The following is a 68779-nucleotide window of genomic DNA, read 5'->3' as shown; positions in this document are numbered from 1 at the left end:
TGTTGTTCATGTTTTGGGAGACGTAGTCATAAGAACATCTGTTGATTGGAAAAGTGAAATTCCGTAGAAGAAAATACTCAAAAATAAAAACCAAATAAACCGAATGACATACGTTCCCATGATTCCATCCATGGCGTAAGCACCCCAGCCAACCAATGGGCAGATAGACCAGCCCAAAGCCCAGATCCAGCTAACGGTGATGATGGATACAGCGCGGTCTGAATAAGAAAACGATTTTACTCATTTTGTTTAACGATAAAAACAGAACACAATCATACTGAAAGTAAGAGGAGTTCCACTGAATCCCTTTACAATCACATTGTAGCGATCGTATGAGATCATTGTCAGAGTGAAGATTTGGTTGTATCCGAAACAAGCACCTAATTCACGTGAAGTATAATCAACAAATTAGCCAAATTTTTTCAATGTATAATTTTCACTTGATTTACCCAAGAAAGCGTGGATCTGGCAACCCATTTCTCCAAAGCGCCATGGGCCACCAAGGAAAAAGTTGTAAACGCATTCGGGGAAAAGTGCAAGCATTAGGAGGAAGTCAGACACAGCCAAATTCATAACCAACAAGTTGGCGGGAGTTCGAAGAGCCGGGAAACGGCTGAAGATCTTCAAGACGACGGCGTTACCCGCAACAGCGCAAGTGCCAATTACCAAGTACATCAATCCCAAAAAATAATACCATGCCGGGTGCACAGCCTTGTATGAGTGCCAGTGAGGATGAAGAAAGCTGCGAATGTCCTCTGGGGCGTAGGCATAAAGAGTGAAGGTATCGGGCAAAGCCCATGGATCAAAAGCCTGCTTCTGGGCCATCGCAACAACAGCATCACCAGTCAAGTTTGCCATTTTTCAATCTTTATACAGATAAGTTAGTTTAGAATTTCAAAATGTAAATAGCCCTAATACATTTTGAACATACCTGTAAAAAGATATTGATTCCAAAAGGATACAACAATCGAATTCAGGAAGAGAATTGGAAGAAAAAGACTTTGTAAAGCTTGAAAGCAGATAGGCAGAAGAAGCGACCTCGAAAGCAAGAGCTTTGACGACTGACGCTACAAATGGAATACGACTCGGGAGGCGACTTATATACTCAAGGAGTTCCCGGAAATCAGACGACACTAGTGGGGTTGAAAGTTACATAATTGAATTAGAGAATTTCTAAGGAGTCTAGGGTTCTTACTTATTCTTCGAAATAGCGATTGACTTCAAAGCAAATTTACAATTTAGTTATAAATTTTAAGGCATTGCAAATTAAAAAACGGTGTTAAAAACTACACATCAATTGAACAGAAGCTTTTTTTAATATTTTTGAATCAGAATCGATTCTGCTTGATAGGATCGTTATAAGACCTTTGTTATTCCGCTTTAAAAATTGTGTCATTCTTTGTTTCAATATTCTTTTTACTGTGAAATTACCAAAAGCTTGCGTTCAAAACTGGCTCACTATAGTTTAAGAAGTGAGAATAAAACAAAGTTTTAACCTTTTTTTATGTGTTACATATATTCTTATGATTATAGCGAAGTTTATAAGTTCATCTAGGTCCTATAGGGTTTTCCAGCCTGGGTAGGCTTCCAATGCTTTATCCGCGTACGTTATTAGGATCTTTTAATTGGTAAATTTTCTTTCAAACTGTTTTGCATGCATGCAATCAGAGCTTACTCTCGGAATAGTTATATAACTTTAAAAAATCATTGTTTAAACTGCATGGCTTAGTAAATTAAAATTCGAGGAAAGTTTTGTTTGATAACGGTGTAGTTACATTGTGCATTTAATCTTTCAACTTTGGGTTTATTTTTGTTCTTTGCACGTCCATCTTGTTAAGCCAAAAAACCCTTTTTAGTGGTTTGTTGTGGCGTGATGGCGAAATCCAAAAAGCGCTAACATGTGCTCAAATATCAAATATTAGAAGTGTAATATGCTACTTTTATTGTTTTTTACCACTTTTAAACAGGTATTTATTACCGAAGAAATCAAGGGACATTTCAAAAAAGTTAAATGTACTAATTTCTCATCTTTGGTTCATCTCTATCTTATTCCCTCTTCAATTCACTTATTTTCAACTTCCGTCAAGATAAGATTTTTTCTGCACTTCAAAAATAGGTCTCATTCATCGGAACTGTATAAAAATGGGATACAGAGACAAAACAGCATTTATTTTGCCATGCTTGACATCTGTCATCCGCCAGGAACGCGAGGAAGAGTTATAAAAAATGGCGACTAGGCTGGGTGGGAAACTGGTCAAAATTACACTTTACTAGATTGGGAATAACTCGGTCAATCTAATCTGGAATGTAAATTCCTTTTGGATTGGTATTGAGGGATGGCCGAGAAAACTTTGGGAGAATTGTTTTTTTTTAGGTTAGCATTTTCCCAAAAAGCGATACCAAAGACCCCCCAAAATTGTTAAAATTTGAAAAAACCTAAACTTTAACATTAAATATCTCCCGAACGGCAGGGAATATTTAATGTCTGCAAAAACAGATGAATCCGAAGTAGAAAACTAAATATGTCTGAATTATTTCAGGTTTTTAGGTCCTATAGCGGAATGGGAAAAAAAGTGGGGTCCATGGATTTGGTGCGGTTGAGTGGTGGATTGCTTGTTAAAAAAATTTGAGCTTGAGCTCTTTTTTCAAATTTATACAAAATAATCCATCGGACTGATAAAAAATGAACGTAATGTATTTTTTATTTTATATTTTATTAAGTCAAAATTTGAAATGCTTCCGACATAAATTCTATGCTAAACTCTAATACAAGAAAATTTAAAAAACACCGTTTGTTTTGCACTCTATAAATAAAACAAATTTAAAAATGAACTTGAGCAAACGTGTGATTGAGCGAAGCCAAACTTTTCTTTTGCAAGCTTAAGCTTAAGATCCACTCACTTTTGAGGCTATGAGCGGAGAGCTTGAGCAAAGGTTGAGTTTCGGTGAACTAGTTTCAAATCTGGATCTGAAATTATAAAACAAACTTTAACCGAAACATGTAAAAAACACTAATTCATACAAATTTCCCGTTAAACCGAATTGTATCAGACTTGTTACAGATGTGTTGGCTACGTAAAATAGACCCGCAACTAGGAATCTGTAACCAAAATGTGTACTACGTTTTTGGGAGCTCAACAATTGATGTTTCAATTTCAAGAAAAAACCTAGATTTTTTTCTATAAAATATGTTCTTTTCCTGAAAAAGGTGAATCCATATAAAAGCTCTGTCACAGCTATTACAGCCTGATAGATTATATTTCCCTCGAAACCATCTACAGACTCTCAAAAAAAGATCAGCAAAAAAATTGAAAATATGTTTGAAAAAACTACCTAGGTAGATTGCTATGAATCCTATTTTTTGTAGATTAAAATTTAATGAATCTAAAAAATTAAAAATTGTATACGTTAACACATTTTAAATATCAACCCGTTTTTAAAGTATGTTTTAATCTACTTTATCTGATTCTTATATTGGATCAGATATTCTTTTGAAATGGTTTTCAAACAACTTCAAACTGTTTTCCATGCAGATGCAAAACATATGCGTAACTATAGATTGATTTTTTACAGTAATATTTTTTATTTTTCCATGCTCAAGTGTATTTTGAGGCTAATTAAAGAAGAGAAAAAACAAAAATGTAATGTAGAATTGTCAGAAATAAAATTGCAGGATAAGAAAAACAAACAAAAAGTTTTTAAATTCACGTGGAATCACAAATCAGTGGTCATTGGTCAATTAGAGTTTGCCAGTGTCGTCAATATGCATGATAGCCGTCCGAAACCATTCACAAAGAACGCTCGCCCAGGTTTTTTCTTTTGATTTTCTTATGCTGATTAGCACTTGACAATTTCAGTCATTTCTGTCTTTTCAGTGATGACCGATTGGTTATCAGCAACTGATTTTTTCTCCTCAACGATACACATCCAAGGATACATCTGCTTCAGGCACTGTAAATAAATTAAATTTCCATTTGATAATTTAGATTTTAAGTTTTTCATTAATTTTGAACACAAAATATGTTACCTCTCGGTATTTAGGATGGGAGATGGCATAGATGAGTGGGTTGTAGGCACAGGATGTCTTGGCCAGAATGACTGGGATGGCTGACACCAAAGGAGTAATCTTGGAAACATCACCCCAGGTACCCAAGATGCAGATAACGGCGAATGGGGTCCAAGCAGTCAACCACATCGAGACGTTCATGATGGAGACCTTGGCAATACGGATCTCAGCGGAAACTTGCTGTTGGTCGGTATTGCTACGGAGAGAAGCAACATTCATCTTCTTAGCCTGAGCACGGAGTTCTTCCTCGTGTTTGAACACAGCTTGAACGATGAAGTAGTAGCAACCGGCAATAACAATGATTGGCAGGATGAAGTTTGCGAAAGTGGCAGCCAAAATGTGGGATTTGTTGTTCATGTTTTGGGAGACGTAGTCATAAGAACATCTGTTGATTGGAAAAGTGAAATAACGTAGAAAAAAAATACTCAAAAATGAAAACCAAATAAACCGAATGACATACGTTCCCATGATTCCATCCATGGCGTAAGCACCCCAGCCGACCAATGGGCAGATAGACCAGCCCAAAGCCCAGATCCAGCTAACGGTGATGATGGATACAGCGCGGTCTGAATAAGAAAACGATTTTACTCATTTTGTTTAACGATAAAAACAGAACACAATCATACTGAAAGTAAGAGGAGTTCCACTGAATCCCTTTACAATCACATTGTAGCGATCGTATGAGATCATTGTCAGAGTGAAGATTTGGTTGTATCCGAAACAAGCACCTAATTCACGTGAAGTATAATCAACAAATTAGCCAAATTTTTTCAATGTATAATTTTCACTTGATTTACCCAAGAAAGCGTGGATCTGGCAACCCATTTCTCCAAAGCGCCATGGGCCACCAAGGAAAAAGTTGTAAACGCATTCGGGGAAAAGTGCAAGCATTAGGAGGAAGTCAGACACAGCCAAATTCATAACCAACAAGTTGGCGGGAGTTCGAAGAGCCGGGAAACGGCTGAAGATCTTCAAGACGACGGCGTTACCCGCAACAGCGCAAGTGCCAATTACCAAGTACATCAATCCCAAAAAATAATACCATGCCGGGTGCACAGCCTTGTATGAGTGCCAGTGAGGATGAAGAAAGCTGCGAATGTCCTCTGGGGCGTAGGCATAAAGAGTGAAGGTATCGGGCAAAGCCCATGGATCAAAAGCCTGCTTCTGGGCCATCGCAACAACAGCATCACCAGTCAAGTTTGCCATTTTTCAATCTTTATACAGATAAGTTAGTTTAGAATTTAAAAATGTAAATAGCCCTAATACATTTTGAACATACCTGTAAAAAGATATTGATTCCAAAAGGATACAACAATCGAATTCAGGAAGAGAATTGGAAGAAAAAGACTTTGTAAAGCTTGAAAGCAGATAGGCAGAAGAAGCGACCTCGAAAGCAAGAGCTTTGACGACTGACGCTACGAATGGCATACGGTTCAAGAGGCGACTTATATACTCAAGGAATTCCCGGAAACGACGGCACCTCAGTGACGTTTCTTATAGTCATAATTTAATTAGAGGATTATTAAGGTGTCTAGGTTTCTTATTTAATCCTTAAGAATAAAGTAGCTATTTACTCATAATTGTCCAAAATCAATTGAATATTTTATTTGGTTTAGCAAACAATCACCCAGTTTTTTTAATTAACCCTTTTTGTGTTAGGATCGTTTCTGAAATGAAATATTGTGAGAACTGAAAAGTTACTCACTTCAACACGGTGATAGACGGGGTAAAGAATTTATTGTAGAAACATACATGGCTTTACGGTCCTACATGCGAAGCGCGAGACTTCTCTAGCATGAGGCGGGCAAATACAAAAACATAACTACAATGGAAAAAGAAGAAACAATAACCCGACAGAATGTGACATCCTGCGAGCCAGAAGGAGTGAGCCAACACTAGACCGACTGAACAGCCTAGCATTGACTCGAGAAGGGGTGAGCCAACACCAGACCGATTGAACAGCCTAGCATTGACTCGAGAAGGGGTGAGCCAACACCAGACCGATTGAACAGCCTAGCATCGACTCGAGAAGGGGTGAGCCAACACCAGACCGATTGAACAGCCTAGCATTGACTCGAGAAGGGGTGAGCCAACACCAGACCGATTGAACAGCCTAGCATTGACTGAAGAAGAACTGCGTTGGGTGGGGTTTTATACAAGTCAGAACAGGGTCAAACGCGGTCATTGACAGTAGAGTCAAGGTTAGCGTGGGTCATAAAACAGAAGGGGGGAATGACTTGTATCGAGGTCAGCGAGAGAGCAATAAACAAACGAGGGGAATGAACTATTTTGCCGATAAGCAGAACACTGACAGCCAATCCTTACATACCTTGGGGCCATGGGAGATTGCGTCCCGCAATCTAACAAAACAAAACACAAATACTGACACTGGAAAAGAAAGAGTTTTTTTTTTTATAACTGACGGGAAACATCGATGAACTGAGTGTAGAATGAGGTGCCGGGAGGGAATTTGGCGCCGTCCCCCCCGCTCTCCATTAGGCATGCTGCAAATGGAGGTAAAACGAGATTTTTCTGGATCACCACTACTGGGTCCCTACGGTTGTTGGATTGATCAGATCCCCTAACGCGGTAGGCACGCTTTTCGTGGCCGTCGATCGCAAAATTATGTTGATAAAGAGCGTCTAAACCTAGAACGCATTCTTCCATAATTCCATGGACTACGACGAATTCCTGTTTCTCTGATTAATACTTCAACTGTATTACTCATACAGTCTACTCTAAATGAATTGTCAGTTCTGAATGGATCTTCGGTTGTTCTGTCAGGGATGGGTCGTGATGCTTGAAGCGAAATAGTCGTATGTGGCCGTCCTTTGTGGTAGGTGGGCGGTTGGCCAAGGTTCTGGCGTCGGAAGGTAGCGGCGTCGTAGCAGTCTCCTCGGGGGTGAATTGGGATCCCATCGCTGCCACCACATGTGAGAACTGAAAAGTTACTCACTTCAACACGGTGATAGACGGGGTAAAGAATTTATTGTAGAAACATACATGGCTTTACGGTCCTACATGCGAAGCGCGAGACTTCTCTAGCATGAGGCGGGCAAATACAAAAACATAACTACAATGGAAAAAGAAGAAACAATAACCCGACAGAATGTGACATCCTGCGAGCCAGAAGGAGTGAGCCAACACTAGACCGACTGAACAGCCTAGCATTGACTCGAGAAGGGGTGAGCCAACACCAGACCGATTGAACAGCCTAGCATTGACTCGAGAAGGGGTGAGCCAACACCAGACCGATTGAACAGCCTAGCATCGACTCGAGAAGGGGTGAGCCAACACCAGACCGATTGAACAGCCTAGCATTGACTCGAGAAGGGGTGAGCCAACACCAGACCGATTGAACAGCCTAGCATTGACTGAAGAAGAACTGCGTTGGGTGGGGTTTTATACAAGTCAGAACAGGGTCAAACGCGGTCATTGACAGTAGAGTCAAGGTTAGCGTGGGTCATAAAACAGAAGGGGGGAATGACTTGTATCGAGGTCAGCGAGAGAGCAATAAACAAACGAGGGGAATGAACTATTTTGCCGATAAGCAGAACACTGACAGCCAATCCTTACATACCTTGGGGCCATGGGAGATTGCGTCCCGCAATCTAACAAAACAAAACACAAATACTGACACTGGAAAAGAAAGAGTTTTTTTTTTTATAACTGACGGGAAACATCGATGAACTGAGTGTAGAATGAGGTGCCGGGAGGGAATTTGGCGCCGTCCCCCCCGCTCTCCATTAGGCATGCTGCAAATGGAGGTAAAACGAGATTTTTCTGGATCACCACTACTGGGTCCCTACGGTTGTTGGATTGATCAGATCCCCTAACGCGGTAGGCACGCTTTTCGTGGCCGTCGATCGCAAAATTATGTTGATAAAGAGCGTCTAAACCTAGAACGCATTCTTCCATAATTCCATGGACTACGACGAATTCCTGTTTCTCTGATTAATACTTCAACTGTATTACTCATACAGTCTACTCTAAATGAATTGTCAGTTCTGAATGGATCTTCGGTTGTTCTGTCAGGGATGGGTCGTGATGCTTGAAGCGAAATAGTCGTATGTGGCCGTCCTTTGTGGTAGGTGGGCGGTTGGCCAAGGTTCTGGCGTCGGAAGGTAGCGGCGTCGTAGCAGTCTCCTCGGGGGTGAATTGGGATCCCATCGCTGCCACCACATGTGAGAACTGAAAAGTTACTCACTTCAACACGGTGATAGACGGGGTAAAGAATTTATTGTAGAAACATACATGGCTTTACGGTCCTACATGCGAAGCGCGAGACTTCTCTAGCATGAGGCGGGCAAATACAAAAACATAACTACAATGGAAAAAGAAGAAACAATAACCCGACAGAATGTGACATCCTGCGAGCCAGAAGGAGTGAGCCAACACTAGACCGACTGAACAGCCTAGCATTGACTCGAGAAGGGGTGAGCCAACACCAGACCGATTGAACAGCCTAGCATTGACTCGAGAAGGGGTGAGCCAACACCAGACCGATTGAACAGCCTAGCATCGACTCGAGAAGGGGTGAGCCAACACCAGACCGATTGAACAGCCTAGCATTGACTCGAGAAGGGGTGAGCCAACACCAGACCGATTGAACAGCCTAGCATTGACTGAAGAAGAACTGCGTTGGGTGGGGTTTTATACAAGTCAGAACAGGGTCAAACGCGGTCATTGACAGTAGAGTCAAGGTTAGCGTGGGTCATAAAACAGAAGGGGGGAATGACTTGTATCGAGGTCAGCGAGAGAGCAATAAACAAACGAGGGGAATGAACTATTTTGCCGATAAGCAGAACACTGACAGCCAATCCTTACAATATTGATTAATCTATAATGTGTCTGCCTCGTGCAAAATCCGAAGGAAATTTTAATGGCGTAAACAATGGATTTTAATTCCGCATGAATATGATTTGTGGAATCAAATCGAAATAACGATATATTCGGTATTTAATATCAGGAGAAATTAGGAAAATTCAAAGTGTCCCTCTTTGAACGAACCATGTTTTGTACGTGTAAACACAAAAGATTGCTAATTCTTACAAAATGTTTCTAATCATAGAAATATTCAAAAGAATTATTCAATTTTGTATAACATTGGAGGTATGAAGCTTTGTGTGACTTCATATCGCAATAATTTATTTAATTACTGAAGAAATACAGAATTTATCCAAAGGTACTCCACGCCCCCCCCCTTAACAATTCTATAATCATGTACACTACATGCATACATTATACACCGAATAAAAATTACTAATTCTTACAAACTTTTTCTAATCATTAAAGATTCAAAAATAATTTATAATTTTTTTATAATGCTGGTATGACGCTTTATATGACTTTTAGATCGAAAACAAATAAAGAATTTGTTTAGAGATTCTCTGCGCTACCCTCTCGTTCCCTAACAACTCTCTGGTCGAGCACCGGAAAATTGAAATAGCAAGATTTTAGTATATTTGTTTAACAAAATAGGTCATCTCTGAATTTGAATCGATTCATGAAAATTTCCATACACAGAGAAACCGTAAAGAATCAAAATATAGACATTTGTGCCAAAATTATGTCAAACTAAAACTAACCTAAGATGTATCAGTAAATTCTTGCTTGAATTCCGTTAAGCTATAACATTTACTACTTGACTGTATGAACGATTTTACAGCTATTTAGCTATCGCGACTTTCATCTAGTTAGTTAAATGATTTCTAATTCGTTTTTATCACATTGAAACTGCGACGGTCATCCATTGCATTAAAGAGAAAACAAATATTTTTGTGGATACTCTCTTCTTAACATCAGTGTATTAATCAACCCAATAAAAACAGAATATTAACATAAATTGAGTGTCAAATGTACACGAAAACTTTTAATAAGAAAAACGGAAAAAATTAAAGCTCCGAAAATTCGTGGAATCACAAATCAAGAGTCATTAGTCAATTAGAGTTTGCCAGTGTCGTCAATAAGTATGATAGCCGTCCGATAACATTCCCAATGAATGCTAGTCCAGATTTGATGGATTTATTTATCTTAAGCAGATTCGCACTTGACGGTTTCAGTCATTTCCGTCTTTTCAGTGATGGCCGATTGGTTATCAGCAACTGATTTTTTCTCCTCAACGATACACATCCAAGGATACATTTGCTTCAGGCACTGTAAATAAATTAAATTTCCATTTGATAAATTAATTATAAGTATTTCATTAATTTTGAACACAAAATATGTTACCTCTCGGTATTTAGGATGGGAGATGGCATAGATGAGTGGGTTGTAGGCACAGGATGTCTTGGCCAGAATGACTGGGATGGCTGACACCAAAGGAGTAATCTTGGAAACATCACCCCAGGTACCCATGATGCAGATAACGGCGAATGGGGTCCAAGCAGTCAACCACATCGAGACGTTCATGATGGAGACCTTGGCAATACGGATCTCAGCGGAAACTTGCTGTTGGTCGGTATTGCTACGGAGAGAAGCAACATTCATCTTCTTAGCCTGAGCACGGAGTTCTTCCTCGTGTTTGAAGACGGCATGAACGATGAAGTAGTAGCAACCGGCAATAACAATGATTGGCAGGATGAAGTTTGCGAAAGTGGCAGCCAAAATGTGGGATTTGTTGTTCATGTTTTGGGAGACGTAGTCATAAGAACATCTGTTGATTGGAAAAGTGAAATAACGTAGAAAAAAATACTCAAAAAAAAAACCAAATAAACCGAATGACATACGTTCCCATGATTCCATCCATGGCGTAAGCACCCCAGCCGACCAATGGGCAGATAGACCAGCCCAAAGCCCAGATCCAGCTAACGGTGATGATGGATACAGCGCGGTCTGAATAAGAAAACGATTTTACTCATTTTGTTTAACGATAAAAACAGAACACAATCATACTGAAAGTAAGAGGAGTTCCACTGAATCCCTTTACAATCACATTGTAGCGATCGTATGAGATCATTGTCAGAGTGAAGATTTGGTTGTATCCGAAACAAGCACCTAATTCACGTGAAGTATAATCAACAAATTAGCCAAATTTTTTCAATGTATAATTTTCACTTGATTTACCCAAGAAAGCGTGGATCTGGCAACCCATTTCTCCAAAGCGCCATGGGCCACCAAGGAAAAAGTTGTAAACGCATTCGGGGAAAAGTGCAAGCATTAGGAGGAAGTCAGACACAGCCAAATTCATAACCAACAAGTTGGCGGGAGTTCGAAGAGCCGGGAAACGGCTGAAGATCTTCAAGACGACGGCGTTACCCGCAACAGCGCAAGTGCCAATTACCAAGTACATCAATCCCAAAAAATAATACCATGCCGGGTGCACAGCCTTGTATGAGTGCCAGTGAGGATGAAGAAAGCTGCGAATGTCCTCTGGGGCGTAGGCATAAAGAGTGAAGGTATCGGGCAAAGCCCATGGATCAAAAGCCTGCTTCTGGGCCATCGCAACAACAGCATCACCAGTCAAGTTTGCCATTTTTCAATCTTTATACAGATAAGTTAGTTTAGAATTTAAAAATGTAAATAGCCCTAATACATTTTGAACATACCTGTAAAAAGATATTGATTCCAAAAGGATACAACAATCGAATTCAGGAAGAGAATTGGAAGAAAAAGACTTTGTAAAGCTTGAAAGCAGATAGGCAGAAGAAGCGACCTCGAAAGCAAGAGCTTTGACGACTGACGCTACGAATGGCATACGGTTCAAGAGGCGACTTATATACTCAAGGAATTCCCGGAAACGACGGCACCTCAGTGACGTTTCTTATAGTCATAATTTAATTAGAGGATTATTAAGGTGTCTAGGTTTCTTATTTAATCCTTAAGAATAAAGTAGCTATTTACTCATAATTGTCCAAAATCAATTGAATATTTTATTTGGTTTAGCAAACAATCACCCAGTTTTTTTAATTAACCCTTTTTGTGTTAGGATCGTTTCTGAAATGAAATATTGATTAATCTATAATGTGTCTGCCTCGTGCAAAATCCGAAGGAAATTTTAATGGCGTAAACAATGGATTTTAATTCCGCATGAATATGATTTGTGGAATCAAATCGAAATAACGATATATTCGGTATTTAATATCAGGAGAAATTAGGAAAATTCAAAGTGTCCCTCTTTGAACGAACCATGTTTTGTACGTGTAAACACAAAAGATTGCTAATTCTTACAAAATGTTTCTAATCATAGAAATATTCAAAAGAATTATTCAATTTTGTATAACATTGGAGGTATGAAGCTTTGTGTGACTTCATATCGCAATAATTTATTTAATTACTGAAGAAATACAGAATTTATCCAAAGGTACTCCACGCCCCCCCCCCCTTAACAATTCTATAATCATGTACACTACATGCATACATTATACACCGAATAAAAATTACTAATTCTTACAAACTTTTTCTAATCATTAAAGATTCAAAAATAATTTATAATTTTTTTATAATGCTGGTATGACGCTTTATATGACTTTTAGATCGAAAACAAATAAAGAATTTGTTTAGAGATTCTCTGCGCTACCCTCTCGTTCCCTAACAACTCTCTGGTCGAGCACCGGAAAATTGAAATAGCAAGATTTTAGTATATTTGTTTAACAAAATAGGTCATCTCTGAATTTGAATCGATTCATGAAAATTTCCATACACAGAGAAACCGTAAAGAATCAAAATATAGACATTTGTGCCAAAATTATGTCAAACTAAAACTAACCTAAGATGTATCAGTAAATTCTTGCTTGAATTCCGTTAAGCTATAACATTTACTACTTGACTGTATGAACGATTTTACAGCTATTTAGCTATCGCGACTTTCATCTAGTTAGTTAAATGATTTCTAATTCGTTTTTATCACATTGAAACTGCGACGGTCATCCATTGCATTAAAGAGAAAACAAATATTTTTGTGGATGCTCTCTTCTTAACATCAGTGTATTAATCAACCCAATAAAAACAGAATATTAACATAAATTGAGTGTCAAATGTACACGAAAACTTTTAATAAGAAAAACGGAAAAAATTAAAGCTCCGAAAATTCGTGGAATCACAAATCAAGAGTCATTAGTCAATTAGAGTTTGCCAGTGTCGTCAATAAGTATGATAGCCGTCCGATAACATTCCCAATGAATGCTAGTCCAGATTTGATGGATTTATTTATCTTAAGCAGATTCGCACTTGACGGTTTCAGTCATTTCCGTCTTTTCAGTGATGGCCGATTGGTTATCAGCAACTGATTTTTTCTCCTCAACGATACACATCCAAGGATACATTTGCTTCAGGCACTGTAAATAAATTAAATTTCCATTTGATAAATTAATTATAAGTATTTCATTAATTTTGAACACAAAATATGTTACCTCTCGGTATTTAGGATGGGAGATGGCATAGATGAGTGGGTTGTAGGCACAGGATGTCTTGGCCAGAATGACTGGGATGGCTGACACCAAAGGAGTAATCTTGGAAACATCACCCCAGGTACCCATGATGCAGATAACGGCGAATGGGGTCCAAGCAGTCAACCACATCGAGACGTTCATGATGGAGACCTTGGCAATACGGATCTCAGCGGAAACTTGCTGTTGGTCGGTATTGCTACGGAGAGAAGCAACATTCATCTTCTTAGCCTGAGCACGGAGTTCTTCCTCGTGTTTGAAGACGGCATGAACGATGAAGTAGTAGCAACCGGCAATAACAATGATTGGCAGGATGAAGTTTGCGAAAGTGGCAGCCAAAATGTGGGATTTGTTGTTCATGTTTTGGGAGACGTAGTCATAAGAACATCTGTTGATTGGAAAAGTGAAATAACGTAGAAAAAAAATACTCAAAAATGAAAACCAAATAAACCGAATGACATACGTTCCCATGATTCCATCCATGGCGTAAGCACCCCAGCCGACCAATGGGCAGATAGACCAGCCCAAAGCCCAGATCCAGCTAACGGTGATGATGGATACAGCGCGGTCTGAATAAGAAAACGATTTTACTCATTTTGTTTAACGATAAAAACAGAACACAATCATACTGAAAGTAAGAGGAGTTCCACTGAATCCCTTTACAATCACATTGTAGCGATCGTATGAGATCATTGTCAGAGTGAAGATTTGGTTGTATCCGAAACAAGCACCTAATTCACGTGAAGTATAATCAACAAATTAGCCAAATTTTTTCAATGTATAATTATCACTTGATTTACCCAAGAAAGCGTGGATCTGGCAACCCATTTCTCCAAAGCGCCATGGGCCACCAAGGAAAAAGTTGTAAACGCATTCGGGGAAAAGTGCAAGCATTAGGAGGAAGTCAGACACAGCCAAATTCATAACCAACAAGTTGGCGGGAGTTCGAAGAGCCGGGAAACGGCTGAAGATCTTCAAGACGACGGCGTTACCCGCAACAGCGCAAGTGCCAATTACCAAGTACATCAATCCCAAAAAATAATACCATGCCGGGTGCACAGCCTTGTATGAGTGCCAGTGAGGATGAAGAAAGCTGCGAATGTCCTCTGGGGCGTAGGCATAAAGAGTGAAGGTATCGGGCAAAGCCCATGGATCAAAAGCCTGCTTCTGGGCCATCGCAACAACAGCATCACCAGTCAAGTTTGCCATTTTTCAATCTTTATACAGATAAGTTAGTTTAGAATTTAAAAATGTAAATAGCCCTAATACATTTTGAACATACCTGTAAAAAGATATTGATTCCAAAAGGATACAACAATCGAATTCAGGAAGAGAATTGGAAGAAAAAGACTTTGTAAAGCTTGAAAGCAGATAGGCAGAAGAAGCGACCTCGAAAGCAAGAGCTTTGACGACTGACGCTACGAATGGCATACGGTTCAAGAGGCGACTTATATACTCAAGGAATTCCCGGAAACGACGGCACCTCAGTGACGTTTCTTATAGTCATAATTTAATTAGAGGATTATTAAGGTGTCTAGGTTTCTTATTTAATCCGTAAGAATAAAGTAGCTATTTACTCATAATTGTCCAAAATCAATTGAATATTTTATTTGGTTTAGCAAACAATCACCCAGTTTTTTTAATTAACCCTTTTTGTGTTAGGATCGTTTCTGAAATGAAATATTGATTAATCTATAATGTGTCTGCCTCGTGCAAAATCCGAAGGAAATTTTAATGGCGTAAACAATGGATTTTAATTCCGCATGAATATGATTTGTGGAATCAAATCGAAATAACGATTCGGTATTTAATATCAGGAGAAATTAGGAAAATTCAAAGTGTCCCTCTTTGAACGAACCATGTTTTGTACGTGTAAACACAAAAGATTGCTAATTCTTACAAAATGTTTCTAATCATAGAAATATTCAAAAGAATTATTCAATTTTGTATAAGATTGGAGGTATGAAGCTTTGTGTGACTTCATATCGCAATAATTTATTTAATTACTGAAGAAATACAGAATTTATCCAAAGGTACTCCACGCCCCCTCCCCCTAACAATTCTATGATCATGTACACTACATGCATACATTATACACCGAATAAAAATTACTAATTCTTACAAACTTTTTCTAATCATTAAAGATTCAAAAATAATTTATAATTTTTTTATAATGCTGGTATGACGCTTTATATGACTTTTAGATCGAAAACAAATAAAGAATTTGTTTAGAGATTCTCTGCGCTACCCTCTCGTTCCCTAACAACTCTCTGGTCGAGCACCGGAAAATTGAAATAGCAAGATTTTAGTATATTTGTTTAACAAAATAGGTCATCTCTGAATTTGAATCGATTCATGAAAATTTCCATACACAGAGAAACCGTAAAGAATCAAAATATAGACATTTGTGCCAAAATTATGTCAAACTAAAACTAACCTAAGATGTATCAGTAAATTCTTGCTTGAATTCCGTTAAGCTATAACATTTACTACTTGACTGTATGAACGATTTTACAGCTATTTAGCTATCGCGACTTTCATCTAGTTAGTTAAATGATTTCTAATTCGTTTTTATCACATTGAAACTGCGACGGTCATCCATTGCATTAAAGAGAAAACAAATATTTTTGTGGATGCTCTCTTCTTAACATCAGTGTATTAATCAACCCAATAAAAACAAAATATTAACATAAATTGAGTGTCAAATGTACACGAAAACTTTTAATAAGAAAAACGGAAAAAAATTAAAGCTCCGAAAATTCGTGGAATCACAAATCAAGAGTCATTAGTCAATTAGAGTTTGCCAGTGTCGTCAATAAGTATGATAGCCGTCCGATAACATTCCCAATGAATGCTAGTCCAGATTTGATGGATTTATTTATCTTAAGCAGATTCGCACTTGACGGTTTCAGTCATTTCCGTCTTTTCAGTGATGGCCGATTGGTTATCAGCAACTGATTTTTTCTCCTCAACGATACACATCCAAGGATACATTTGCTTCAGGCACTGTAAATAAATTAAATTTCCATTTGATAAATTAATTATAAGTATTTCATTAATTTTGAACACAAAATATGTTACCTCTCGGTATTTAGGATGGGAGATGGCATAGATGAGTGGGTTGTAGGCACAGGATGTCTTGGCCAGAATGACTGGGATGGCTGACACCAAAGGAGTAATCTTGGAAACATCACCCCAGGTACCCATGATGCAGATAACGGCGAATGGGGTCCAAGCAGTCAACCACATCGAGACGTTCATGATGGAGACCTTGGCAATACGGATCTCAGCGGAAACTTGCTGTTGGTCGGTATTGCTACGGAGAGAAGCAACATTCATCTTCTTAGCCTGAGCACGGAGTTCTTCCTCGTGTTTGAAGACGGCATGAACGATGAAGTAGTAGCAACCGGCAATAACAATGATTGGCAGGATGAAGTTTGCGAAAGTGGCAGCCAAAATGTGGGATTTGTTGTTCATGTTTTGGGAGACGTAGTCATAAGAACATCTGTTGATTGGAAAAGTGAAATAACGTAGAAAAAAATACTCAAAAAAAAAACCAAATAAACCGAATGACATACGTTCCCATGATTCCATCCATGGCGTAAGCACCCCAGCCGACCAATGGGCAGATAGACCAGCCCAAAGCCCAGATCCAGCTAACGGTGATGATGGATACAGCGCGGTCTGAATAAGAAAACGATTTTACTCATTTTGTTTAACGATAAAAACAGAACACAATCATACTGAAAGTAAGAGGAGTTCCACTGAATCCCTTTACAATCACATTGTAGCGATCGTATGAGATCATTGTCAGAGTGAAGATTTGGTTGTATCCGAAACAAGCACCTAATTCACGTGAAGTATAATCAACAAATTAGCCAAATTTTTTCAATGTATAATTTTCACTTGATTTACCCAAGAAAGCGTGGATCTGGCAACCCATTTCTCCAAAGCGCCATGGGCCACCAAGGAAAAAGTTGTAAACGCATTCGGGGAAAAGTGCAAGCATTAGGAGGAAGTCAGACACAGCCAAATTCATAACCAACAAGTTGGCGGGAGTTCGAAGAGCCGGGAAACGGCTGAAGATCTTCAAGACGACGGCGTTACCCGCAACAGCGCAAGTGCCAATTACCAAGTACATCAATCCCAAAAAATAATACCATGCCGGGTGCACAGCCTTGTATGAGTGCCAGTGAGGATGAAGAAAGCTGCGAATGTCCTCTGGGGCGTAGGCATAAAGAGTGAAGGTATCGGGCAAAGCCCATGGATCAAAAGCCTGCTTCTGGGCCATCGCAACAACAGCATCACCAGTCAAGTTTGCCATTTTTCAATCTTTATACAGATAAGTTAGTTTAGAATTTAAAAATGTAAATAGCTCTAATACATTTTGAACATACCTGTAAAAAGATATTGATTCCAAAAAGATACAACAATCGAATTCAGGAAGAGAATTGGAAGAAAAAGACTTTGTAAAGCTTGAAAGCAGATAGGCGGAAGAAGCGACCTCGAAAGCAAGTGCTTTGACGACTGACGCTACGAATGGCATACGGCTCAAGAGGCGACTTATATACTCAAGGAGTTCCCGGAAATCAGACAGGTCCTCAGTAACGCTTCTAATGGGCATAATTGAATTAGAGAATTTTTAAGGTGTCTAGGTTTCTTACTTAATCCTAGAAAGCTATATACTATTAACTTGAATTCGCTTGAATTTTTGCCACGAGTAATAACTCAGTAAAGGTATAGCTCACAGAAATCAAACATCACACCAAACTTAGGTATTTTTTACGAAATAAATCGGTTATTATTGTTTTTAATTAATATTTATCAATATTTTTCGTTTGATGAAATTTCCGTTCTTATACTAATACTTTGGAATCTTTAGAATTTCAAGTACGAAATGTTTGTTAGTGATGTCAGAGAATATTTGTTAATCTTTCTTCTGCCATTGATTTAGGATACTTTTGGTGGTGGACTATGGTCAGGGTCTGCTAGATCAAACCAAGTGAGCCAATAAATTAAATCAATGCTAGTTCTCTGTGACTGTGATGAATCTGTAAATTATAAATCAGAAAGATATACAGTGGACGTTGATGAAAAAACCTGAAATTTTTACGTGCTGTTCTTTAATGAAATAAATTACCAAACGTGAAATCGTAAGTCCTTTCTCTACCTTTTGTGGATTTAATACAGCGAAAACCGGCCAGGGTAATCCAATTTGGTAGATATTACTGTTTAAAGAAATTTGTTGTGAAGTAAAGATGGATGCCTTTTTAATTTGACATTTGCTTGATATATCATGATTGCTTTCTCTAACAGCATTTAAGGAATCTTGCATACGTTTTTATTCTGACATTTTTTTTGTTCCCATCAAGAACTTTAATTCGTTACCGTGAAAAAGACTGTAAGTCAAATGAATTTTTCAAACCGTTACGTTGCTCGATCGTTAAGCCGATGTCAAATGGATCAAAATCCATTGTCATTCCTATGTAGTCTTCCGTCTTTTAAAGCAAATCGTTATGATTTACTTAGAATTTCATTGAAATGATAAATTAAAATGACCTTTTTTAGGTTATAATTTAATTTGTAGGGTGTTTCATAAAAGTCTAAAGTAAAAGTTAACGGACGGTGCTTCCGTGTCTCGTCAATTACAAAAATGATAGGATACTGCGAAATATTTGATTTTCTTATTATTTACAGGATATAGCGGAGTAGTGGATTTTTTCTTACTATAAGAACATTTCAAAAATAGTTTTTCCTTCTTTTAACAGCAGCAAGGTACTTGAGTTCTGCTGCGCATTCAAGGATGAATTCTATAACGATTCGCGCGATGGTAGGCCTAAAGTTCAAAAGTAGCAAGCTCTCCTTCCTTATAGTCGCGCGTTAGCGTAACTCGCCAATCGCACTATACAAGTCGGATGACATTGGGTTTATGTTGCTAATCTCCAGTACCAAGGAGAAGCCAAAATATAGCGCGCTTACAAGCCTCCTCTCAAAGCATTTTATTAGAATTCAGCTTATTCAGCTCGGCTGCCTACTAAGATGGTTACGCAAAACGCCAAATCATAAACACTGAATATTCACATACCTCTTAGTAAGTTTACCTCTGTAGTTCACGAAAATGTACAGTTGGCTAAAGGGCCTATATACGGCATTAACTTATCGGCTTGTATATTTTTTATTCGGCGAGCATTATTTTTCATTTAATTAAAAAACTTGGAACCGTATATAATATTTTATGATGATTTTTTTGTATAATATTTTTATGATGATGTCTAACTTAGAAATATCAAGTTACGAACAGATGTACAGTATGCTCTCAGTTGCTCAGTCTTTTGTTTAAGGTATAGGGGAGAGGGGGTACCGTTGGTATCGTCGCTAGTTGGCAGGGTCACTTTTTGTGAATTTATTTGAATTTTTTGACCACACGTTTTGCAAATTGAATGATTGAATCATATTCAGATTTCAATTCTCTATGAATTGGTCGTATTAGTTTACAATGTTCGTTTACACGAAATTGTGAAATTGAGAAAAACTGCAAAAAAAAGTCTGCCAACTTGCCCCACCTACGGGGTAAGTTGGCAAGTGACGATTCTCCATTGCTCCAAAATTTCTAGGTCGAATTTTGAAAACTTGTAACTCAGCATCTCGTGAGAAATCTGTATGCCAACATGCCCCTCAAAATTTCTGCCAACTAACCCCACAGGGTGCTTTTTGAACAAATAAATTGATAACTAAATAACTTTTTAATGTAGAAATGTCGGGTTTATTTTTAAAATAAGACAAACATTAATTCTTGTTTGCTTGGGTTTTCTGACACTCTTAGAGTTTTATACTATGAGAAAAATAAAAGTGCTGAGAGGCCCCAAAAAAACTTTTTGCCGTTTTTTTTTTTTTGCTATAACTCCTGTTGGGGAAGTCGTATACTTTTGAAATTTTGTATGAGTAATCTGGGTGTTGTCTTTCATATTTGGTGTAAAAGGCTTGATTTGTTTTGGTCTGTAAGGGATCTAACTAGCAAAATGCCAACTTACCCCACCTGCCAACTAGCCCCCTCTCCCATAATCAAGTTTGTGTTGAAGCATGTAACCTCGATAGATCAACAATAGGCCTACTCTGAGCAGGCAAATAACGTAATCAGCATTCGGCTCTGTGGTCTGCTGGCAGTCTTGTTTTTGTTACGTTTTGTTACCGAGTTGCAAAAAAGACAACGAACAATGATTAAATAAACGAATCAATAAAGTTTGCGATAATTTGTTGTTTCGTTTTATAATACGTAGGTATATATTTTCTAAGATGGTGCTACAAATTTATAGGCTTCTCGTATTAAGCTTTGCCATGGTATTATATACAGTCATCAGTCTTAAGCTGTCGACTTTGTAGTGTAAGCACGACATGATATAGACATGCAACCATCCATGAAGAATGACGCAACTATATCGGCGAAAGTGCGGTAAAATATAGTCTACTCGTGCGAACTAACCATTAAAAACGAAATATTTGTATTACTCATTTTTTACAGAGAGTATAAATCTATTATCAACCACAAATCTGTTAGTAAAAACAACGTAGGTACAAAAAAAACTTTGAACCGAAAATTTAAAAAAAAAAAGATAAATGTGCTAAAAAAAGCCGAAATAATATTGTATTAGTTTTATAATGCAATTATAATGCACTTCTAAAAAACATTTTTTGACAGTTTTTATTTAAAAAACGTTGAATCCTTTTGAAGTAAAAGTTTTCAATAATCAATACTGCTGATCCAGAGAAGGGAGTCCAAACACTAACTTAGTCTATCTATTAGGTCTATCAGCTATCTATAAAACCCCATTTTTGCGCAAACTATAAATATTGTACCAAAGTTCTAATGATTTCATATAGCCTATTCTACTCAAAACATATTTTTAATGTGTGAGATTTGTAGGCCACGTTTTTAAAGCTAATATACTGAGGGCTATCCGTACAATATCGCTATATCTATAATTATATATGCTTTCAGGCATATGGACGATACTTTCATGCATACATTTAAAAATCTGTTGTTATTCATATCTTAAGCAAAAAAAAATTTCTTTAAGAAATCACAACTTTCCTCCTCGCTCGATCTGTAGACGCATTAATCAATGCTAAATCATGTGCTTTGTAAAGAATTTCGAATAAATGTCGATTCAAACGTAATATTAGAGTCCCCAGAATTACCACGCTAACGACGAATTCGTTTTTTTTTTTTTTACTTTTATTTATTTATTTATTTTTTCTCACAAACATTCTACCTAATGCAACGTTTCATTAATGCGCATCACTAAGATTTTACCAGGATTTTACGTACGGTATATCAATTTCTAATTATTGATAATACATTGCCGCATGCATTTAAACTATCGCGGGTCTTTTGATGACTTATTGTTCTTCGCGAATTGTTGATTTGATGCTGGAAAGAGTATTTTTACTACATTTTGCTTTGCTGTTGCTGCTTTGGGCATCACTAGATAATGATAATCGTGCAGAAGTTGGGAAATCATGCGGGCGAGTTTTGCTGTTACGTATATCACTGGCGACCTCCGCAACGGAAATATGCGACGACTTCTTACGCCTTGTCTGTGCTTTATGTTCTGTTGATTGCCTTTCTAACTTCTTTGATCGCACAGCTACTTCTTTAGCATGATTTTTCTCATCGACGTTTTCGCACTGTCAAAAAGAAAGAATGGTCAGTAGTTCTTTTATATATTTTTTTGCAGAAATGCCAGACGCATTGGCAGACAGTGATGCGCCAAAGACATTATTCATCATCAATCAAATGTTAGAAAACAATTCACATACCATTTCTTCTGCAATTATTCCTTCTGCTGCTGACCTGTGTGAATGAGAATGTCTCCTATGTGACTGATGTGTCTCAACGGGCGATGTAATTTTATTCTCTACCTTATCGATCCGAACATTTCCCTTTAATCTATAAACAAAACAAAACCAGCTCAACAAATTTTATTTTGATGCACGGTATCAAGGTACATTGTTCCCTCCTGAGGTCTACTTTAAAATGAACGTAGGGCATTTTTTCTTTTATTGGCGAGTAGTATTACTGCAAAATGAGATAAAGCAAAAGTAAAATGGCCAATAGAGATGAGGGAATTGCTACTCATGTGCTGTTGCTACTTGTGTCTAATAAGTACATTTCGTTTGAGTAGCAAAACCCTTGGTCACCTGTTCTATTTGAACTCAATTGGAAGTCCTTCGGAAGACGTGATCACTCACCGCACGGCAGCAGTAGCAACGTTATTGGTGGCAGCTAATTTGGTCGGGGCAGCTGGTTTCACATTCTTGTCCTTTGGTTGCTGCGTTCGGATCTGAAGATTCTGAAACCAATCTTCCATTTCCTCGCCGGTGATCGCCATCCTCTGACTCCCGCTTTCCAAATCGCCTTTCAAGATGGCCAGCTTATTGCGATAATCATTCCGACGTGTTTCATCGTCGTCGAATTCTCCTACCATTTTCTTTTTGCGATGAAAAACGCGGTCAGCCACGTTTTCCATACTGAACATTCTTATGGGCGATTGAACCTCTTCAAATAAATTTCATTTATTTATTTTTGGTGTTTTGATTTTCATTATGCTAGTAGCCAATAGTCTTAAACTGAAGTTGGGAATTCACATATCAAACGATATTAATTTCTGTAATTCGGTAGGCCTATGTGGGTGGAAACGTAGTGTGCAGAACTTCTGAATTTGTTTGAACATCATTCGAGAAGGAAACTTAAAAGAAGTGGATAAAAAACCAAGGATCAACATTAACGCAAATAATATTTCCCTACGAAATTAAGATAAAAAGTGGACGGAAAAGAATAAATATTGTAAATTATAGACAATTTTCTTACCGTTGTCTTCATCCTCGAAATGTCTACTTTTGACTTGCCTGTTCGGCATACTCACAGATTCGGCATTCTCCATTTTGATTGAACGAATTCTACAGAGCAACTAGAATGTAGCCTAGAAGAATAAGCTCTAGGTAACCTCACTGAAGACTAAACAAAACCGGACAATATGTCTCAATGGCCTAAAATGTATACTTTCCGCCAAAACCGTCAAAACGCAGTAAAAGACGACGATAGTCAACATTTCGTTACACATGCAATCCGAATGGAAATCAATGGCAGGGCCTGGGCTGTATTCTTGAATCCACTTGGCCAGTTGTTTTATAAATCACATATAGGGGTTGTTCTCTGTATAGAATGTTGCAACAAAGAATAAAAACCCAAGGCCATAAATTTGTTCGTCGTCATTGTTCTCGGACTAACTGTACCTTTTCCGTCCGATTCAAGGGGGATTCAAGGGTGATTGTCAATTTAATGCTCCCCATGATCGAAGCATTGAGTTGCGAGTTGCCCTTAATAAACAACATTAACTTGGTCTGTAAACATTTTAAAAAAATTTACCAAAAATTTCTGCCAACCCCGAAGTTCTATTCCGAAGCCGACAAGCGACAACGGGAATTAAAATAGAAAAATACTCATAAAATTACGGATTGTAATTAGGGTCAATTGGTGCGACTGCGGCCAAATATTTATTTTTCCGTTTCCTAATCGAAAATGGAATCCGCAACGTCAACTCAGATTTTCAGCAGTAAGCAACGCACAGAAGGCAGCTAAAAAAACTTAAACAGTAAGACGTTATGTACACAAATTCAATTCCATTTTCAATTTCAAGAAACAATAGCTTATTAAGGGAGTTTCCGATCAGTAATAGCAGAATCGGATAAATGGTTTGCAGCAGGAATCGTATATTGACTGTCAATAGTAGACTGTCAAAAGTCATCCCTGTTTTATCATTCGATCACATTATTTCCGTACCATTGTAATTTCATAGCCTACCGTACATCGCTAAAGATCATTTTGCTCTTGACATGCACAAATCGATTGCTCTGATCAACTTGCCATTTCTAAAAATGGTTATCTATCACGCTACGCTTTATTCACAACTAAACCGTCCAGCATTTGTACCTTTCATGTCATGCCATATGCTTATTTCAGGATACTTATGTTCTTTGCGAGAAACGTTTGACCTCCAACCGTGTAGTCTTTTTGTCAACATGACGATAAAATTCACTAGAGACGAAAACGCCAAAATTCGATTCTTATCCTCTTTAAGAGACTAGGGCGCACAAATTACATAAACAACCAATTGTAACTGCATCAAGAGAATCCGTCGCACAGTGGAAAAATTCACAACGGTCGGTTCGCATGTGCTGGCCTGCAGCCTGCTCTGTTACTATAGGATTATTTCCCCATTTTTTACAATAAAACAACGAAACGGTCATTCAATGTAAATATGACCACAGTTGGTTGGGATTAAACCGATTTTTGAATGCTTTGGCCTAGATCGATTCTTTATCCTATAAATATGCTGGAGGATTATGCCTCTAAGAATCCATATAGTAGTATCGTTTGCAAGACTTCAACGCCCAAATTTATCATGCAATGAAGATTTTCGATTAAGCCCCCAAACTTGACAAGCTTTGGTCTTTTTCACGATGATATGGAATATAAAATTCATAGTACGATTTAATACAGGTAATTAATCCTCGATTTGGACTGGAATTTATTTATACAGAAAAACGAAACAAGAAAAAATATATATATATTTCCGTTTTGTTTCCAATCTTGTGTTTTGTGACCAAGGCGCTTTGCGGAAGAATACAGAATACAATGGGCCAACATAGATGATGATATACAAGGGAATACAAAAGACAATGGAACGTAGAAATGAAAGCATAGTCTTCTTCTGCGCATGTGTCGAACCACTTCAACTCTGAGAGTAACTAAACAAATAAAAAAATTCGAGTACATCCGGACACAGTACTTTTTGAAACTGGAAAAAAATAACGTAATACGCGATAGCTCCAAATGGGAAACAAAACGAAAAATACACACACACACACACAAAGGAATAAACAAAGGAACATATTTTTTTTAGAACTGCCATTCAGCTGCAATTTGTCAATATTTCAGTGAGAAAGATTAGACTTTCACAATTTCATTTCCCATAAAATGATATGGGCATCGTTGATGTTGGCTGGACTAGGAACCGAGTTTTTCCGTTCGCCTTCGTGTTGACATCTCTGGTGTGTGTAAATATATCCACGGCCACCGGAAAGAGTCAGCACCGTTCGGGGATTTTCCACAGATGATTTCAACGTGTCTGAATTGCGTTGGTGGCAGCGCTTCAGCGTCGCCGTCTGACCGCTGCTCATCGTAGACATCGTGGCACTGGGCGTCATCGTGTGGCTGGCAGAATCCTCCGAACCCGAAGACGTCGTGTAGAGGGACGAGCGCGAGTCCACCGACCAATTGGACAGATCCAGCGAGCGCGGTCGAGCCGCTTTCATGTGTAACCGCCGGTCCAGCGTGCTGACTTTGGCAGGAATAGCAGCTAGGTCGGGATCACTCCGCCGAAGCGTTTCGTACATACTGTTGACCGCGCCGGCCCCAGCCCCGCCTCCGCCACCCATCAACCCACTTCCATCGGCTTCCTCGTAGTCCTTAATGTTCATAAGTTCGCCGTAAAGACCGAAAATATCACACTCGGTGGCGGACAAAACGTGACCTCTCGGCAACGTCCTCGACACCCGCTTGCCCAGCAAGGGAGAAGATTCTTTGCTTCGACGCCTCAATACCAAGGGACTGTCGAGCAGTGGCGAGCGAACTTTAGGCACCGTGTTGAAATGACTGGCCAGCTGGTTGATGCTGGCCACGGGCTTACTGCGCGGCGACGTCGACTCGTTCTCACTTTCTTCTTGGATGGTTCCGCTGGGCGGCAGACTAGATGGCAGTGAAACCGGTTGCGGAATCGAAACGGAAGGATAGGCAGGCGACATGGTGGGTTTACTTTGCATTTGCATCGTCAGGAAAACGGTGATCGGCCCGCTGTGGGCGTGGTGAGATACGTTGGCCCTACCACTAATGATGGGCACACCTTCGAGCCGAGGTAGAGGGATACTAAGTGCGATACCCACATTGGTCCCTACCCACAAAAGGCCTTTTGAGGCCATTAGGGCGGTGACGTGGACATTGCACGAAAGCTTTTTCCCTGTTAGGCGATTGACATTCGACGCCACGTTAATGTCTTGCAGATGACGAAAAGTTTCCGTGTGATACAAACAGATGGTGCTGCTGTGACGCAGGGATATCCATAAACCGACACCCGAGTGGGCCATGGCACTGATGGTTCCACTGTGGTCTTGTTGCACACTGAAATTGCGCTACATTAAAAGAAAAAAGAAAATGGGTTAAGACTAAACGTTTGACAATTTCTTAATGACAAGGTCGGTACCAGAATTTCGCCGGTGATTCCGTCGAGAACGAATACACTTCGACCGCAAGCGGCGTAAAGGGCGGAACCGATGGGCAGCAGTGACACAACCGGTTCATCTCCCATGGAAACGAGCGTAGCGGGAGCGTTCAGCTCCCAGCCACCCTCGATACTGTTGCGCTTAAATATGGCCACAATTCCGTTGGCCAGAGCCACAAACATTTGGTCCCAGTGATAACGCAGTTGAACGACGGGCGCCGGAAGATTGAGCGAACCCACCTGCCCCGTTTTGCTCGGCTCGTGAGCCGAATAAAGTAAAATTCTGAAATAATAATCAATGACACATGAATATTTGAACGACGCGCTGAAGGAGAAATAAATAATGTAATACCTTCGACTTTCTGTTCCCAGCCAAACCAAATCGCCTCGAATTTGATCCGTCGACTCGTTATCGTAGAGGATTTGCGTTCCCGGCGAGAACTCGACCGATGTAACTTTGACCTCTACTAAACTGAAGGCACCGGCTTCTTTCAAGGACGGCCCGACCGGCTGTTGGCTGGTCAACAGAGTAACGTGGCTACTGATACCATCGCTAGTTACTACCCAAAGGTAATTTTGGAGGCGAGGTCCCAGGCAGCGGACACTAGGCCCTGATTTTCTCACCAGAATCGTGTAGAAACACCCGCAACGCACCTTAAGAGTAAAAACAAAAATGACCATTAAGAAACATTCAAAAACAATACAATTATTCAAAAAATAAATTACTTCAGTTTCATGGTGCGATCTGTAGACAGGCAGAGATTTGACAAACAAAGGCATCTTTGTCGAAGGCCGCCTCTCTTGCTCAAGTACATCCCACGAGGGTGAGTTTTTGGGGTCTAAGGCCAACTGCGCCAGGCGTAGTTCTTAAAAATGAATAAAACATATCGATCAAATTCAAGATCTCATTTGAGGACATTATTTTGGCGATTACCTATGACCCAATCTTTTCTAATGTCGGGCGATTCGGTTTGAAACGTGAACTTTTCCTCCTTCCCGGAACGATTGCGAACCAACAGCTGTAGACAGCACGAATCGATCCATGCCATCTCTTCATCCTTTTGCTGAAGCTGCTGCTGGATGCGATTCAAAGCGGCTCGCGTTGCAATCCTATCCAAAGTCTAAGAACCCAAACAAACAAAAAAAGATAATAGAAAAGAAATACTACACCCACAGACAATGCGTTTTTAACAAGCTACCTCGTATTGACCGTGAAGGGTAACAATCAGTGAATCGATGCGCGTAATCACTTCATAATCATGCATCAGCTGGTTCATTTCTTGGCACAGATTATCAACGCCGCTAATGGCTTCTGAGGATCGCATGTTAGAGCCGGAGGAGAGCAATCGACTGAGTGTGGGTGATGTACTCGTATCTTCCACCTGGTGATGGCAATCAGACAAATAGAGGGATCATCAAAGTTGCAGAAAACAAATAAAAAATAAATAACCGAAGAAAAAATAGGTGCCACTAACCTCCACATCGGTGATTGGGAACGCCCATTTGAGCGTTAGTCTCTCGGATGAGTTTCGATAATCATCTCCCGATTTAGAGGCAACGGTGACGCAGACGAGTAGGTCGTTGAGCAACAACAAGCGTCGCTCTTTTGTTTTGGAAATCATCCCACTTTGGTTGAATTCCTAAATATTTCGTGGAAATTGGATAAAAATATTTAAAAAATTGGATTCGTGGATCCAAAACGAAAGGATTTTTTATTTTTACCACGAGATTCATATTATCCTGACGGAGGAGGTATCGGTTGTTATCGGCCAGCGGGCGAAGTGAAAATTTGCCCGAAACGTGGCGCAGCGTGTCACGGAAAGCCTGGTACTGCTCCGTTTCCCGCTTTCGTTCGTTGAGCAACTCGGCCAAACTTTCCAGTTGCGTTAGGGCTAACTGCAACGACATTCGGTCCTGGTGGCCTTGCGGAGTGTGCTTCAGTAAATCCTATTCCAACCATGTAATTAAAGCAAGTCATTAAACTGATTTGTCACAACAACAAACAAAGTGGAAAAACGAATCGGAAACAAATGTCCTACCTGAAGCAAGAGGATGAATTGAGGGAATCTTTGAACTGGCTTGACCATGAGACCGAAGAACGACAACCGGTCGTGAGAGGATATTTGTTTGACCTATGAAAAGAGTTCAGATCATTCCCATACTGATTACTGGAATAAAAAAAATACAAGAACAGGAAAAAGTACCTTGAGAAAATCAGCTAGGGCGGATTTGCGTTTTGACTCTTGTTTGGCTACCTCCAGCGACTGTGAGAAATTATTGATGAAATCGCTGTAAATGTCCAAAACCACAGCTTTGGAAAAGTTGGCCACAAAGACATCGCCAATCTTTTCTTCTGTGTCCCACGTTCGAGCGCACTCGGACAGGGCCAGCCGAAATAACGTATGGCAGTGGAGGATCTCCGGTAAGCGGTGGAACAGCGTCGATATCTTGTTCGAACCAAGAATAGGTGGATTGCTCTCTTCCAACGGCTTCTTATATTCCTGCGTGGAAGATGTTTCAAATGTTTGATTGATTTTTAGGATGAAACAAATTAAGACAAAACCGAATTTAAAACTACGAAGTGACCGGAAGGACATCTTGTTCTCCCCTCCCCAACGTTTTTATTTATTTTTAACCAACCCTCAATAAAAATCCCTGTTATTCTAAAAAGAAAGGAAAAAAAAAGGTTGCTAGGAAACTTCATGCCATAGGCATAAGAGGGGTTGGGGGGTGAGAGCTGATAAGTAAATAAAGCGACGGAGGGGGAGAGCCCAACTGCTCACTTCCTCGTTTCATCACTGCCGATCGGAACTTTCAATGTAAATGTCAACAAGCGATAACTAGAAGAGACGTTTTAACTCCAGTCCCTCCAAACTTTTTTTCTTTCTTTCCCCAAAAGGGTGTTGAAATTTTTGAAACCAAACAAGGGGCCACAACTCACGTTAACAAGGCGTTGAAGGGAGGACACGTAAGAATTTTCGCTGTGTATAATGGTGGCGACAATGTAGCGCCGTTTGAGTTGCTCCGCGCTCAGCTGCGGGGGGATAGGCGGCAACGTTGGAGGCTGATGACGTCGCATAAACAGGGAACCCAAAGTCGAACTCCCGTTGCCCAAACCCAATCCGGCCATAATCTCGTCCTCTTCCAGCAATTGAGGTAATGGCAGCGGTCGGCCGAACGGGCTGGAGGTTTTTGCCATCGACTCTGCCGCCGGATTGCCGCTGGATGACGGAGTGGAACCAGCCGAAATGAATGAGTTATCGCTGCTGCTATTGTGAGCACTGGGAGACGGGAGGCTGGCGGAGGAGCGTCTCAGCGAAAAGAGACGGGAAAAACGACGCTCTCCAGACGGCGGCGAGGTGACACCACGTCCAGCAGTCGGCGTCTCCATAGCAGCAGCACAACTCGATTTATCTTCTTCGCGACTGCGACTACGCGTTCCGCGCAATTTGTCTCGGATAGATTTGCCAGTCAGCAGGGCTCGCAGAGTGCCAGATCTCCTGATTTGGGAACGATAACAAGACCATGAAATTAAAGTCAGGCTATTTAGTTTCCAGTTCGCTCAAATAGAGAATTCCATACGTTGGCGAATTGATTTTTTCGGCATCTTCGTCGTCATCGTCGTCGACGGCCTCGTCCGAGGAAAACGTTTCAAACTCGCCAGATCCCCAACTGTCGTCCGAGCTACATGGGACTTGATGGTGATTGTGGCGTCCGTTTGTCTGGCCGGACGAGAAACCGGAATCGGTGGCGGCGGCATTGGCCGGTGAGACGGCCAAACTATCAGGCGACGTTTCCAGACCGGCCATAGAATTGCTGCCGGTAGAATGTTGATCGATATCTTCATAAATCCTGTTCTCCGAGTCGACCACTACACAGCAGAATGGATGGAAATGAATTTACATTAAATTAATCGACGGTGGCTACTCAAAGAGAGAGAGAGAAAAAACAACAAATGTGACAGCTAATAAACAATTGGAAGGTTAAACGTCATGACAAAAGAAAAATGGACAATAACATTGACTCTCTTTACGTTAACAACCGCTGCTTTTCCCAGCACGACTAATGGATTACTTTGCTCTAATAGCTCATCTCAGCTAAAGGAAAGCCGTCATCGTGCGACCGACCAGGTCGGACTAACTAGCTGGAACTGCATTCACGCGATGATGATGATGATTCCCATAAAAATTATATGGTTGTAATAAAAAAAATGAAACGATATATATCAGGAGGTGTGTGTGTGTGTGCAGTAAAACAGAAAAAGGAGGGATCTGCTCTCACATGCCTTTCAGCCCGGATATATCAACTGACAATTCGGCATATCGACTACGCCTTTCTCCTCCACTTGGGTTACGTGCCTAAATATTGAGGCAGTGTTGTTGATGCCAGAATAATCCAGCCAGACCAGAGCCACAAGTGTGTTCCTGATGAATTTCAGACTAGAAAGAGGGAATAAGAGAATAAGAGAGTGAAAGGAGAGAGAAAGAGAGAAAGAGAGAGAGAGGAGCAACGAGCAAGTCAGGTTCAGGCATTCATCAACCTCGAGTGGCGGGTGGCTGTGTGGGTGGAGAACGGGCGCCCGCATCGGCCAACTAACATGAGGGAGAAGGAGGAAATGATGCGGCTTTTGTTATTCACATCAAGGGAGAGGCAGCAGCACACAGTCAGGTTATGCCACATTGCCGTCTCCATGTCGAACAAAAAGAAAGAAAGAAAGACAGAAAAAAAGAACCCTATTTCTGTCTTGTGCATGAGATTTTTGTTTTCGAAGTGAGCAACTAAGCGCAAAGGAGCGGAGAGGCAAAATAGGGGAGATTTTTATGACATCAATATCCGGTTGCATCACGTGGAAGCGGGAGAGGGTGGGGGAGGTAGGTGGCTAAAGTATTTTCGACTAAAAAAAAAATTTCTATTTTGTTCAGTTTGTTCAAGAACAACTCAACACACACACACACACAAAGAAAAAGAAAACCGGGATTTGTAATAAAATAAACATTGAAGCATTGGTTGAAAGAAACCAAAAAAAGAAAAAAAAAGGTGTCAATATTTACCATCGCTTCCATTTGTCGAAGGCAGACCGAGAGTTGGTGAAGAGGCCAGGCAGTCGGCAGCAGCAGCTGAAGCGGCAACATCCCCAGCGGTAGGCTCGGCCTCACAGGTTGAGCGTCGATCTGTCAATAGTCCAACCCACCACACACAAAGAAGATGAAAATAAAATAAAAAAAATGAACAGTAGGGCTAACGAAAGACGCACACAACTGAAACAAAGGGACCGCAACAACGCAACAACATCGACACAGACAGTTTGAATGAAATACGGCGGAGCGGATGACGTATAGACGTAGAAATAGAAATAAAAATAAGAAAAAAAACAAAAAAAACACGACAAGATTTCGACGTTATCAACCAAAAGCTTTTCTCCCTTCTTTCTTTTTTATCTGCTTTCAAGAGGATATGTGTTTTTCCTTTTCGACAATCTACTCCGGCGCGTAGTGGTTCCTTCCGTTGTACGCAACACCTGTTACCCCGAGGGGGTATCGAGGAGCTCCTCCCTTGGTTGTTTGCATGTGTTCCCCCTTGAGAGAGAGAGAAAGAGAGAGAGAGAGAGAAGGAACGTCGAGGGGGTGAAAAAGATCCAAGTCATGATGGACGACAACTTTTGAAACGAGAGAACAAGACCACATGGAACACACAGTCACAAAAGGCTAACCAAAAACCTACATGTTCCCGGAATGACTCGATCCGCCAGGCGCTGAAAGGCGCGCAGGATAACGACAGGAAAAAAAAAAAAAAAAAAAAAACACAAAAACACAAAAAACAAAATAAAAATACTACGGTCATATCGAAATGGAAAATTCACGAGGCCCTGCCGAACTCCAGGCCATTGGCGCCGTTGTGAAAAATGACCGGAGGTGTGAACGATAACCGGTACCGAAAGTAAAAGCGGGGCACCCGACCACCAAACTTACACATGGGCGTTTTCGTCCTACTCTTTCGTGTTTTAGAAACCCGCGGGGTGTATGACGAAGCCAGACGCAGTTTCAACATTAATAATAAGTCAAAATCGAAAACACGAAACATTTAACAAAAACAAAACCAAAAAACTAACGTCCTCAACTTACAGAGTAGGAGGACCACGTGTTCCCGCGTTTCTTCTTCGCACTTGTCCACTTTTTTGCGACCGACTTTCTTGTTGGAATCGAGAGTCCAGCGGCCCGATCCGCCGAACGACCCAGCGCCAGCTGACCGCCTTCTCATGCGCATACTTTGCCGTCCAGTGGCAGCCATGAGATCTGAATAAACAGATGACGATTCCATGTCGGCTGCTACCAGCACATTTGTTCCATAACTTGTTGGGTGTCAATCGATGAAAAGAGGAAAAAGGGGAAAAAACAAAACTGTGTGGGGTCAAAAGGTCTAGCTCACATTCGCTTGGAGCGATCGTTGGATCGTCTCATGTTCCAGAACAAGTCAGCCACACACGTCTTCGGTTGCAGTTGGAACTCTCGAACTAAGCGTTCAGTTAATTCAACATTTCCGAAATCAAAAGATTTCCTTCCTTTTTTCTCGTTTGAAAAAACAAAACAAAACAAAACAAAACACTTCCGCCGGGCATGAACGGCACCTGCCCAAGACCTCGTGCACTTTTCCCACGCACAACACCTTGTTGCGTTTGCCTTCAACACGAAAGCGAGCCCAGGTCCATGACTACCTCACTCTGGCCTGTGTGTGTGAAGTGTTTCAGGGCTGAGTGCCGCGGCAGCACTCGCAGCAGTGATGGCAGGAGCAACAGGAAAGGAGAGGATGAGGGGAGTGGCGCTCACGAGCGCTTCCCAATGGTTACTGGAGCCAACGGGCGAGGACGCGCACTGTGATGGGGTCGGAAATATTGAGCTTCATCAGGGCTGGTTGCCGTGGCCATATATACGGACATATGAGCGACGGCCAATCCATTCAATGGAAGCGCTCGCCCTTTTGTGGTTCTCGTAAAAACTATGCACTACACAGTACACACGGGCCGGCCACTTCATTGACAGCGCACAAGTTTCGACCGTGGACGGCGAGAGACTAAAGGGACACAAAACGCAGTCGCCCTGCGTTGGGAAGAAACGGTGACGGCGGAGGGCCTAGGCTGGCCGCCTGCAGACTAGAGAGCGACGGGGGGTAGAGGGTGGCGTCGTTCAACGTCGATGGAAATAACCACCTATTCCCCCCCCCCTCTTACATTCCGGCCGTCGAGTTGTTTTAAAAGGCACCGGATTTTCTCATTAGATCGAAACGTTCAACTCGATGGGAAAACAACTAGAACCGAAGACTTCGAGTCCACGTTCATGTAGGACAAGCGGTTTCTACCGACGATTAAAAATCGACTAGGCTGGACAACCAAAAAGGGGAAGAAAATGTTCAAACTTGACATATGTCTGAGTACGAGGTGATACCCGAGGTCATGCACACTATGAACCATGATTGCCATCAAGTGCGAAATAATCACGCTGTTATTGGTTCTTACATTTTTCAAGCTCAGCTCGAATGGATTAATTACCACACTTTCTCCTAATTGCTTATGTATGTATAGTTGCAGATTGGAATACATACTCCATCATCCTCACACTGAACCGGGAATGAAAAATTCTATTCGAAATATTTGGGTTAAAAATACTAAACAATAAAAGAAACCAGAAAAAACCAAACCAAACAAAAAACCAAACAAAACAAAAAACCAAGAAAACAAAACACCCAACGTAAACGACATCTAGCGGCCATGAAATAGTCTAAGTCTGCATTTTCCCAGAAAAAAATATCGGGATGGAAAAACGAAAAGAATGTTGGCGTTTTTTTTTGTTTTTTAAAAGAAAATTATGAAAAAAAAAAAAGAACATGAGCAATGAAAAATGCCCAAGGGCCAAAGAATCAGGCAGCTGAAAGAAATTGTCTGCGTACTTCACGCTGCTTCAGCGGTTCAGCCGTATGACAACAAGTAACCCACTCGAAGGAAAATGAACTCGAGAAACAACTTCTCACGCCTCAACGACATCAACATTCCGGTTGCCGTACGAGAGAAACACTCGGCCGTCCTGTGGCAATTGTCATTACACAAACAAAGAATCCATAAAATAGCAAGAGAGCAAGAGACCCTCTTCCTATGGAATACAATATGACGGACTAACGGAGGAACAAATAAAACCTACGAATACCGCAAATGTTTTTCCTTGCTTCCGGAGAGTCAAAATATGACCAATGAAAACCTACGAGGTCGATATAACTCACGGTGAGCGGTGATTACTCAGTGGACAAAAAAAGTACTGAAAATTCCAATTAAATTCTGATTTCATTTTTGGAATTTAAAAAAAAATGTATTTTAAATTGTTTCACCCCTCTTAACCTTCGGCCTGCAGCCTACTGAACCGAAAAAACCCTTAAAAACAAATAATAATTCTCAAACAAACAGAATTCCAGAATTTTCTTTTTCGTACAATGGCTGAAGTTCGTTTTGAGGTCAGCTTTCCACTCCTAACGCTAATGAATTATTCAGACGGCTTCGCAAACAACAGGCCGCAGCCCCCGATGGGATTTTTAGGCTGCAAAACAAATATTTACCTTTATTGACGAAGGCGATCACCTTCTTACTCCGCTTGGCCAGCATCTGCCCGCACTTTTCCGTCCAGTCGGCGAGGCCTTGGATTCCATGCTGGAGGCCTTGATGAAGGTTGCGGATGCTCTGACGCGGATCCGATCGATTGCTGGATGCCACCGAGGACGAGGTGGAAGTAGAACCGCGCGAGGTAACACTCGGCCGACGATGGACTCCAACTTCGTGGGCAGTAAAGTCAAGCGACTCACAACGCACTAAAGATCGCTCACCGGCTCCGATTAGATGTGACATGGTGAACGAAACCGACGAGCTGGAGCGATTGTGCGAGATAAATTTCCGCGGCAAACGGCCCGTCGGCGGAGTCGAAAACACTGTCGACACTTTATCACAAGCACTTTCACCGATGCTATGAGAACGATTCTTGACAAGTTGATCCAGACCATCGAAATCTTGCGGGAGATTCAGTTGCTGTTCCGGCAACGGCAACGGCGGCGACGGCTCAGGTGTTTGCGGTTTGAGAAAATGCTCCAAGTCCAGATTCAGTTGATTGAGAACTATATTGTGGCCACGGCGAACGCGAGCCACTTCATCCATTACTTCATCCACCAAGCTCGTAGACGCCTGCTGGAAAGCCGGTACATGTTGTTGTGCTCGCGTTGCCATGGCTACTGACTGCTGCTTTTCCAAGGCCAGGCGCCGTTGCAGTTCGTTGATTTCTTCATAAATATTCTCCTCGCGTCCATACGAGCTAGTGGATGCATTGCGACCTGCCGAGACTTTGAAAATAGTCGGCGTCGTTTCTCCTTCATCGGTGGATTGAGAGTCAGATCGGATGCGGAGATTGATGTAATCCGGTTCTTCAACGACAGGCAGCTCATCTAAATCCGTGGTTATGAGGGCGCCTTTTGGGCGAATCTGATGGAGCCAAGAACGATTCTCGTCGGATGTAGAACCGTTCCCGATTGCGTCACTTCCAGGAACAGCGGCGTCCGGGAAAACGGCGCCACCTTGGCCATGAATCACTTTGCCTCCATCAGATTCCTGTTCCAGGACGGCTCTCGGCGGTTGGGCATACCGGGCAGAATAGATCTTGTTGCCGATGATCACTTCGCCTAAACCGTCCATGCCGGTCGCCAACTAACAAAAAGCAGTTTTTTAAAATAAAGATTAAATTGAGAATAACTTACTTACTTAGGTACATTCTGTTGCCGACTAAAATTAGGAACTCAAATGCATGTCCCTTTTATCAATATCTTTACTGCAGAGTCTATCAAGAATTACACCGAAAAATTTTTCCTGTCATTCTCCCAAGGGCGATAGGTGTGTGAATAGGGAAAAACGTAGCTCAACAACTCGCAAGAAAACCCTGAAAACGATGGCTACGCACGAGGTGCTTCAAAACAAGTTGAAGGGAAAAAAAAACAACAATAACAAACTATAATGTGATAGTAGTGACTATGAAGTGGCAGGTAGAATTTAAATACCTCTGTACTTCAAAGACAAGTCTAAAAAAGAATATAAAAAAAAACTAATTTGTGTTGTGGCTTGGCCATGAGAAATCACCACCTTCCCACAACCAGTCTTGTAAATAGGACACACAGGTACAGACAAGGGAGAGAAAAAGAAAGAGGGAGAAAAATATAGAGGGCTTAATTTAGAAGCCTGGTTTAGGTTTTCTGCTTCTTTTCAGTTTGCTGTATCCACTGTCAATTTAAGTTTTGAAACTCTGCTAAATTTCACCACCAAAGTTAAAAAGTGTGAGTTGATATTTGTGAACAACGAACTCATTTGCAAAATGCTATGCCCACGAATAAACAGTTTCAATTAACCATGAGAACCAAACTAACTTCTATAATGTTACATTGAAAAGGAATATTTTCTGAGCAAACCAACCCATTTCTTCGGCCATTACGCGAATAATGTGAATCAACAAGTGGGTCTGAATTCCAGACTCAAGACATTCAAGACCAACTACACTCCTTCTTCTACCCTTCTAAATTTGCTCACATATGTAGATAACTCATCAGCCATGACAAATAACCATTCAAACAGGATGTTCAAAAATAGTGTTTAATTATTTGTTTCGACATTTCACCAGCACACCCCAAATGGTTGCAATAAACACAATATATCTGATCATAATTGTTTGGTGCTTTCCAAGCTTTACACAATAGTTGCACTACTATTTTCCCTTTCAACACCATTATCACTTTCTGTATTAGACAAATGTAAAATGAACGTATAACTCGGGGAATTCTGGGCTGTTGAAACTCAAAAACTTGCAATTTTTCTCACCTCAGAATTGAGCACTACGGACATTTTTCGGTGGCTCAGATAACATTTTAAAACTCGTCCAATCAATTGAAAACCACTTAAATTATTCACTTACATCACAGCTTCATTGTATAAATTCCTCAGCTACGACTTCTTCCCAACATACTGTATCGTGATAGACTGGGCCGACCGCCCAAACCCAAAATTGTCTGCTGGGAAAGAGCCAAAGGCATTGGGAACCTCGCAAGTCGCAACAACACAAATTGCCATCTAACGGAGAAATTTATCAATAGCGATTCAAATCTATTTAGATTTGTTGAAACTTGACCGTAGGTTTTCTTGGCTCTTCGGCACGTTTTTCTTTTACACGACTTTAGAATGGAAATAGAAATGTTTTAAATTCCCCAACTGACCGACGGCAATGATGTAATTTAAAATATTTGTTGTAATTGTTCATAATTATCATTCCTTTTTTTAAATTTCAAGATTACGAGGACAAAAAGTAAGTCGAAAGATTAGGTAATTTAGGTTGGCTGGCGGAGTGTTCGCAGAATCTTTACGTATTGCAACTGCTAAGCTCTTTAATGGCGTATTTTCATCTGCATAAGGTTTTTTAAATAAATGAATAAAGGTTATTTACATGTGCATGTTAATTGCGTTTTTCATTCATTTAGCTATTTTATCATCATACAAATATTTTGCCTAACATGTTTTTCTTATGCAGGTTTTCATTCCTTTCCTTGTTCTGCTTCATGTTTTCTATTTACTACCACATCTGTATTCTCTTTGCTCCAACTATATTAAGTTAACAGGACTCAGATGGAAAATTGTTGAAACAACAGCAACAACAGGTAAATTTGTGTTTTCAAAAATTCTATTTCTATTGAATTATTGAATTTAGCGTAAACTATGCAGATATTTTTGGGCCCTGGTGTTGCCATGCCATGTCCTCATATTACAGCAGGAATGGTTCCATCTCCACCCCATCAAGTCCGATTCTTAGTTCGCCTTTTCTGTATAAATACGGAAATTAATAAAATATGTGTGTTTTGTGTTGCTGGTTTACTAAGTGCCATCAGTGACTGTATTTATTAGAACAAAAAAAAATCGCAGGCAAAAGACGAAAGACTTGTAACTTAAATTAGGAGAACCCAGGAGAACCTTTATTACATATTCAAATCTTAAATTGCCACTCACCAGATCACAAAATTCACAACTGTTGAAGACTGGAGGAGTAGTCTCGGTCTACATAGGCTCATGAAGCATATTGCATGTTTGCATCTCAGAAATCTCGGATTCATTTTAGGTTAATTTCGATTATTTATAAATATCTTTCCCAGTCTGTCCTTTTCTTATATTTTGAATTGGCCTATATATGGATGAAGCTATTCGATCGCTTGGATACTAGTCGTTAGACTTTGTATGAAGTGCTGCTGCACAGGTTACAAAAGAGAGACACGCGGACTGTGAAAAGGGCGCATTATTGACATTTTTTTATACACAGCCCATACATTTTTTTTTTCCTTTCTCGATTTCTTCCTTTCTAATAAGCTCAGCGAGAGCCAAGCAGCTCTGCAGAATCAAACACAGCAGTCTTCCGGTGGTTCTGAAGAAGTCAGTAAATAAGGAAGGAACGCCAAAACACCCTACTTTGACCTACACGCTAGGTATGACGTCACCCGTTTTTTTAATTTTTTATTCCGTAATAATATAGTCATACTCTTCTAATTTAAGTATACAAAAGATGGTTATCCTAACGTAAGTAGAAAAAATCAAAATAATTCCACAAAATGCAAAAGTGTAAAAAACCATTTATTGAGAATTCACAGAAAAAATAAGCTACATTTTCCAGTGACACAGTATTTTTATATTTGCTGTATTGGTTCTAGGTAGTAATCGGTAGTAATTTAACAACGGGGAAATGCAGATTTTTCATCAAATACCAAAAGGAACACTCCTCCAAGTTACAAACCAATTCAATTTATTTATGAATTTATGAAAAATTTAAGAAAATCCATAATTTCATGGGCGGCCTGAAGCAACGTAGATTAATTCCTGCTGCTCTTGCTTAATTCTGATAGATATCCAAAACAATAGTAGGCGGTGTAGGGCTGTAGGCCTAAATAAAACAGTTGTTTGTTGTTTCGTTATGACTCGTTCAAATTTGCCGCACAAAATTGTACCCCCCCCCCCACACACCAAAGAATGTAATCTTAAAAAATAGAAAAGTTGAAAAAAAACCGCCGGAAAATCTCAATGAATCCCTTAAGATTTAAAACGCCTTCTTGTTCTTAGTGTTAGTGAAAAAAAGAACAGGAGAAAAAAAAAAACTTAAAAGACAACGGTGTCTTTTCTTGTTTTTAATAAGAGATTAAGAGTGTCAGAACTCAGATCCCTTGTATAACTGAGTGATGTGTGTACTTATCGCAATTTAATTGTCAAGCAGTTCACCTCTTTTTGCTTAGCTGCAGTGATATTCTATCTTTTGGAAGTGACGAACACTTACAAAACACCAAGATGTATACCCAAAAACACAATGAAATGGAGGATTCCAATATTGTGCAGTTTTACGAAGATCGCTCAATTTTTATCACCGGTGCAACGGGTTTTATGGGAAAAGTCCTAGTGGAAAAATTGCTCAGATCCTGTCCTGGCATCAACCGTCTCTACATACTGATGAGGCCCTCAAAGGGGAAAGAAGTTGCCGTTCGCCTTCAAGAACTTATAAGCAATGAGGTAAACAACATTTGACATATCCAATATTTACAAAAACTGTCGAAATTATTATGTCAACATGAAGATTTCTCATAAAAAAGAAGTTAGTATGGTTTTATGGTCATTATGGTTTCATATTCTAACTAACTGTGTGAAATATAAAGTTTTATTTAAACACCAATAATTTTAATATATGTTTTAGGTATTTGAGTCACTTAGAAAAGAGCAATCAAATATGCTTGAAAAAATCGTTGCCTTGTCAGGAGACGTGACGCAGGAAAATTTTGGGTTATCACCTTCTGATTTGAATTTGATTATTGAAAATGTCTCCATTGTTTTTAACCTGGCCGCAACAGTAAGATTTGACGAAGAACTGAAGTCTGCCCTTCAAATGAACGTGAAAGGACCCAGGTACCTTCTGGGAATATGCCGCAGGATGAAAAATCTAGACGTAAATAATTCCCAACTGTATATTGCGACATTGCTTGAGCCATATTTTTTTTTTTAATAATTGTAATTGCACCGATAATCAATGTAATGTGATGACCGCAACTTGTTTTTGTTTGTTTTTTGTCCACTAGGCTTTTGTTCACGTTTCAACGGCTTTTAGTTTTGTTGACCGACAAGAAATTGTTGAAGCCATCTATCCATCAAACATGGATCCAGTCAAACTATCCGAATTCATCGACGATGCGGATCCGGCGCTTATAAACAACATCACAGCAGAGTAAGCACATAAGCAAAATTTTACCAGTTTCTATTGGTTCCCCTTTAATGAAAATTTTACAAGTTAGACTCGTTGGTCCGTATCCCAACACATATACCTACACAAAGCAATTGGCAGAGCAGATTTTGGAAAAAGAGTGTGGTGCGGTTCCATTAGCAATTGTTCGGCCCTCTATCGTTACAGCGGCTCTTAGAGAACCTTTCCCAGGCTGGATTGACAACTTAAATGGTCCAACTGGATTGATTGCAGGAGGAGGGAAAGGCTTCATTCGAGTATTCAAAGTAAAAAATGCAGACTTTGTCACTGACCTGATTCCTGTGGACTTGTCTATTAATCTGATGATTGCAGTAGCATGGCGAACTGCTATGCATAAGTGCGTGAACATTTCATTTCATAGAACAACATTTGCATTTCATCTTCTAAGAAATGGCATTCTCAATTTTTTTGTTTGCACCTAATAGACCAGTGAACCCTGAAGTCTACTTTAGCTCAACAAGTTGTGATAATCCAATCACATTTGGGCAATTTGAAAGTTTTTCTACTTTTGCATGGAGGAAGTATCCTACCAAAGACATGCTGTGGTACCCGGTATGGGTTTCTTAATTTAATCCTCTTTGCCATATCAAAATTTAATAATTTTTGTTTGTCATCATCAAAATGTAACCTAGACATCGGAGTGCACCAACAAGAATTGGTATTATCAGCTTAATGTTATGTTATGTCACATTATGCCCGCAGTTATAGCTGATTGTTATGCTCGATGCGTAGGCCAACGTGCAAATAAGGTGAGATTCATTATTCATTAAATCAATTCATACTTTCATAGGTCTAAAAGCTTTTTTTAACAGGTCCATTTGTATAGAAAAGCTTTTCGTGCGTTATCTGCGTTCGATTTTTTCTTTAGTAAAGAATGGAAATTCATTAGCAAGAACTCGGATGGAATTTGGTCAAAGATGTCAGCTAAAGATCGTAAAATCTTTTATTTCAATGTCAGAGATATTAACTGGCGTGCTTACTTCGAGACCTACATTTTGGGTACTCGACGATTTATCCTTAAAGATGATATCAGTACTCTACCAGAAGCAAAGAGAAATGTTTCAAAGTATAAAAATCAACAACTTTTTCTCAAACTTTTCGTGTCTTGATCATTTCAATGTTTATTTAGGTTGTATTTTCTTCGAAACTGCCTACATATTTTCCTTTTTGCAATTTCCGTTTTCGGTTTTCCATCAATTTTAAATGTGATGAAATTCTTTTTCCGTAGACAAAATACTGCAACTAATGATTTGTAGACTATTTGATGAAAGTAAACGGCTTAAGCAATAAGCATTTTTTTTTTATTCGCGAGCAGCTGGAGCAGGCCCCTTCCCCTTTAATTTGGATGATAAATTTATTGATGAATTTTTTTTTAATTTTTGGTTATGAGGCACTGGTGAGGAGATCTGGCGGCCAGATTTGTCACCAGGTGATGGGCTTCGATTAGCCCTTTCGCCCCTGCTGTGTGAAATTTTTGCTATTAGTCTGGGAGCTGGGCGACCAAAAAATGTTTTTTGTTTGTCAAAAGGTTTGAGGCTAAAATATGGTTAGGGGGTATGACACACACGAAAAGCCAAGTCTATCAACTGGCGGCCGGGGCGTTCAAGCGTGACGCGATCCCTAAGTCGGCGGGAACCGTAAAAAAATCCACTTTGTTTAGAAAATCTGAACTACAGTAGCTACCAGAAGTTTGGAAACGCGCGAGAGGAGCGGAGAGAAGCTTATGTAAAAAGCCAATTTTCGCCGCGTTCCCAAAAAATCGGGTTTTTGACGGAGGGTGTTGACATTTTTTTTTTAAGTAGCCATAATAGTTGGCTTCTTCCTGAATTTTTTTCAGATTTTTATATCTAAGGGGAGGGCAACTACAAATGGATGTAAAAGTTTGGAAACACGCTGTAGAAGCGTCGGGGGTTGGCAACTCAAAATTTGGGTGTACGAGGATTCAGAATCTCAGAGATTCCGAGAGATTCTAGAGATTCTGAGAGATTCTGAGAGATTCTACGAGATTTCCTCGAGATTCTGAATCAAGTTTTCCCCGAAATTCCGCTAGGGGCGCCACTAGTCCTTGGCCCAGTTTCTGTACAGAAGTAGGCACTATGTTACGTAGTGGGCGTAGCTCCGTTTTGGCATGCTCTATACAGCTTATAGACATGTAGATCGTATTATCTTAAGATAATTTACTGATAGGAAAAGGTGCTACAATAGGTTTTGTAGTTTCAAGTAGAATGAAGTAATCTGATAGTTAGAAATTTGATAGGTTTGAATTAAAAGTCCAGATTATTAATTTTAAAATAAAATATACGGGGAAAATTAACTTTAATTGCTGGGAATTATTGGTATATTATCAATTAAGTTTTTTTAACCATAAATTTTTCCCACCCCATTTTACATTCATGAGCAGATGAAAAAATGTGTACGCTACCATTCGGTGGGAAAATTTAAAAAGATTTAGCGCAACCCATATTTTTACATTTTGCAGTATTTCTAGTGCATTTTTTTCAATTGGAGCTTTTCAAAGACCAAATTCACAAAATATCTTGAATTTTAGACGGTTTTGGGGTAGTTTAAAGTTAAAAAAGGGGGTAAATTTAGTGAGATTCTGGAGATTCTACGAGATTCTATGGGATTCTACGGGATTCTGTGAGATTCTAAAGATTCTACGAGATTCTGAAGATTCTATGAGATTCCGGGGATTCTGGAGGGATTCTTGAGATTCTGACAAGATTCTGGCTAGGGTGTACAGTATCCTGCAAAAAAATCCGAACAGCGATTTTTTTCCTAACAGCCACCTATCAATATTGCGGGGAACTGTTTTTGGCTTTTAACCCAAATTTGGGGGGCAAGGAAGAAAGCGAAAGGTGGGAAGAAAGAGACCCCCTCCCTCCGAAATAAAAAAAATGTGAATGAAACCAGACAGGCTGTCTTGAATAGCCTTAGGCTCACTGTCAATTTTTGGACAAGTGACAAGAAAACCCAAAAGCTACCATATCTTGCAACAAAGCGGGAAAAATTGAAAGGAATCGCCTTAAGTCACTTGTCCAATAATCGGCAATGAGCTTAAGTTGGTTAAATCAATTTTTCGCGCCATGAAAATTTCAGAAAGCCTGTCTGTTTTCATTTGTATATTTTTTGGAGGGGGGAAGAGGAAGACATGGCCAGTGGCTAATTATTCCTTTTTGTTTCTTCCTACCTTTCGTTTTCTTTCTTTCCACCCAAATTTGGGCTAAAGGCCAAACACAGTTCACCAAAATATTGATAGGTGGCTGTTTGGAAAAAAATCGCTGTTCGGATTTTTTTGCAGGATACTGTACGAGGATTCTGGGGAGTTGCCAACCCCCGAGAAGCGTATTAAAAAGTGGCTACTTTGCCGCTCTTTAATTAGGGAAAAAATAACCCTACAAAGACGCAAAAAAAGCAAAATAAAGAGCTTTGTTAGTTCTATGACAAGTGTCATTTTCAAATTTTTTGAGTTTCATTTAATATAATGAATTTCAAATTGAAAATGATACTTGTCATTTTAGCCCATTTCTCCCCTTCTATCCCACCCCACGGTGTTGTCGCGATTTCTCCTTTGTTTCATTTTCGGAGGTGGGAAATTTTCGCCTTTGCTCTAGTAGGCGATATTTACCCTTCCTACGAAAATGATTCCTACGTCATAATCTGGGGCCTTGGGGCCATCAGACGTCGGTGTGTAAGAAATTTTACGAAATTTCAGTAAATTGTGAAAATGGCAACGCTGCATCCTAAGCGCCTAATTTTAAATAGAGAGATTTGGGGAGGATATGTGAGTTTTTAACTAAGTAAATATGAAAAGAAAATGCAGTAAACTGTTTTTTAAAAAATAAAATTATGCATTTAATTTGTTTAACCGATAAATTTTTCATTATTTGGTTAGTGTTATTGGCAGCTAAATTTTTGGCGGTTCAAATTTCTTCCCTATATTACCCGCTTTTTTCTGCTCCTCTTTCGTGAGAGCATACCGAACGTCACGGGAATTTACAGTACTAGTAATCTTGTGCCAGTTGTAAGCAGGTTTGTGAGTATCGCTAGCGCTTCCGATAGCGATATTAGCGGCGATAAACTTAAATGTAGCGCTAAAAAATCGCCGGTTAATTCTAAATTAGGCTATCGGAAACACTAGCGTTGATATCGCCGATAGTTTTTGCGATAGCGATAAAATCAGAAAACTTTTCGTCATTTTATTGTAAAAAATTGCCTAAATTTAGAGTTTCACCATCAATAATTGCAGAATCAAATTATTGATTTTTATTATCTGATTGAAGACTTTAAAACTTTCGTTTTGAATCCCTTAAGTTTTGTGATCTAATCGAAAGATTCTCACAACAAAGTTTGTTTAAATTTTTTTCCCCAAGCTAATATAATTTTTTCAAGCACACGAATTTTTTTCAATATCGCTTTAAATATCGCTATCGCAAGCGGCGGTATTTTCTCGCGATAGTATCGGTAGCGGTATCGGCGATACAGGGTAAACTAAGTAGCGCTATCGCAACCGGCGATATTGCGGAGACTATCGATTTACAACCCTGGTTGTAAGCTAACGTAACGGAAACATAAGAATTGGGTGCTTGAATCATTCTCCAAGGCAACGTGGATTCGTGTTTTTCGTAAGCAATAGGGTCTTTGCATGAAATTTCGATTTGTTTCTAACATACTTCATGAGAATCAGGTTTTTACGCTAATTCTCATGGTATTTTTTATTTTTTTTTAAATCATTCAAAGTAAGTGTATTTCTAATTTAAAGTTCAAATAAGCGCCTCCCATTTCAAAACGGGGTCTCAGCCATTTTTGATGGGCAGTGCTTAATTTGTGATGAATTTGTAGACGACGCTCACCAAAATCACCCTTTTCGTACTGCCTACGGCTGAATACAACCCTCTTTCGCCCTTAGGGCCTTAAGGCAAAATACGAAAAGAGTGATTTTGGTGAGCGTCGTCAACAAATTCATCACAAATTACTAGAGCTACCTGTCACTCATATTTTACGGTGTTGCACACTTATTATTTGCCCGTGAATCGGTGAATCAAATTCTTTTTTTTATGTCTTTTTTTCTTATTATTTAATTCTTGGGTTTTTATAGTGAATATTATGGAGCATAATTTTTTGCGCAATTTTAGTACAGTGGTGGTCCAGTCATCGGGCCACCTGATGCAGTGGCCCCATGAGAGGGTGGCTCTATAAACGAGCACCCGATCACAGAGCCACCACGGGGCGAATGGGGGAAACACATACAATTTACGGTCCCATATACTATATATGGATGGCCGTTTAATGGGCGATAACGAGTGTTTAAGCAGATCTATTGGCCAATACTTTGACTGTGGGTTGGAACACTTTTTCCTAATTAAAGCGTTTAATTTTCTTTCAAGATTTCCTGATTCTGTTTACTTGTGAATGAAAACGCCCATTATTTCAGCAACAAACCTCTCACTTTTTTTTTCATGGAGCAATTCATTAATTGCCTCTACACTTTAACACTTAAGAATAAGTTCAATCTTATTGGCAATTACATTTAACTTATTCCCAAATGTTAAAGTCTCACGAGTTTTTCTTGGTTTCTCACGTTGGCGAATTCCCTAATTTTGGCATGTCTTCACCGATCAAGACTTAAAAAATACCTGGCTGAAAATTCTAGGCATTGAAAATGTTTATTACCCTTCCCATTCCATTATGGAACAATAAAACAATTGAAAATTTCGTGTAACGTAGTTTTCATATGCATTCCCAAAGTAAGTACCCGCCACTAGAGCTATTCATCAAATTTCCCATAGCTCCCTCTTGGTGGCGTTGACCTGGTGCAGCCCTTTACCTGGCCCGATAACCGGGTTGGCCCGATGAGCGGGTGGCCCAATAAGTGGACCGCCATAGTGGAGTCAAGAAATGAAAAAGGGGGTTACCGGGAACAAATTGCAACACGAAATGTTTTTCATGAGCTTTTTTATTAGTATAATGTTATATTTGTTGTAACCCCCCCCCCTCCAGAAATAATAATTTTTGCTATAAAAAAATAGAAAACAAAATTTAAAAATTAGAAAATGTATTAGAATTGTGATAAGAAATAAAAATAATTTTTTTTACAGCTAATAAATGTTTCCTGACTTTTTATTGATCAGAGTTTCAATTTTTAATGTTATAGCTTTAACGATGTTTTAGTAATTAAATATACTGTGAGGGACTATGCCTCAAGTTTTATAAAATCACCAAAAGGTGTATACAAGGGACCTTATCACCTTATGGCGGATAGTCCCTCCGTAAACTCATTATATCTAGTCATATAGTTGTCCTAAAATTTTGATCTAAAGAATGAACTGTTTCGTTGACAAAAAGATCAACATTTTTATTTAGATAAATCTTTAATAAAAATAAAAATGAGAAAAATCCAACAGGGGACAGAGGGAGAAGATTATCATATCAGTTTCCGTTGTTGTCAAGTATAAACAAGTTGCCAATTCGGAAAAAAAGGATGTGGGGATGGAACAAACTTAATTCGACTATACATGCAGTAGTACTCAGTGAGTAGTAAAGCCAATGAGGCTACTACGGATTATGACTTTATGAATGTTCAGAGTAAATTCCAGAACAAAATGATTAAAGGGTGTTAAAGCATATTTACCGATTTAATAATAGTATAGAAGAGGTAAGGGGTTAGTTAAAAATAAGGTGGACGCACTGATGGAAAAGTGATTGTCAACTAGTTCATTATACTATTAAATGCAATGGTAAAGGTAGGGCGGTAATTTTCTAATTAAAAATCAGTTTCATAAACCGATTTCGACTAAAAATAATATCAAGCTATTCGGGGTTAACACTCAGAACAATATGAAATTGATACTCGTGTATTATACCGGAAAGACACTGGAAAACAAACATCGTGCAAAATGGAAGAAGAACACTGGTGTTAAACCCGCCCTATCACGAAAAAAAGTGAGTGTAACACCAGTGTCAAACACCGGTATCACACTTCACACCAGTGATCAACACCGGTTTTACACCAGTTTTAACCCGACAAACCTCCGACCTAATTTTCCGGTTGCTTTCGATTTAAAAATTCAATTTGTGGCGGCTTTTTAACAAGCAAATTTTTAATTAGTACAAGGAAGCAAGCTCAGACAACGGGAACGGGAAAAAGAGGAGGATGTGGTGGAGTCTTTACTTTTACGATATCGTCAAATGTGTCGTATAGTCATCTGAACAGTGCACTGATGGCCCTAAAAAATTAGCCCCGACTTATAATGACGTTTTCTTTTTATCGATTTTTTGATAGGGGCAATATTTTATAAGATGTCCCTCTTCACGACAGTTATAGCACAATTGATGATGTGGCCTTCTCTTTTTCGGCCAATTGACTCCAGGTCTTGTATGGTTTTCGGTCATACTCCGGTTTGCGATATCTCTCATGATGTCTGTTATTATTCGAATTTAGATCTCGTGGTGGATCACGTTGGTCGTACTTATCTAAACGAATAAAAAGATGAAATTAGTATATTGAAGATTTAGTAAAATAAATTTAGTTTATATTCAAATTTACCAATCATACCGATGGAACCAGCAGTAATCAGGTTGGGTTCTTCCGAGGATTTCGTGATCCAGCAGAAGCAAAAGGAGGTGGAGTGTAAATCTGGACATCATCGAGGCAATCATTCACCAAATGGTATGATTCAATTTCTTCATCCTCCTGTGGTCTTTGCAAATTGTCTTCGTTCGTGCTGATCTGCTGTTGATGCTGCCAAGCAGCAAATCAGAGTGCTTGAATTTCAAAAAATGTCTGTTGTGAAACCTTCTTCCGGTGAAGTTGGATTGTTGTTACTGTTCTGTGGATGGTGGAGAACAGTCAGACCACCACCATCATCATTAAACTCATCCCATCGGTGGATGGGTGGGCAGCAACAGCTTTAAGCCTATTAAGGCGGCGTACATGAGAATTCTGATGCACCAGGTCGGCATCCTTGAGAAGCTTTATTTTTTTCCACTTTTTAGAAATCTGCAATAATTAATTAATTAATAATTTGATTATTCATTAAATTAATAGTAATTTTAAATTACAGTTTTTAAATTTTTTTAAATTTTCGTTGCAGGTTTACTTTAATTTCGAGTGAGGCTCGTACGAGTTCTGTGCCTCGTCACAACCGGTCCACTTTACTAAATATTCAATTTTCTTATCTAATTGTCTAAACTGAAAATTCAAATAGAAAGTTAATGACAAATAAAAAAAATGATATCACAAACAGGGATGGGGGACTGCCATTGGTAAAAAAATACGATTGAGAATTACAACAATGGAAATGATTAAGAGAAAAAAATATAGGCTACTTGTGTACAAGTGGATTAGCAGCAACGACCTCCGCACAAAATGGAAGTAAAAATTCATTCACTTGGCCAAAAAAGTAAAAAAAAAATGTCTTATGTCGGATTGCGATGATGAACTTGCGTTTTCCTTCGTTTCCTACCCGATATTCTCTCACGCTTCGCGCGATATTCTGGTACTCAGCGACAGTTGCTGTTTTAGAATTATGGAGAGATCCTTCAGTCGGGAATCTATAAGACAAACAGTCAACAACCCCAAATGCACTGATGCGGGTGTGTCGTGTTGTTATTGTTGTTGCGATGCTTTTCATTGGAATCAAATGAAGAGATACCTCCCCCTCATTCCTATCATCATAGCTTGTCACAATTAACAACGGATGTGATCTGTCCCGGCAAAATATTGACTCGATAACACAAAAGCTTTTTTCACTTCAATATTGTTTGAGCGAAGGTGGAAAAATTGCTCGATTTTAACCATGACGCATTGAAAAAACAATTACCTTCGTAAATGACTTGAATGCAAATAAAAAAAAAAAATTCTGATGGAATTCATGACGTGATGATTGAACGAGTTACTTCCGCGAAACGGAAGTGTCGATTGGCGCCATGAGGCCGGGGCACCTAGAAGAAGTACGACGCCAGATAAAGGTATGATTCAATGTGTGATTTTATGATAGCATAAATGAGACGACTGCTGGCAGTATAAGATATGACGCATCATTGAACAATAAACCCTGTCATCATTATTCCCAGCTCTCGGCGCAAATTGCAACTGATTATTCTATGTAAATTGGCGGTACGGATGATTTTCGTTCGTAAATTTCGACGTACGCCTCCCTCCCCTGTCATTGACAGTGAAAATCATCAACCCACTACTTCTCACTTATTACCGTCCCAATCTTTCTCCCAGTCAAGCGGAACAAAAAATTAAATACTTGTACCGGGGTTTGAAATATTACAAAATATTTATCGATTACAACTGGCATTGACAACGGATTTTCTAGAGTAAGCCAAATTATATGCTGAGACTACCAGCTTGGTTAATCAAAAAATCAATCCCAATCAGTATTGGCTGTGGCTTTGGACGTTTTGCCTCTTTCGGCGTCGTTTTCGTCAAATTTGGTCAACGAATTATCTGGGGTTTTATCCGATCTTCAAAAAACCATTTAACAATTACATCACCCTGATAAACACAGCCGTTCCGCCACAACTCTTCGGATCAGTTGGGTCGCAATAGGAGGGACATGGAAGGGCGTTTTTGGTGGTGGTTTTTGCTCACAGGTGGGACATACAGACTCACGTTGCTTTCAAAACCCGTCATCCCCATATTATCGAGGGCAAGATTTCCCACCTCAACAAAGGGACAGACGAGAACAACCGTTTATCAATAACGACCAAGGATTTTCTGGTTCGCGACGGACGGCCAACAATGGCCAGTTAATAATATATCAACGATGACGTCTGAGGATACTCAAGATTATTCTGCTTATCCAGTTCATCATATCGCTTTTCCTCCCCCCGACCAGTGCCTTCAGCAAGAGACCGTCTGTTCCCTTACTCTTCAGCACCCGCGGTTACTTTACCTAACACCTGCCATCATCAAGAGGGTACCAAAGCTTTGCTGTCCGATACGTCTCGCTTAATTGAAGAAATTGTGTTGTGTGAGCCGGTTGCCACCAATGCGTTGGTTAACACTAGTGTGGCGATTTGTGTTTTGTCTCAACGCTTTTGCAACGTGGTGGCTACCTCCTTCGGGACTGGCATATGCCGACCATTGTTTTAGCAAACGGAACTCGCATTATACCGAAATCTTAAAACCTCATCTCTTCGATTCGTGTTATTCTTGGATTGTCTGTCCAGCTGGATCCTGGGATATAGTAGACGCAACATTAAGAATAATTCATAAGCGTAAATTAGAAGTAAGGATTGTGGGAGGTATTTGTACAATCTCGTACAATTACAATTACTTTTCGTAATTGCTCGGTGATCACTCCGGTAATTTTCAATTGTATAGTGGAAGGCATTTTGCTCAATCTTAAGATGGTGACTTGAAAGGTTTAAGCGTCAGTCATGACCTATGCTGCAAATGTTTCCATTGTTCCGCGATTGCTGAACCAACTGGACGTTGTTTGGTTAGCCTAATTGCCCGTTTGTAATATTCTATCAAAAGAAAGGTCCCTTGCGACGGCCATTGACGAAACCACACTTCACGTTGAGTGGGTTCTGTCTTTCTTGTATCTATTTTAGTAATTTTTAGGAATATTTTAATCTATCTAACGATGGTTTTTCCCATCACGACACCAAAAGAAAAGAAAAGAAAAGAAAAGGAAGATATTAAACGACAAATCCCTGAAAAATCCCACTTGTACTTACCTTATTGGACAAATAATAAAATCCAATGATTAAATGCCTATATGGCGAACAGAAGTGTAAAAGAAAAGCGATGCTCCTCCCAAAAAGGTCCCCATTGAGATTTCTAGCTGGATCCGCCCCTGCATATCAAGACCAAATATCTGCCACATTATGATACTCATGAGACAAAAACAGTTGTTAGAAGAGTCTAAACATGTACGAGAATCTTCATTGGAGGGTCCGTTTTAATGTGGGAGGAGCCTATATCAACTTTGAAGAAAGAAAACGTTTCTAAATAATAATTTAAAATAAATTAAAAAACACAACGAGAACCAACGTAAAAAACTGAATATAATTAGATTGATTTCCACCTGATCCCTTATTCATGCAAAGACCCTATTCCGTTCAACCCTAAGGATGTCAACTTATTTCATTCCGCACTTTAACTTTGAACTGAAGGTCATCTAGTCTTCCTCGACTGTGGCACGCTCCATTATCGCCAGACTTATTTTTGCTCAATTACTCAGGTTGGTAAAATGTACAGAATCCAGTAAAATTTCCCATCGCCCAGTAAAATTTCGATGGCAGTTTTCCCGATCCATGAATTAGTTTGTGATATTCTCCAGCTCCTGTGCCCGCAACCAGCGCTTCTTACATCAGCATATGGTAAACCTCATCTGCTGCTCCAATCCACCACTCTCGTTTAATCTTTTGGAAGCTCTAAGGTGATCATGCGACTTGCAAGGATTTTTCGTGGCCAGCTATTGAACTTCTTCGTTGCAACCAACGCTAAAAATTAGTCAGGGTGGATCAATTGCATCAATTGGTGCTTGGAGCGGAATCGCGATCCGTTGCGCAGTGATTTGGCCTTAGTATCAGCCTATCTTGCTAAACTCTGCTAAGTTTTTCTTTCTACGAGCCGAATATACTGCGAAAGAGCACGTGGACGGAGATGAGACTTTGGTTTTTAGTCATTTTCCATGAATTAGAATTTCGGATATCTCGGGAACAAAAACAAAAACAAAAAATATACAGTAATGAGCTCGCATTTGGTCCTCCATCCAATATTTTCCCTTAATGATACTATTTCTTGAAATTTTGTTCATCAATTGATCTGATGTCGCATGTGTTTCACCATATAATTTTCTTGGTCATATCTTGATCTGATGTGGCATGTCTTCACCATATTATCTAATATGAATGGAATTGTAATCCAGTTCTTATTCTTGCCCTTATTAACTCAGTTTAGATTAAATTATTGTAAAAATTTTTTTCGAAGGGCAGAGATTTTTTTTACAATAATACGTATAATTTTTATAATTACGAAAAATAATATCGTAGATTTATAGATAATTTTTTTTAAATGATTTATTATTACACCACTTTTCCGCAATATGAAATTACAGACATCATGTATGGATTATATGCGGTGGTAATGTTGATTGATGTCAATTGGGGGTCATTCCACGCCAATCAAACAAATTGTTGGCTTACGAAAAGTTCCAATTTGGTTCCAATTTGGAACATATATTTATAGACACGAAAAAATAGCTACTGAGTAAAACAAAATTATCTTAAACGGTTCACTAGTTATAGCCGTTTCAAAATTGTGTTTTTTCATTTTGCCGTACGGCGCTGCTCAATAAAATAAAATTTATTTTCATTTTCATTTGCGCCCTTGTTTTTTATTTTGTGAGAACGAGATCACAACTAATCGATAGAGAATATATTCCCTATCGGTTTGTTTAATGACTGGCTGCGACGTCTAGTCGTCACATTTCCCAAAAAATAAAATCCCCCAAACCTCCAAATTCGGCCTCATTCAGTGGCGCTCTCGTTGTCAATAACTGCTATAGACGAGCAATCAACGAGGTTACGTGTAGGCCAATCTGTTAAAAAGTCACAATTCATTCACAATTATTTTTTTAACTGATAAAATTATTATTTAACTGATTTCTACGATTGACGCCAGACGTGATTTTTTTAGATAAAAGTTAAACATGTTGTTTTTGGTGTGATGAAGGGAAAACAAAATTGGCAGTTATATGGTTGCTCTCTAAGGATAATACAATCAAAAGCTGAAAGTAAAGATACAATGTCTGATTTGATGTGTATGCTTGATAAGATAACAATCTGTTCGCTTTGCGGAACAACGGACTATGAAGCCGAAAGCCAAGGCTCGAACCTGAATTTCAAATGATTCTTTTTCATGAAATATTATGCATTTTCTTTTTTCTTTTCGGTGCATAAAAAATGCTAAGCCTGAAAATTCCCCTATTTATTTTCTTTAGGCTTATTACAGAAGCAGTTTCGAATTTCAAAGATTTTAGTCCTTCAGGGCATGTCAGAGAATCCCAAGTCCAACATAAACAATGTTCAGAAAATCGGACAATAAAAGAAATATGCCCTAAGCTATACCTGTTCTTCCCCCAGCAACTTGTTCTGTGGAAATGTATTGTCTTGACGAAGGATGGGTAACGCACTATACTGCGACAAGTTATATTTTTGGTCACTAGATGGTTTTAAAAATTAAAATCGCTTTAAGATTTTTATGCAGGGTACTGTATACCTACCATAACACGGGGGCAAGCCGTACGTATACATCGCTGTGCTAGTAGGGAGGATGGTCATCCTAGAATTTCTCTTCAGACACATTAAGAAATCCGCTGAGTTTACAGCGTTTTTGTTTTATTTTAATGAAGATATCGATTCATACATGCATAAAGGCCCAGGCGTTGCGGATCACTGTGCAATGAAATGCACATTCACATGCATAACACATGTACCACCTATTTCGAGGTCTATTTTGGCCATGGAGACTCCTTTCATTGTTGATTAGCCTAGCAAGCCTCTCCAAGGTGTATCTTTGTGGGCCCCATCCAAAAGACTCAATCACCTCAAACTGAAATAAAAAAAGTCAGATTCAGGAAATCACCGTTAGATGCTACTAAAACTCCAATTTGGTCGGCGGGATCAGTTGTTTAACTCTCGATAACTGAACTGTCGAAGGCTGAACGTACAAAATCGGCGGAAGAATCGGGAAAGAATTGCCACTCCGAGAGGCTTTTCCGCCATGAGAGGCTTGCAGGCCACGGGAGGCTGGCCCGCCACGGGAAACTGGTCATAAACATAAAAGAAATGGCATTAATATTAAGAAACTTTATGTATTGTATATGAGACTATACAATCCATGCACAGATACAATGAGTGGTTCACGGGAAATCTAAAGGAAAAAAATTAAGTTAATTGATAATGCTATTATTTGTTTATTTTTTATTTATTCATACTCACTCTGAGTTTCAGTAAAGGAAATTTTGGCCGAAAAGTTTTGATGAAGAATTCACAGCAACCTAAAAGTAAATATTTTAAAATACGGCTGAATTTCATTTATAATTTCACTTACTTTATTGTTGAACTGTGTCACACGAAGCTAAGTCGCCATCCAAAGGTTGTCCGCCACGGAAGACTGGTCCGCCCCGGAAGGCCTGCCCGCCACGGGAGGCTGGCCCACCACGAGAAACTGGTCTGCCACGGGAGGCTTGAACACCATGGGCTGCTAAGCCATCACCACCACCTCCACGAGCTGCCTTGCCAGCAGCTTACTTGGGTCAAAAAGTCTTGAGCTCTTCGGCTACGGTTGATGGCATCCCGAAGACGAAGCTCAGAGAAGCTATCCCCTCTAAAATAGAGGTACACACAAAGGTACACGGTACAATTAAATTTGTACTCGTTGCTTCTGCCTGTTTGGTATCCGGGTACGAGTCTTCTCAGTGCGGCTTGCACCTCACGATGGCAGGTCACCTGAGTTAGGAAGTCTCGAGCTCTTTGGCTACGGGTGATATCATCCCGAAGCCGAAGCTCAGAGATTGCACTCCAACCACTACGAAATGAGGCATGCCCTCTATTTTAGAGGGCATGCCTCATTTCGTACGGCATGCCCTCTATTTTAGAGGGCATGCCTCATTTCGTAGTGGCTAAGAACCATTTCGAAAATTGTTTAACTTTTTGATTGACAACGTGCTGACAATTGACAATACAATTTTTCACGTGTTGGTCTCCTAATTCTTCTTTCAGGTTCAGGAAATCATCACCGTTAGATGCTACTAAAACTCCAATTTGGTCGGCGGGATCAGTTTTTTATCTCTCGATAACTAAACTGTCAAAGGCTGAACGTAAAAAATCGGCGGAAGAATCGGGAAATCGGGAAAGAATTGTCCACCCCGAGAGGCTTGTCCGCCACGAGAGGCTTGCACGCCACGGGAGACTGGCCCGCCCCGGGAGACTTGCACGCCACGGGAGCCTGGCCCACCACGGGAGACTTGCATGCCACGGGAGGCTGGCCCACCACGGGAAACTGGTCTGCCACGGGAAACTGGTCTGCCACGGGAGGCTTGAACACCATGGGCTGCTGAGCCATCACCACCACCTCCACGAGCTGCCTTGCCACCACCACCACCTCCTTGGGCTGCGTAGTCATCAGCGCCAAGAAAGACATGCTACAAAGATCCTCCGCTTCCACCAACCACCAGAGGCCAATATAAAAATCATCGAAGAACTCAGAAGGTCCCTGTCGCCGTTCTTCAAAAGCCATCTGATCAAAGGAGACATTTCTTTTTGAGCAAATGAAATCCGAAATGCGATCAAAAACAGCATTCAGTGTAGTTACCGTCGAAGGCCGTATGCCCGACGCTACCTCCACCCCTTGCTGCATGGTGTCGTCGAAGGGTCATGCAGAAAGTGACCATCTGCTCCGTTTCAGGACTCGAAGCCAATTGGCTCAATTCAGCAAAATCGATCCAATCGATTCTGCCATATCGTTAAAAAAGAAATACATGCATCACAATACAGTTTTCTATGCCAGATGGGTTGAGTCGCCGCCGAGGGTGTCTACCACCAATTCGTTTGCTGCTACATTTTTACTTGAAAACTGCACTAATCCGAAACTTGGTAGAAGGGCAGCAAGAATGTTGTTTACAACTTATCTCTCAAGGATCGGTTTATTCATTTGAATAAATAGTGAAACCCACTGGATTATTGTCTTTCATAGACCTCGTTGTATACTTACAACTTCATTTAAAAAAAAGTTTGTTTTTCAATTGTAAAATTCGTATTCGTAAAAAAATCAATTCAAAATTCAGTATCATCTTCAAATGTCCATTTACATAATGAACCGTTACGGTTATTTATAAAACGCTGTTGATGGAGGTCTAACCATCAGTGGTTAATGTGATTTGGTCGACCAGACCGAATTGATTTTGAAGTTTAGTCTTCGCCTCCTCGTACAAGTTTGGTAACAGAACAGTTGTGAGTGTGGTTCTGCGGAAAAGATTATTTTTTGGATCCAACTCTTTTACAAGAGTGATGCAATGGTTGTCGCCAAACAGAGATAAACGGTGTAAACTGTTGTAGTAGTATTATTAGATGAGACACGCTACTCTAATCTAGACCAGCACCAAGTGGATACGAGAGAAAAGAGGATAAACCAAACACCCTGTCACAAACACCTGAGACACAGTACGTGCGACTACAGTATGGGGTGAGAATTGCGTTCGATCTTTATTTTACCTCACGGTGTATTTTTGGGGATTGTTTGCCCCTTTTTTGAATTTTTTTTTGTTTGGTAGGTTTTCTTCTGTTCTGAAATACTTTTTTGCTTCTCGTTGTCCATTTGTTTAGTTTTTTTGAAGTTTTTTAAACTATAAAATTCTTCGTACAGAGAGTAACTTGGCGCGGTCATGTAATCAGCGATGGTGTTGTTAAAATTAATGTCTAAAGTAGAGGCCATTTGAAACATGTCTGAGTCAAACGAGAAAAACGGAATATCCGACGGAGATTCCTCTCCTTAGGATGGTCACTTATCTTGAAATTTTTTTAAAGAATCTGGCCAGAAAGGTGGTCAGTCAGCTTATTCGTTAACGTGACTAACGCCAACTCAAAAGACATCAACAAAAAACCATGGAAATTTATTTCTCGAGACTTGAAGGGATTCATATTTCCAGGGAAGCAACTTGTTCAATAAGTTTAGCTCTTTTTCTAAGTTTACTTTCCTTAGCTTTGGAACGGTTTTCATCATTCCTATCGCAGGTTTTGGTTTCAAGGTGGTTTCTGATCACAAAATTATTCGCTAAAAACACCACAAATCAACTCAAATATATGTTGCTCATCGTTGCAACAAAAATAAATTGTAATTTTCCCTTTTGGAAATTTTAACATCACTCTTTGAAACCAATTTCCAATGTTCAAGTTGTTTTGGTTCATTTTTTTTGTTAACAGTTTCAACAGCGGGACAAATTCAAACATTTGTGGTGTGCAATATTTTAATCCATAATAATCAACTCCTTTCTGATCAATTAAACGCCGTCATCTTCTTCTTTGTGCCACTGGCTCAAGTCTTGTCTTACAGATGGTAGTTTGAACACGGATTCCTTTTTTGCGCAACTAGACTTGAGGTGCCGTGGCCTCGAAGGCTCTTTTCAGGGGCGTTTCCGTCGAGTCATGTTAAATTCAGCTCATTGGTCCAGTGAATCAACCTTACACAGATTTTATTATAGGGAATTTTCTGGGGTGTCTGTCTCCAAAACGGTCTAGTCACAAACTAGTTCTCGTTCTTTGCTTTAAAATCACCGTTAAAGTAGTGGAGAAAATAATAAGAAAATAGCCAGTTCTTCCATAAGTCAGAAAACACGCGTGGCGGAAATACAAGACTCCAAACAGTCCAACGGGCAACATAAGCCGTTCAAACGGGCAGAACACATGATTTGAGAGTGCCAGAAGATTTAGCCTTCTTAAGGCGAGAAATCAGCGACAGAATCTTACGTATGAATGGGATTTTACAACGTAAAACGAATACAATACTTTATCGGGTCTCTTGAAGGAGTTTTTCACTTGTTTGTGAAGCTGGGCGAAATTCTTTAGGCGAATATTGATTGTGAGATATCCAGATATTTGGTACACTGTGTGTCTAGTAAATTTTTCTTCCGGCAGGGTTTTATCGATGTCCAGCACTTCTATGGATGGAATATTTTCCAATTCCTCTAAGGTTGGATAAGTATTGACAGAAATATCTATACAAACTTGACCACTTTCGTCTCCCATGTTGATGGTAATTCAATTTCTTTTGTTTCAGACCTTAAGAATCTGATTTTAGTCAATTATATGAATTAAACTATGTGGGTAAGAATTCTATCTTTTTTATAATTTAATTTATTTCAATAAAAGTGTCTTATTCTTTTTGTGTGGGTTGGGGGTTGTAGAATGTTATCCTTTGCCGCCTCTCTTTATTAATTGGTGAAAGTCACTCAGTCGCTCATATTGAAAGAATAAAACTAGTTATTTTTTTAAAAATTTTCAAATAATTTCATGAAAATAATTACAATTCGTCTGCTTGATGAAAAGCAGATGTAGTATATCAGTCAAGCAAAAGAAAGAAAGTAGCCAAACATAAAAAAACTTTTATTTTGGATCACATTGTGGCGCCTTGGCATAAGCTGCGCACCAATTTTCGCTCTTCGTCTATACTTTAAGTTGGAATAAGAAATATACAAAGGAACGTTAAAAAAACTTGGGACCATGAAATGAAATGAAAAAAAGATGTCGAGCGGTTTTCTCGGTCAAAGGCGGTTAAACTCACTATTAAGTTACATGTATTACTGTAATAAACTAATCAGGAAAAAAAGAACTTTAAAAATGGCTGTTAGATTTCTTACCTACATTCGATTCGTTAATTTTCTGGAACAAAATACAATGTACTAATGACCGAATCTCCTTCAGTTTCTAAAATTTAAACTCCTCTTTCTTGTAGAGGAACTTATTTCCATGATGGCTATATGGTTAAAAAATATTGTACAACAAATATTTATACATGTAATGGTAACATGGTTTGCTGCATCTTAATTAATTAATACAAACACGGTAATGAAATGGAATACGTTAAAGTTAATGTTCTAATTTTTTTAATGATAATGTTTTTTAATGCTGCTTTTAAATGGTCTTGTGAAAGCTTGACAATTACCAGAAGCATTCTTTGCAGCAGTTCAAAAATATTGTCTGATGCGATAAACGCTAAGAATATAGGAAGTAACTGCTTCTTTATCTTGGCTGCAACATTGCTACTATGCTAAAGAATAAGCTACATCATTTTTACATGATTTCACATGTTTTACTCTCGAAAAAGGTTTAAAACACTTTAGTGGTCATCAAGACGTTATCTAGATGGCCATCTTTCTCTAAACTCTTCCGGTGTCACTTGGGAACAAGGTGACGCTTTTCTTTAAATACCATGCATTTGTTTCTGCGTTTTTCAATTTGTTTTACTTTTGGGCACTTCACACTCCTCATTTTCTTTTGTTTGGTCCTTTTCTCTGCCATATCATTTTGTTTTGTTTCTTTTTTCGTTTTTTCCTCCTTTATTCAACATTTACTCTGTTTTCTGTTTCTTTTCCCCCTTATACATTCCCTTTCCGTACTCCTTGCAGTATCTTCTTCATCTTTCGTTTTGCCCGTTCATTTTTTTATACAATGCGTTTTCTTTTTTACCACGCCTATATTGTCTTTCGTTCCAATTTTGCCACACCGCACTTCCGTTTTTGCCCGTTTCGTCATAACCCATCCTTCAGGTGTCATTTGTTCTTTTTTCCCCTCCCCTACTATTATTTTTTCTTTACTTTTTATTCTACGTCATTGAAGACTAAGCAGTTCTCGGTGCGTTTCCTCGTTCGTACTTTTCCTTGAAGTTGGTGAAGTGGTGTCTCTAACATTTGTTATTTTGTAAGGCGTGTTACATATACATGAGTGATCAACGAAAACGCTCATCGCGATATTCTACGTGTGACGGGATTCCAGTCAACGACTACATCCTGAACTTTTTCTCTCGTCCCATTAATCACATTGGAATTGGAATTGGAAATATTGGAAATAGTTACTGATCATACCGTAACACTTTTCTCACCTATGCTGTCGTCTAATCTGGAGGCTGTCTTCTCCGAAGAAGTTTCGTTGGCATTACAAGAAGATAGCGACGTGGACGAGGATTCTTCATTAAGTAACCCAGCAGACTCCGATTCTGAATATTCTTTTGTTCTAGCTCCACTACTGCTTCCTCTTTGAATACCTCTATTGGCACCCATGGTGGTAAGCATTCAAAAATTCATTTCTCCACTCTTTTTTTGGCATCGTCGGAGGAAGATGCGGTGAATTGGCTAAATCGTTTTGAACTAGCATAAGCTAACGATTGTCAGATCGTAATCGAGCAAGAAATTTTGTTATGTATCTGGAAGGAGCGGCTCGTAAAAGTTTTCTCGTTCATACTCATCCGGATCATTGGGAGGATTTTTCAGTGTAACCTAACCCGCCTGATCCAACATTACCTTGATTTAAAAACTCAATTTTCGGCGGCTTTTAGATAAGTTTTTTTTCATTAGTACAAGAAAGCAAGCTCAGAAAACGGGAACAGGGAAACGACGAGGATATGATGGAGTACTTTTACGATGTCATCAACATGAATCGTATGGTTAATCTGACTAAGTCTCAGGAACAACAATTCCAATACTTGTACCGGGGTTTTAAACCAACTTAATCGCAAAAAAATAACAGTGAAACCGGTATCGAGAAATGATTTTCTAGAGTTAGCCAAATTACACGCTGAGGCTACCAGCTTGGTTAATTATAAAGTCCTCTCCCAACCTTTATTGACTGTCGCTCCAGACGTTTCGCCTCCGACGGCGTTGTCTTCTTCAAATTTGGTCAATGAATTAGCTGGGGTTTTAACCGATCTTCATAAAACCATTCAATAATTACATCACCCTCCCACATACAGCCGTTCCCCTACAAGGGCACAACTCTCCAGGATTTTTTATTTGGAATCAGTCGGGTTGAAGTAGGAGGAACATGGAAGGACGTTTAATTTGTGGTTTTTGTTCACTGGTGGGACATACGGATTTACGTTGCTTTCAAAACCCAGCAAGCCCATATTATCGAGGGCAAGATATCCCACCTCAGCAAATGAACAGACTAGAACAACCGTTTTTTAATAACCAACGGTGATTTTCTTGTTCGCGACGGAACGGTCAACATTGGCCGGTTAATAATATATCAACGATGCCTCATATCGTTTTTTCTCTCCCCGACCAGTACCTTCCACAAGATACCATCTGTTCCGTCATTCCACCAGTGGTTACTTTACCCAACACCTGTCATTATACAGAGGGTACCAGAACTTTGCTGTCCGATACGTCTCGCTTAATTAAAGAAATCGAGTTGTTATGCGGTGGTTTACACTGGTGCAGCGATTAGTGTTTTGTCCCCAGCGCTTTTGCAATGTACTAGCTACCTAGTTCGGGACTGGAATGGGTCGGCCATTGTTTTGGCAAAAGGAACTCGCGCTATACCGAAATTTTAGGACTTCATCTCTTGGATTCGTGTCCTTCTTAGATTGTTTGTCTGGCTGGACCCTGGGATAAAGTAGACGGAACATAAAGACAAATTTATAAGTGGGAATGAGAAGTAAGGATAATGGGAGGTATTTCTAACTATGGGTCTCTCTCATTTCTTCCTTGTACAATTACAATTACATTTCATGATTGCTCAGTTTTCAATCTGGTAATTTTCAATTGTACAACGAAATGCTTTTCGCTGTTATTTTTATTTTGTTAGATTATTTTACCATTCACACTACCAAGTCAGTGTGAATTTTTTTCATTCAATGACATTAATGTAATGAGTGACTGGCCTAAAATGTTTGGAGACCTTATGCCTCTAGACTCTAGACTAGGCTTGGTGTGAGGTATTAGACAGACTGCATGAGGTTGTCTTGTCTTTAACTGTTAAGATTTAGGGTGTGTAGTTAGTGAAATGTGGTTCAATTTCGTTTAAGTAGGTTTAATTGTTAACATAACTCCCTCACTCCCTCAAAGTCTGAATTCAACTTTAGAAACTGATGGAGATTAGTTCATAGATTGATATTGTACTTATATTCTGGAAAATGAACGAATTGAATATAGGTAAAAGATGAAATCCGAAAACCATCTTCGAAGTAATCTTATTTTCCTGATTAGTTTATAACATTACAGCAGATTTAACTAAATAGATGGTATAACCACTATTGGTAAATAATACCACTTAACATCTTTTTTTCACCGAAATTATATATTTCAGAGGAATGGCGTTCCAAGTGAGGCGTAGGAACTTAACGACGCTTAATGAAACGAGTAATAGGTTAGGAATATTTCGTGAATTTTTGTTGTTTAGAGCTTAAAGAATTTTTGCACCAAAAGATTAAATATTTTAATAATTTTCTGAAAATTTTCTAAACATCTTTCCTATCACTCGAAGTTTTAACTTCAAAAATAGGAGTCCGTCTCGCGATGATAGGACGACTCCCCCATTTTTAGCTTTTTTTGAGAAGAAAAACTTCAAGGGATAGGGAAGGTGCCATTCTCTCGCATCAGGATAACAACGACAGCACGCACAAATGTTTAAAAGGACATGGTCCTTCGAACTGGATTTTAACCAAAGTAGAAGCCGTGAAACACAGTCCAAAGGAACTGTTAAAAACAGACCTTTAAGTTACAGAAAACTCATCTCTCTTTTTCAGTGTTTAAATACACCCACAAAAGCAACGCAGGCACACATACACAATGGGCACGACCCTCCGGCTAGTCTAAACGAGTCAATCGCCAACGTGCCTGCACACGCTGCAAAAATCGCGAAAGACAACGAAAAAGAAGCGAAAAGACAAGCCTCTCACCTCCTATAGCTGTGCTTCCCGCTCGATTTATTGTCCTTTAAGGGTTCACCATAACCTCTGGCTTTGCAGAAAGCAATGCCTAAAACCAAGTGGGAGATCGAAAAGGCTGCAAAGCGTAAGAGAGAGGCGATAAAAGCATGACGAACTTGGCCCAACTAACGGGGATTCTACGGTGGTAGTTCAAATTCTATTCCCAGTATACGGACAAGAAGTCACTAGGGATTCACTTGGACCCGACAACTGACGAGTTCATGTTCAACGCCAATCATATAATAACCGAAGCACGAAGGCTCGGAGAATACATGACCAAGATACAGCTATTCAGTCTAGCACTGACGCTGTAGAGACTTTGTAAAACCCGATTATATTTTCAGCGAAAAGGGCAATGCAGATATCCTGGCTTGCGAACGGCAAATGCAATCAAATAATAAATAACAAATATTGAATTTGTCCATCTCTCGGCTTGAACTGATGAGTAATTTGATGGATTCTATACTTGGGCAATATAACCGAGACCAACACAGGGTAGACCATAAAGTGCAAATCTGAACCGACTCTTAGATCGCCACGTTAGATCACAGCCGCCAACAAAACCCCAGAAATATTGGTACAAAACCTAGTCTCTAAAATCAGATAATTCTGTGCAGAAATCTAATTCTGCGAAAAGACGCAAAACCCGTCCGACCTACTCTCAAGGAGCGGCTCAGCCAAAGATTTAAAAAAATCCAACTGGTGGAAAGACCCCAAATGGCTGTTTGAAATTTGAAAAAAATGAGTTTGAAAAAAACCGCTCGAGATCAAGGCAAATCTAAAATGCGAACGGACATTATCAGGCCAAAACACCTGTACTGTCGCAAAGAGTATAGCGACTTGGATACAATAGTGAGGGCCCAACCTTTGGTTCTAAGAGTAGTGGACTTTTTAAAAGGGAAAGAATTCAAATCGACACAGTTTAAAGCAGTTTCTTTCTTTTAATTCGTCTTTAGTTTCTCTTCATGATGTTTTCGAGCTAAGAAAGCACGAATGGCTCCAGATGAAACCGCCAACCGAGGAATTTTTTTCGAGGCCGATACTAATAATTAGTTGTAAACATTGCCATTTCGGCTTTGGAAATCATATAATAACATAAGGAATTTTTTTCGAGGCCGATACTAATAATTAGTTGTAAACATTGCCATTTCGGCTTTGGAAATCATATAATAACATACAAAATGTCGTCTGCTTGTTTTTTTCTGGTTTGAATTTACTTCTTTCCTTGCATGTTTTGTAATATTGCAAAGTTTGAAATATGAAAAGACCGGTTTATTTTCTGGAGACTTCAGGCAAGCTGTAAGAGTCAGGGTCGTATCCTTAGCAAGTTTGACGGCCGAAAACTTCGTCACAAAAGTAGGTTGTCATCGCGGAATGCAATCTGGACTACGCAAGATCTTTCCAGCCTCTTTCAACAATAAGAGACAATTAAGGGAATACATCTTTATTTGCATTGTCATCCACAATATATGGGCGTTTGTTGGGGTATTTTTAGATATCATATAAAATTATTTACTCAAAATTATCTTCAAACTTTTTTTGGTGCAGCAGATCGGGATCATTTCATGCTATGGCTTGGGACCATATCGCGCAAGATTACTCGCAATCGCTGCTGGAATAATATTAAATCATCCCCACCAGACTGTTTCTATTGGATTAGAACTATTGTCATATGAAAATACTTATATTATTCTCCTTTCTGGTAGAGGCGCTGCAGCCCTTGTTTATGGAGCCCAAGTTGCAGTTGCACATATTGAAATGCACCATGATGCTGCTGAGTGTGGCCTTAGTGCTGCTGCTGAAGCCCAGGTCGTAGTTTATATTGAAATAGACCATGTTTCTGCTGCAGGAAACCAAGCTGTTGGTGCCCGTCTTTAAATGACCAATGTTGGTGCTGAGGATGGCTTTGGTGCTGCTGCTGGAGACCAAGTTGCCGGTGTTGGAAGGGTCCATGCCCCTGCTGGTGGTAGAGGTAGAACAGGGCTATAAATGAATGTCTTTGATTTTAAATTAATTGGTTGCAATAGGTGGTCAAAGTAAAAATGGTGAAAGACGAGTGGCTCATGGACGAATAGGAAACGTCCGTGGTGGTGGAGGTAGAGTTTAAGTCAACTCCTGTTCTGTGCAAAGAAAACCTAAAAACATAAGGTAAGGAAAAATATAAATTAGTAGGAATCTTTCAACTAAGCTTTTGTGTTTATTTCAGGTGTTAAATGTGTGAAATTATCTTGTTTTTTTCTTTTTATGCATCTCACTTTAAGAGTTGCTTTATCGACAGTTCTTTTTTTTCAATGAAATCGCATTCAAAAACATTTGTCTATGACAAAAATTCAATAAAAAAAATTGTAGCAAAAAAAAAAATTCAAATGCCAGGCACTGATGATCTTTAAAATGGTAATGCAACTTTGTTTTCCCTACTCCTCTTCTTTAACTTCGTTGTGACGAATACGTGTGCCAATGCTGCTGGAACCCAAGCTGCAGGTGCTTATGTTGAAATGGCCCATGCTTGGTGGCCTTGATGCTGCTGTGGGTGATAATGTAGCTGATCCTGTAACCCAAGCTGCTGGTACCCGTGTTGAAAGGGTCCGTGATCATGGTGTTACCTGTGGTTATGTGCGGATTGCCATAAAAATTATTATAACAGTATTATGAATTATTATTCAATGTGCGGATTGCCATAAAACGCGTGAGTGCACTGCCGAAGTCAATGCGTGAAAGTGCGAGAATTGTGATGGTATCCATAAATCCGGGAACAAGAATTGCGTGGAACGAGTGAAAGTGGTGGCTCGTTATAGAGCTTTTTTCAGAAAAAAAACATTTATCTAAAGGTTAGACATCCTCGCGTTCTGACCAATACCTGTGGCCAACCCGTTACTAAAAAGTCTAAAATTGGATTTTGGCGAATAAAACAGTTTTTCGGTTGCTTGTGGGTGTCCAATGAAGACTTGGAAGCAAATTTGAAGATTCGGTTTGGAATAGACGAAGAGTTGTCATATAAAGCTATATCATCTTATATCGACCATAGGGGTTCCATGATAAACCTTTAAATTGGTCAAAGTTACCTTATTTCATTTTTATCATTGATTCAAAAAATTGTATTTGAAGAAAGCTTCTTGTAGAACAGAACAGACAAGAAGGAAGCTTAGGGATGTGCGACAGAAATTAAACTGCCTTAGTGCTCCTCCAACACAGCCAATGTTGAATACATAAAATAATTGCTTAAAAACTCTACAGAGAAATAGTTAAAAGAAAAATTCTTAAAGAGGAGGCTCGGGTGAAAGAACCACTGTAAGCAATATTCAAATTATCAAAGAGTATATTGGTTGATCTCTTTAAGAAGATGTGGAACCGTTTAAGTGGTCGAGGCAGAGGCAACTAGACCTAAAGCGGTCTTTCTTGGACGTGGCATGTCCCCGTCTGACTTATTTTGAACAAAGGAAAACGGGGTGAGCGTTTCAAATAATACAACCATAACAAATGCCAAAAAAATTGAACATAGAAGAATACACCGAGGCATAAAAAACTGGCTATTGCCAGAAAAAGCCGGTCGTGAGTAAAGAGGCAACGTTTTACGTTACACATTTTCCATGGAAAATGGATAACGTAACGAGCGGGGCTGGGCAAAATTAGGTACAGTACCCCAACAAATCTGAACGCGATTTTAATTTTCCAAAACATCTAACGAGACAACAAAAAAACTAGATTAAAATCAACTTATTGTAAAATTTTTCGTAATACAAAAAGGCGGGGGGATTTGAGACAAAAAGGATGGGAAAAATTAGACATAGCCTCAGGAAATACCCTTTTTTCGTTTCTTATTATTACCCTTTATCTGCATGACAGTGTTTACTGTCTAGGCGCATTTCAATTAGGGTACAAATTGAATTTAATGAAGATTTCAGATAGCAAATATTTTTTTACGCTCGATTACACGTTTGAAGCGTTAGAACTAATAGGTTTTGCATTTATTCTATCTTGTCTTGAAGCCAAAGTAGAGTTGATTTTAATGGGATTTGAACCAAAATTTATAACGTTCCATAGGAGGCACCATAATCATTAACCATTTAACGTCATATATCACAAGGTTTACATTTACGTAGACTACACTAGCGGTTGCCCCATCGAATTCACACCAAATTAACTTGGACAACCGTCCAACATGCCCTATCCCCTTTACTAAACATAATAAATTATTTTATTATTCAGAGATTTAAACCATTTATTTTTCTGATTGGAATGGAATAAGCTGACCACTACACCATCATAACCAATTGTAACTTAAATGATATAACATTAAATAGATAGTTACCAAAACATGGTTTATCTTTCCTTAAAATAAGGCCGTGAAGACTAAAACTGTGGTCTCTTTCTTCTGTACTATTTTTTTCTAACCAAAAAATTACCAACACATGGAATTTTTCTGTTCGGAATTTTTTGTAAGATACTTCTTCACGTTGAATCTCAGAACCTCATTTCTAAACCCTCTTGGATTACAATCCTTTTATTTCATTTTGATGATCAATCAATATACCTATTTAAACATCTTTGGCGCCTAGTGTGGGCCTTAGGAACACGAATGAAAACCTGAAAAAATGTGTTCAAAACACGAGTTATCATACTCAAATGGAGATTCACATAATGGGCCGTTACGGTTATATATGAATCGGCATTATTAGAGATTCAACCATTAGTGCTTAATGAAACATCGTCGAACAGATCAAGTTCATTTTGAAGTTTAGTCTTGGCCTCCTCGTTCGTTCTACTGAAAAGATGAATCCTTGTATTAAACTCTTTTACAAGAGTTATGAAATTATTGGACCCCTAGAGAAAAGGTTGCATATTCTTGTAGTAGTACTGTCTGCTAGATGATATTTCTAATTACATTGGTAATTGGTATTCTCTTATTACCCGTTCCCAGTGGTTAAGAGAAAAGGGAGGATGCACAATGCATCAGTCGAGACACAGTGCTTTAGACCACAATATGGTGTCAGAATTGCGTTCAATATTTTTTTTACCTCACCTGTAGTTTCCAGAAATTGTTGTCCCTGTTTTGAATTTTGAATGATTGATTTCTATTCTGAAATACTTCTGCTTTTCTCGTTGACCACCTGGGATGTCGATTTGAACATACTTACGGTGTTACTTCACGACTACTGGAGATCTGTTAAAGTTCGCACCTGGCCAACCGGTGTCCAGTG

At 39.4% G+C, this 68779-nt stretch overlaps 8 protein-coding genes across 10 annotated transcripts in view; 1 reads left to right on the top strand and 7 right to left on the bottom strand.

Moving 5' to 3' along the window:
• The window catches only part of LOC124188658 (compound eye opsin BCRH2-like), a 1912-nt gene extending 830 nt beyond the window's left edge, over positions 1 to 1082 (bottom strand). The window contains exons 1-5 of the mRNA XM_046581450.1: positions 932 to 1082; positions 450 to 866; positions 279 to 380; positions 113 to 218; positions 1 to 38 (exon numbers count right to left, since the gene is read on the bottom strand). The exon at positions 1 to 38 is cut by the window's left edge and continues 386 nt beyond it. Of these exons, the coding sequence (XP_046437406.1) occupies positions 1 to 38; positions 113 to 218; positions 279 to 380; positions 450 to 858 (655 nt within the window). The 5' untranslated portion in view covers positions 859 to 866; positions 932 to 1082. The remainder of the gene's footprint in view (positions 39 to 112; positions 219 to 278; positions 381 to 449; positions 867 to 931) is intronic.
• Positions 1083 to 3559: 2477 nt separating this feature from the next.
• Positions 3560 to 5527, bottom strand: LOC124188657 (compound eye opsin BCRH2-like). Its single transcript, XM_046581449.1, has 6 exons — positions 5346 to 5527; positions 4864 to 5280; positions 4693 to 4794; positions 4527 to 4632; positions 4028 to 4451; positions 3560 to 3951 (listed from the first exon to the last, which is right to left on the bottom strand). The coding sequence occupies exons 2-6, from the start codon at positions 5270 to 5272 to the stop codon at positions 3838 to 3840; spliced, it is 1155 nt and encodes a 384-aa protein (XP_046437405.1). The 5' UTR covers positions 5273 to 5280; positions 5346 to 5527; the 3' UTR covers positions 3560 to 3837.
• A 4327-nt stretch (positions 5528 to 9854) lies between these two features.
• Positions 9855 to 11798, bottom strand: LOC124188655 (compound eye opsin BCRH2-like). The gene is made up of 6 exons (XM_046581448.1): positions 11614 to 11798; positions 11132 to 11548; positions 10961 to 11062; positions 10795 to 10900; positions 10298 to 10721; positions 9855 to 10222 (listed from the first exon to the last, which is right to left on the bottom strand). The coding sequence occupies exons 2-6, from the start codon at positions 11538 to 11540 to the stop codon at positions 10100 to 10102; spliced, it is 1164 nt and encodes a 387-aa protein (XP_046437404.1). The 5' UTR covers positions 11541 to 11548; positions 11614 to 11798; the 3' UTR covers positions 9855 to 10099.
• A 1175-nt stretch (positions 11799 to 12973) lies between these two features.
• On the bottom strand, positions 12974 to 14919 carry LOC124210311 (compound eye opsin BCRH2-like). Its single transcript, XM_046608433.1, has 6 exons — positions 14735 to 14919; positions 14253 to 14669; positions 14082 to 14183; positions 13916 to 14021; positions 13417 to 13840; positions 12974 to 13341 (listed from the first exon to the last, which is right to left on the bottom strand). The coding sequence occupies exons 2-6, from the start codon at positions 14659 to 14661 to the stop codon at positions 13219 to 13221; spliced, it is 1164 nt and encodes a 387-aa protein (XP_046464389.1). The 5' UTR covers positions 14662 to 14669; positions 14735 to 14919; the 3' UTR covers positions 12974 to 13218.
• Positions 14920 to 16089: 1170 nt separating this feature from the next.
• LOC124188928 (compound eye opsin BCRH2-like) lies at positions 16090 to 17989 on the bottom strand. The gene is made up of 6 exons (XM_046581867.1): positions 17850 to 17989; positions 17368 to 17784; positions 17197 to 17298; positions 17031 to 17136; positions 16534 to 16957; positions 16090 to 16458 (listed from the first exon to the last, which is right to left on the bottom strand). Exons 2-6 carry the CDS (start codon positions 17774 to 17776, stop codon positions 16336 to 16338), a joined length of 1164 nt encoding a protein of 387 aa, XP_046437823.1. The 5' UTR covers positions 17777 to 17784; positions 17850 to 17989; the 3' UTR covers positions 16090 to 16335.
• Positions 17990 to 21643: 3654 nt separating this feature from the next.
• Positions 21644 to 23487, bottom strand: LOC124205352. Its single transcript, XM_046602746.1, has 4 exons — positions 23321 to 23487; positions 22702 to 23008; positions 22270 to 22399; positions 21644 to 22137 (listed from the first exon to the last, which is right to left on the bottom strand). The coding sequence occupies exons 1-4, from the start codon at positions 23391 to 23393 to the stop codon at positions 21850 to 21852; spliced, it is 798 nt and encodes a 265-aa protein (XP_046458702.1). The 5' UTR covers positions 23394 to 23487; the 3' UTR covers positions 21644 to 21849.
• Positions 23488 to 25007: 1520 nt separating this feature from the next.
• LOC124189014 lies at positions 25008 to 37884 on the bottom strand. Of its 3 annotated transcripts, none has more exons than XM_046581966.1 (16): positions 37772 to 37884; positions 35388 to 36519; positions 32912 to 33082; positions 31841 to 31960; positions 30372 to 30660; positions 29731 to 30289; positions 28994 to 29290; positions 28829 to 28921; positions 28512 to 28736; positions 28265 to 28429; positions 27989 to 28171; positions 27724 to 27910; positions 27516 to 27655; positions 27142 to 27443; positions 26772 to 27072; positions 25008 to 26700 (listed from the first exon to the last, which is right to left on the bottom strand). In XM_046581966.1, exons 2-16 carry the CDS (start codon positions 36505 to 36507, stop codon positions 25468 to 25470), a joined length of 5385 nt encoding a protein of 1794 aa, XP_046437922.1. In that variant the 5' UTR covers positions 36508 to 36519; positions 37772 to 37884; the 3' UTR covers positions 25008 to 25467. The 3 variants fall into 3 exon arrangements, with proteins under 3 accessions (XP_046437922.1, XP_046437921.1, XP_046437923.1); XM_046581965.1 differs by having other exon boundaries at positions 37678 to 37843; XM_046581967.1 differs by lacking the exon at positions 32912 to 33082 and having other exon boundaries at positions 37678 to 37843.
• Positions 37885 to 40021: 2137 nt separating this feature from the next.
• Positions 40022 to 42424, top strand: LOC124208081 (putative fatty acyl-CoA reductase CG5065). Its single transcript, XM_046605795.1, has 8 exons — positions 40022 to 40392; positions 40574 to 40822; positions 40953 to 41098; positions 41166 to 41471; positions 41560 to 41686; positions 41767 to 41883; positions 41947 to 42200; positions 42264 to 42424. Exons 1-8 carry the CDS (start codon positions 40174 to 40176, stop codon positions 42388 to 42390), a joined length of 1545 nt encoding a protein of 514 aa, XP_046461751.1. The 5' UTR covers positions 40022 to 40173; the 3' UTR covers positions 42391 to 42424.
• The last annotated feature ends 26355 nt before the right edge of the window (positions 42425 to 68779 follow it).

Source organism: Daphnia pulex, chromosome 2, assembly GCF_021134715.1.
Source record: "Daphnia pulex isolate KAP4 chromosome 2, ASM2113471v1".
Taxonomy (NCBI): Eukaryota; Metazoa; Arthropoda; class Branchiopoda; order Diplostraca; family Daphniidae; genus Daphnia; species Daphnia pulex.
This window is presented reverse-complemented; position numbering and strand designations above follow the sequence as displayed.

Excerpts from the sequence above, each read along its gene's own strand:
- LOC124189014 (XM_046581965.1), bottom strand. The coding sequence starts at position 37,701 with ATGTCCGTAGTGCTCAATTCTGAG. Across the intron at positions 36,520-37,677 it reads CCGTAGTGCTCAATTCTGAG|TTGGCGACCGGCATGGACGG; the intron begins GTGAGAAAAATT and ends GCTTTTTGTTAG. Across the intron at positions 33,083-35,387 it reads GATCGCCTTCGTCAATAAAG|ATCTCATGGCTGCCACTGGA; the intron begins GTAAATATTTGT and ends CTGTTTATTCAG.
- LOC124188657 (XM_046581449.1), bottom strand. The coding sequence starts at position 5,272 with ATGGCAAACTTGACTGGTGATGCTGTTGTTGCGATGGCCCAGAAGCAG. Across the intron at positions 4,795-4,863 it reads CCAGATCCACGCTTTCTTGG|GTGCTTGTTTCGGATACAAC; the intron begins GTAAATCAAGTG and ends CACGTGAATTAG. Across the intron at positions 4,452-4,526 it reads ATGGATGGAATCATGGGAAC|ATGTTCTTATGACTACGTCT; the intron begins GTATGTCATTCG and ends TCCAATCAACAG.
- LOC124188928 (XM_046581867.1), bottom strand. The coding sequence starts at position 17,776 with ATGGCAAACTTGACTGGTGATGCTGTTGTTGCGATGGCCCAGAAGCAG. Across the intron at positions 16,958-17,030 it reads ATGGATGGAATCATGGGAAC|ATGTTCTTATGACTACGTCT; the intron begins GTATGTCATTCG and ends TCCAATCAACAG. Across the intron at positions 16,459-16,533 it reads CCCATCCTAAATACCGAGAG|TGCCTGAAGCAAATGTATCC; the intron begins GTAACATATTTT and ends ATTTATTTACAG.
- LOC124188655 (XM_046581448.1), bottom strand. The coding sequence starts at position 11,540 with ATGGCAAACTTGACTGGTGATGCTGTTGTTGCGATGGCCCAGAAGCAG. Across the intron at positions 11,063-11,131 it reads CCAGATCCACGCTTTCTTGG|GTGCTTGTTTCGGATACAAC; the intron begins GTAAATCAAGTG and ends CACGTGAATTAG. Across the intron at positions 10,901-10,960 it reads TGGAACTCCTCTTACTTTCA|ACCGCGCTGTATCCATCATC; the intron begins GTATGATTGTGT and ends TTTCTTATTCAG.
- LOC124210311 (XM_046608433.1), bottom strand. The coding sequence starts at position 14,661 with ATGGCAAACTTGACTGGTGATGCTGTTGTTGCGATGGCCCAGAAGCAG. Across the intron at positions 14,184-14,252 it reads CCAGATCCACGCTTTCTTGG|GTGCTTGTTTCGGATACAAC; the intron begins GTAAATCAAGTG and ends CACGTGAATTAG. Across the intron at positions 13,342-13,416 it reads CCCATCCTAAATACCGAGAG|TGCCTGAAGCAAATGTATCC; the intron begins GTAACATATTTT and ends ATTTATTTACAG.
- LOC124208081 (XM_046605795.1), top strand. The coding sequence starts at position 40,174 with ATGTATACCCAAAAACACAATGAAATGGAGGATTCCAATATTGTGCAG. Across the intron at positions 40,393-40,573 it reads AAGAACTTATAAGCAATGAG|GTATTTGAGTCACTTAGAAA; the intron begins GTAAACAACATT and ends TATATGTTTTAG. Across the intron at positions 41,472-41,559 it reads TGGCGAACTGCTATGCATAA|ACCAGTGAACCCTGAAGTCT; the intron begins GTGCGTGAACAT and ends TGCACCTAATAG.
- LOC124205352 (XM_046602746.1), bottom strand. The coding sequence starts at position 23,393 with ATGGAGAATGCCGAATCTGTGAGTATGCCGAACAGGCAAGTCAAAAGT. Across the intron at positions 22,400-22,701 it reads GTTGCTACTGCTGCCGTGCG|ATTAAAGGGAAATGTTCGGA; the intron begins GTGAGTGATCAC and ends TTTTGTTTATAG. Across the intron at positions 22,138-22,269 it reads GAATAATTGCAGAAGAAATG|TGCGAAAACGTCGATGAGAA; the intron begins GTATGTGAATTG and ends TCTTTTTGACAG.